Here is a 71,909-nt window from a genome sequence, read left to right as displayed (position 1 = left end):
ATGCCTCTCTCATACCCTCGGAGCAAAGGGAAACCTTGAGAGTGGGCGGAAAGAAGGTTATCGCTTGGAGGGACACTGGGGCACAAGTGTCAACTATCCACCAATCCCTAGTGAACCCCAAACTCATCAACCCGGAGGCTACAGTGACAATTCAACCCTTCGTGTCACAGTCTGTAACCTTGCCTACAGCCAAGTTGCATGTCCAGTACAAGGGCTGGTCAGGAATGTGGATTTTTGCAGTCTATGACAATTATCCCATTCCCATGTTGCTGGGGGAAGATTTGGCCAACTATGTGAAGCTAGCCAAGAGGGTGGGAATAGTCACCCGCAGCCAGGCTAAGCAAGCTTTCACCCCCATCCCTGTTCCTGAGCCGTCCACCAGGGCCCCGTCTGTGTTACCAAAAACCCAAACAACGGTGGTGAAACCGGATCCCCTGCCAACGACTGCAACAGCCGTAGTGGATCCAATCCCAAAAACCCAGCCAAAGCCAGTCCCAGAACCGGAACTGGCAACGCAACCAGCACCAGAACCATTGCCAGCACTGAGTCCAGCGCTTGCAAACCCGTCTACAACTCCAATGCCAGAGGGCACCAGCAAGCCTGACCTGGCAGAAGCAGCAAATAACCCTACCCAAGAGGCTCAGCCAGAGCCTAAGATACCACATAGTGCACCAGCGAACAGCAGTTCACAGTCAATGGAAACAGCCCCAACACCTGCATCGCTTCCAAAGGAACCAAGCCCCAGTCCACAATCCAAAAAAACCCGGATGTCTCCAGCATCAAGGAAATAGTTCCAGGCCGAGCAGGAAGCAAATAACAGCCTTCAACAAGCTTGCGTGGCGGCGCGGAGCACCCCACCACCTCTCAGCTCTTCTAACCAATTCCGGTTTGTTGTAAAACAAGAACTTTTATACAAGGAGACTCTTTCTGGTGGGCACCAGAAAGACTGGCATCCTCAAAAACAGTTGGTAGTTCCCACTAAGTATCGGGTAAAGCTCTTAAGCTTAGCCCATAATCATCCCAGTGGCCATTCTGGGGTGAACAAAACCAAAGACCGGTTGGGGAAGTCCTTCCACTGGGAGGGAATGGGCAAGGACGTTGCTAATTATGTCCGGTCTTGTGAGGTGTGCCAACAAGTAAAAAAGCCCCAAAACCAGGTTAAAGCCCCTCTCCAGCCACTACCCATAATTAAGGTCCCATTTCAGCGAGTAGCTGTGGATATTCTGGGTCCTTTCCCAAAAAAAACACCCAAAAAAAAGCAGTACGTACTAACTTTCATAAATTTTGCTACCCGATGGCTGGAAGCAGTACCCTTAAGCAACACCAGGGCTAAAAGTGTGTGCCAGGCATTAACAAACATTTTTGCCAGGGTAGGTTGGCCCTCCGACATCCTTACAGATTCAGGAACTAATTTCCTGGCAGGAACCATGAAAAACCTGTGGAAAGCTCATGGGGTAAATCACTTGGTTGCCACCCCTTACCACCATGAAACCAATGGCCTGGTGAAGAGGTTTAATGGAACTTTGGGGGCCATAATACGTAAATTCGTAAATGAACACTCCAATAATTGGAACCTAGTGTTGCAGCAGTTGCTTTTCACCTACAGGGCTGTACCACATCCCAGTTTAGGGTTTTCACCATTTAAACTTGTGTATGGCCGTGAGGTTAAGGGGCCATTACAGTTGGTAAAGCAGCAATGGGAGGGGTTTACACCTTCTCCAGGAACTAACATTCTAAACTTTGTAAGCAACCTACAAAGCACCCTCCGACACTCTTTAGCCCTTGCTAAAGAAAACCTAAAAAATGCTCAAAAAGAGCAAAAGGCCTGGTATAATAAACATTCCAAAAAACGGTCCTTCAAAGTAGGAGACCAAGTCATGGTCTTAAAGGCGCTCCAGGCCCATAAAATGGAAGCGTCGTGGGAAGAACCATTCACGGTTCAGGAGCTCCTAGAAACTGTTAAATATCTCATAGCCTCCCTCACCTCCAACATAAAGCCTAAGGTATACCATGTTAATTCTCTTAAACCCTTTTATTCCAAAAAATTAAACGTTTGCCAGTTTACAGCCCAGAAAACAAATAACGCAAAGTGGCCTAAAGGGGTCTACTACAAAGAAAAAAAGGATGGTGGCGTAGAAAAGGTGAACCTCTCCACGACCCTTGAACGTCTGCAGCAACAGCAAATCAAGAAGCTGTGCACAAGCTTTGCACCAATTTTCTCAGCCACTCCAGGACAAACCAAACGGGCATACCACTCCATTGACACAGGTAATGCTCACCCAATTAAAACCCCACCCTACTGGGAGTCACCTCATGCCAAAACTGCTATACAAAGGAAAATCCAGAACATGCTACAGATGGGTATAATCCACCCCTCTAATAGTGCATGGGCATCTCCAGTGGTTCTAGTTCCCAAACCAAATGGGGAAATATGCTTTTGCGTGGACTACCGTAAGTTAAATGCTGTAACTCGTCCTGACAACTATCCAATGCCACGCACAGATAAGCTATTGGAAAAATTGGGACATGCCCAATTCATCTCTACTTTAAACTTAACCAAGGGGTACTGGCAAGTACCACTAAATAAACCCGCTAAGAAAAGGTCAGCCTTCGTCACCCAGGCAGGGGTGTATAAATTCAATGTACTCCCTTTCGGGTTGCAAAATGCACCCGCCACCTTCCAAAAACTTGTAAATGGTCTCCTAGCGGAATTGGAAAAATCTGCAGTTGCCTACCTCAATAATGTGGCCATTTTTTCTAATTCATGGGCAAAGCACCTGAAGCACCTAAAAAAAGTCTTCAAGCGCATCCAGCAGGCAAAACTAACTGTTAAGGCTAAAAAGTGTCAAATAGGCCAAAACAAAGTAACTTACCTGGGGCACCAGGTGGGTCAAGGAACTATAAATCCCCTACAGGCCAAAGTGGATGTTATCCAAAAGTGGCCGGTTCCAAAGTCTTAAAAAAACAGGTCCAATCCTTCTTAGGCTTGGCTAAATATTATAGGCAATTTGTACCCCACTACAGCCAAATCGCCGCCCCGCTAACAAACCTACCCAAAAAAAACCAGCCAAATGCAGTTCAGTGAACTGATAAGTGTCAAAAGGCCTTTAACCAGCTTAAGGCAACACTCATGTCTAACCCTGTGCTAAGGGCCCCAAACTTTAACAAACCGTTTCTAGTAACCACAAATGCGTCCGAGAGAGGCATGAAAGCAGTTTTAATGCAAAAAAAACCAAATCAAAAATTCCATCCTGTCGTGTTTCTCAGCAAAAAACTGTCTAAAAGGAAAAGCCACTGGTCAATCAGCAAAAAGGAATGCTACGCCATTGTGTACGCGCTAAAAAAGCTATGCCCATATGTTTGGAAACGGCATTTCCAACTACAAACAAACCATGCTACGCTACAGTGGCTTCATACCGCCAAAAAAAATAACAAAAAACTTCTTCGGTGGAGTTTAGCTCTCCAAAATTTTAATTTTAAAATACAACACATTGCGGAAGCTTCTAACAAAGTGGCTAATGCTCTCTCCCGGAAAAGTTTCCCAAAGTTAACTGGTTAACAATTGTTCTTGGAATAAAACATATTGTTAGTTTTTATATAATCAGTAGTATGTCTAAAGGTACATGTGTCTTATTAACTCTGTTTTCTCCTAAAACTCCAAAAAAAAATCACAGCCATTGTGGAACCAAACGTCCAACACTATCTGTGATTTGGGGGGCGTGTCATAACTATAAAGGGAAGGGTAACAGCTGTCCTGTGTACAGTACTATAAAATCCCTCCTGGCCAGAAACTCCAAAATCCTTTTCCCTGTAAAGGGTTAAGAAGCTCAGGTAACCTAACTGGCATCTGACCCAAAGAACCAATAAGAAAACAAAATACTTTCAAATCTGGGGGGGTAGGGGGGGGGGAGGCTTTTGTTTGTGCTCTTTGTTTTGGGAGTTCGTTCGTTCTTGGGACTAAGAGGGACCAAACATCAATCCAGGTTCTCCACATCTTTCTAAACAAGTCTCTCCTATTTCAAACTTGTAAGTAAATAGCCAGGCAAGGCGTGTTAGTTTTCCTTTGTTTTCTCAACTTGTAAATGTACCTTTTACTAAAGTGTTTATCTTTGTTTGCTGTACTTTGAACCTAAGACTAGAGGAAAGTCCTCTGAGCTCTTTAAGTTTAATTACCCTGTAAAGTTATTTTCCATACTGATTTTATAGAAATAATGTTTACCTTTTTCTTTAATTAAAAGCCTTCTTTTTAAGAACCTGATTAATTTTTCCTTGTTTTAAGATCCAAGGGGTTTGAATCTTGATTCACCAGGAGTTGGTGAAAGGAAGGAGGGGGAATGGTTAATTTCTCCTTGTTTTAGGTCCAAGGGGTTTGGATCTTGATTCACCAGGAGTTGGTGAAAGAAAGAAGGGGGAATGGTTAATTTCTCCTTGTTTTAAGATCCCAGGGGGGTTGAAACTGTATTCACCAGGAGTTGGTGGAAGGAAGGAGGGGAATGGTTAATTCTTCTTCGAGTGCTTGCTCATATCCATTCCATTAGGTGTGTGCGCGCCGCGTGCACGATCGTCGGAAGATTTTTACCCTAGCAACACCGGCGGGTCGGCTGTGGAGCCCCCTAGAGTGGCGCCTTCATGGCGCTGAATATATACCCCAGCCGACCCGGCGCCCCCTCAGTTCCTTCTTACCGCCCCTGACGGTCGTTGGAACTGTGGAGCGCTGCTTAGCTGTTCTCCACTTTCCCTAGCTTATCTTGTTGTATCATAGTTGTAGTTATAGTTATAGTCTTAGAGTTTGTTGTAAGTTAGTTAAGTAGTTTTAAAGTTGTCCTAAATAGTCCAGGGGATTAAGGGGGTCGTCTCCCCCCTTTCTCCCCCGGCCGCGGGGCCGGGCTCATGCCCAACGCTCCCGGCTTCAAGCTGTGCGCCTCCTGCGCTAAACCTATGCCCACGAGCGACCCGCACGAATCCTGTCTGAAGTGCCTGGGAGAGTCACACCAGACAGACAAGTGTAAAATCTGTAAGGCCTTTCGTCCGAGAACCAAGAAGGAGCGGGACTTTCGGCTCAGGCAACTTCTGATGGAGGCGGCTCTTAGCCCGGACGCTCCCTCCACGAGCAAGGCCCCGGCACCTAGCACCTCGGTGCGCAGTGCCCTGGCGGCACCGGCTGCGACGACCACGCGAGTGGCGTCAGACAAGCCTCCCCGGCACCGGACCTCGTCGGCACCGCAGACACAGCAAGTGCCTCGGCGCCGGTCCTTATCCCCAGGGCATAAAAAAGCCCATAAGACGGGGACATCAGTGCCGAAGACGCCAGCTCCCCCAGTGTCGGGGGTAGAGCCGCGTCCACCGGTGGAGCAACGAAAACAGGTGCCTCCGGCACCGTCGACTCCGGCTCCGAGGCCGTTGAGTCCGGTGCAAATAGCGTCTCCCCCCAGGCCGGCGGTGATACAGTGCCTCCCGTCGACTCCAGAGACCTTCGCGGCGGCGAGAGACTTAATAGCTCTCACGGAGCCGGCACCGCCTCAGCCACCGGCACCGACTGCACCGTTGACTCGCCCGGTCCAGTCGAGGGGGAAACCTGCCTTGATGCGCCCGCCATCACAAGGGCTGGAACCTCGGCACCGGTCCAGGTCCCGAAGCAGGTCCCCACGCCGCTCGCAGTCCCGGCACCGAATATCGTCTCGGCACCGGTCGTACTCGCGGCCAAGATCTTCTTCGCGGCACCGCTCTTCGTCTCGGCACCGACATGATCGTCGGCACCGATCAACGTCGAGACGTAGTTCTCGGCACCGCTACGGTCGGCGCTCGACGTCGAGGGGTCGCTCCCGGCACCGGGCATACTCCAGGTCCTCGTCGAGGTCCAGATCCGACTCCCGGCACCGACGAGGTCATCGGCACCGGTCGCGGTCCCGGCACCGATCGCCGGCACCGCGCAGAGATAGATCATCTCCGGACCGGCACCGTGCGGCACCGCAGCCCACCGGGATGGTTTCATCTCTCTCGGCACCGCCATGGCCGTCTAGATCGGTGTCTCGCTCCTCGGAGGACCTGTCGAGATCGGCATACCCCCCTCAAGGGCACGCCGATGAACAAAATTTCGGCCACTGGCAAGAGATGGCAGAGGACCACTCTCATGGACCATCTCACTGGTCGTTTTGGACCCCGTGGGCATACCACCAAGAGCAAGGGGCTCCAATACCATCGACCTCTCGCTCGGGTCACTCGGTTAGAAGGGCCCCAGAATCCACCATCTCTCGGCCTCCGCCAGGAGGCATGGAGGCTTCGGTGTCCACGCCACCCGACACCAGGGACCCAAGTGCAGGTGATGCCCCGGCCCAAGAGCAAGGGGATCAGGACCCCCCCTTGGATCCGGTACCACCGGAGGCATCCTCTTCCTCCTCTCCGGACGAGGCAGTGGCGGGCACTTCATGTACGGGTCCCCCTCCGATAGATCTTCGGGCTCACCAGGATCTCCTGCGTAGGATGGCCCGTAATATGGACCTGCAGGCGGAGGAGATAGTGGAGGTGCACGACCCGATCGTGAACATCCTTGGAGCAGATGCCCCATCGAGGGTGGCGTTACCTCTGATCCGCACGATCCAATCGAATGCGGATACGATATGGCAAACTCCTGCCTCCATTCCACCCACAGCGAGAGGGGTGGAAAGAAAATACTTTGTCCCCTCTAAGGACTATGGGTACTTGTATACCCACCCCCAACCGTGCTCACTGGTGGTGGAATCAGTGAATGCACGAGAGCGCCACGGCCAGCAGGCTGCAGCGCCTAAATCAAAAGAGGCTAAGCGGCTCGACCTGTTTGGCCGTAAGGTTTACTCAGCCGGAGGGCTACAACTTAGAGCGGCGAACCAACAGGCACTACTGAGCCGCTACAATTTCAACTCCTGGAACTCTATGGGGAAGTTTAAGGAGTTGATTCCCCAAGAGTCCAGGGAAGAGTTTGGAGCCATGGTAGAGGAGGGCAAGAAGGTGGCTCGGACCTCCTTGCAGGCCTCCTTGGACATTGCAGACTCAGCGGCGAGGACCCTGGCTTCGGGCATCGCTATGCGCAGGATCTCCTGGCTTCAGGTTTCGGGTTTGCCTCCGGAGCTGCAGCAAACCCTACAAGATCTGCCTTTTGAGGGTCATGGATTGTTCTCGGATAAGACGGACTCTCGCCTGCAGAGCCTCAAGGACTCGAGAACAATCATGCGCTCCCTGGGGATGCATGTTGTGGGCCCCCAGCGCAGGCCATTTAGGCCGCAACCTCAGCGCTTCTACCCCCCCCCCGCCTCGTCAGAGACAGGACTCGGCCCGGAGGCGAGGGCGAGGTGGTAGAAGAAGGTGGACCGGCCCTCAACCCGGCCAGAACCAGGGGCCACCTCGACCACCTTCAGGCCCCAGGCAGAACTTTTGAAGGTGCGGTCGAGGACGGCGCCCCAGTCATCCCCCAGGATCCAGCCCCCTCCTTTCGGGATCGCCTCTCCCACTTCCACCGTGCTTGGTCCCTTATAACTTCGGACCGTTGGGTCCTCCGCACGGTGGAGAGGGGATACGCTATCCAGTTTTCTTCTATCCCCCCCTCCTCCCCCCCTTCCCCGTCCCTCTTCAGGGACCCTTCTCACGAGCAACTTCTTATACAGGAAGTTTCTACGCTCCTCGCTATGGGGGCCATAGAGGAGGTTCCAGTGGAATTAAGGGGCAGGGGATTCTATTCCCGTTATTTCCTCATTCCCAAGTCCAAAGGAGGTCTGCGACCCATCTTGGACTTGCGCGGACTCAACAAATTCGTAGTAAAGTTGAAGTTCCGCATGGTCTCTCTGGGGGCCATTATCCCTTCCCTCGATCCTGGAGACTGGTTTGCCGCCCTCGACATGAAAGACGCATACTTTCACATTGCTATTTTCCCGCCTCACAGACGCTTCCTCCGATTCGTGGTAAACAGGGTGCACTACCAATTTGCAGTCCTTCCCTTCGGACTATCTTCGGCCCCACGGGTCTTCACGAAATGTATGGCTGTCGTGGCAGCGTACCTTCGTCGGCAAGGGATACAGGTGTTCCCGTACCTAGACGACTGGCTGGTACGCGGTCGCACCAAGGAACAAGTTCGCGATCACGTCCACATAATAGTGCGCACATTCAACAAGTTGGGTATCCTACTCAACAAGGACAAATCCACTCTAGAACCTACCCAGAGAATAGAATTCATCGGTGCGGTTCTAGACTCCAGACGCGCACAAGCCATCCTGCCAGACAATCGCTTTTGCACCATCACGAGCCTCATCCAGGGACTCAAGGCCTTCCCAACTACCACGGTGAGGTCGTGCCTTACCCTCCTGGGTCACATGGCTTCATGCACGTACGTAACCAGGCATGCCAGACTTCGGCTTCGCCCACTCCAGACCTGGGTGTCATCAATATACCGCCCACATCGGGACAGCCTGAATATGGTGGTCACAATCCCGAACTCGGTCCTGACCTCCCTCACATGGTGGCTAGATCACAATGTGGTTTGCGAGGGGATGCCGTTTCACGCCCCACAACCCTCTCTGCACCTGGTCACAGACGCTTCATCTCTGGGTTGGGGCGCCCATCTCAACGAGCACCATACCCAGGGCCTCTGGACTGCACCTCAGCTAGCCCTACACATCAATGTTCGGGAACTGATGGCGGTGCGCCTGGCGTGCCAGGCATTTCTCAATCTCCTACGTGGCCGCTGTGTGTTAGTTCTCACCGACAACACCACGGCCATGTTTTACATCAACAAGCAAGGAGGAGCACGTTCGTCAATTCTATGCCAAGAGGCCATTCGCCTGTGGGACTTCTGCATCGCCCACTCAATCCATCTCACGGCATCGTTCCTCCCTGGAGTCCAGAACACTTTAGCGGACCGGCTCAGCAGGTCCTTTCAAACGCACGAGTGGTCTATCCGTCCGGACATCATACATTCCGTCTTCCAGAAGTGGGGGTTTCCCCACATAGACCTGTTTGCATCTCGAGACAACAGGAAGTGCCACGTGTTCTGCTCCCTGCAAGGTCGAGCTCCGGGCTCCCTCTCGGATGCGTTTCTCCTTCCCTGGAAAGACCACCTGTTTTATGCCTTCCCTCCGTTTCCTCTGGTCCACAAGGTACTGCTCAAATTGCGCAGAGACCAGGCACAGGTGATTCTGATCGCTCCAGCGTGGCCGAGACAACATTGGTACACCACGCTGTTGGAACTCTCGGTTCAGACACCGATCCCGCTTCCGTTGTATCCGGATCTCATCACGCAGAACCACGGCCGGCTGCGTCACCCCGACCTGCAATCACTCCACCTCACGGCGTGGCTGCTCCATGGTTCACCCAGGCAGAGCAACAGTGTTCTCACTCTGTCCAACAGATTCTGCTGAGCAGTAGGAAGCCCTCAACACGGACCACATACTTGGCCAAGTGGAAGCGGTTCTCCTGTTGGTGCGAACAACGAGCCACGTCCCCATTGCACGCACCTATCCCTCTCATTTTGGAATATCTCCTCTCCCTAAAACAGCAAGGGTTGGCGATATCTTCAATTAGAGTTCACCTGGCCGCTATATCGGCCTTCCATCCAGGGGAACTCGCGTCCTCGGTATTCTCTAACCCGATGGTCGTTAGATTCCTCAAGGGCTTAGACAGGATGTACCCACAACAACGTCAGCCCGTTCCGACGTGGGACCTCAACCTGGTTCTCTCCAAGCTCACAGGTCCTCCATTCGAGCCACTGGCCACCTGTTCACTTCTGTACCTGTCCTGGAAGACAGCCTTCCTCGTAGCCATCACCTCAGCAAGGTGCGTTTCTGAACTCAGGGCGCTTACATCCGAGCCCCCTTACACAGTTTTCCATAAGGATAAAGTGCAGCTCCGCCCACATCCTGCCTTTCTCCCTAAGGTGGTTTCTCCATTTCATATCAACCAGGATATATTTCTCCCGGTTTTTCACCCTAAACCACATGCTTCTCGCCAGGATCAACGTTTGCATTCCCTGGACGTACGCAGGGCCCTGGCCTTCTACATTGACCGCACAAGGTCCTTTAGAAAGACGACGCAACTCTTCGTTGCAGTGGCTGACCGAATGAAAGGCTCACCGGTCTCCTCACAACGCCTATCCTCCTGGATTACGTCTTGCATCCGGACTTGCTACGACCTGGCAGGTGTCTCAGTACCACACCTCACCGCTCACTCCACGAGGGCCCAAGCGTCCTCGACGGCTTTCCTGGCGCAAGTTCCGATCCAGGACATTTGTAGAGCTGCGGTTTGGTCGTCAGTCCATACGTTTACAGAACACTATGCACTAGTGCAGCAGTCCAGGGACGATGCTGCCTTTGGATCAGCGGTTTTGCACGCAGCAATGTCTCACTCCGACCCCACCACCTAAGTTGGGCTTGGGAGTCACCTAATGGAATGGATATGAGCAAGCACTCGAAGAAGAAAAGACGGTTACTCACCGTTGTAACTGTTGTTCTTCGAGATGTGTTGCTCATATCCATTCCAAACCCGCCCTCCGTCCCCACTGTCGGAGTAGCCGGCAAGAAGGAACTGAGGGGGCGCCGGGTCGGCTGGGGTATATATTCAGCGCCATGAAGGCGCCACTCTAGGGGGCTCCACAGCCGACCCGCCGGTGTTGCTAGGGTAAAAATCTTCCGACGATCGTGCACGCGGCGCGCACACACCTAATGGAATGGATATGAGCAACACATCTCGAAGAACAACAGTTACAACGGTGAGTAACCGTCTTTTTCTCCTTGTTTTAAGATCCAAGGGGTTTGGATCTGTATTCACCAGGGAATTGGTGAAAGGTTTCTCAAGGCTTCCCAGGGGAGGGAATCCATTGGGATGGTGGCAGCGAACCAGAGCTAAGCTGGTAGTTAAGCTTAAAAGTTTTCATGCAGGTCCCTACATTTGTACCCTAAAGTTCAAAGTGGGAATACAGCCTTAACAAGGGGTATGGAACAGCTTCCATATGAGGAGAGTTTAATAAGACTGGGACTTTTCAGCTTGGAAAAGAGACGACTAAGGGAGGATATGATTGAGGTCTATAAAATCATGACTGGTGTAGAGAAAGTAAATAAAGTGTTATTTACTCCTTCTCATAACGCAAGAACTAGAGGTCACCAAATGAAATTAATAGGCAGCAGGTTTAAAACAAACAAAAGGAAGAATTTCTTCAGATGATGCACAGTCAACCTGTGGAACTCTTTGCCAGAGGATGTTGTGAAGGCCAAGACTATAATGGGGTTCAAAAAATTGAACTAGATAAATTCATGGAAAATAGGTACATCAATGGCTATTAGTCAGGATGGACACGGATGGTGTCCCTAGCCTCTGTTTACCAGAAGATGGGAATGAGCGACAGGGAATGGATCACTTGATGATTACCTGTTCTGTTCATTACCTCTGGGGCACCTGGCATTGGCCACTGTCGGAAGACAGGATACTAGGCTAGATAGACCTTTGGTCTGACCCAGTATGGCCGTTCTTATGTTCTGGAATTATAAAATCTCATTTCCATAATTCCGGGCAAGGTTCCAGATGCAACTGATAGAAAGACATGAAGTATGTCTTCAGTCAGGGCCGGCTCCAGGCACCAGCTTCTCAAGCAGGTGCTTGGGGCGGCCGCTCCAGAGAGGGGCAGCAGGTCCAGGTATTCAGCGGACGGTCCCTCACTCCGCCTGGGAGTGAAGGACCTCCCGCCGAATTGCCGCCGCAGATCGCGATCACGGCTTTTGTTTGTTTGTTTGTTTTGGCTGCTTGGGGCGGCCCTGTCTTCAGTGGTGTGTGTCTGACATGCTAGCAGAAGATGATAAATAATGGTACCAAGTAAATTGACATGGCTATTTCATTAGACACAAAAAAAACCCCAAAACAATAAATGTATATACAAACGAGTCTGGAAAAGTTAACATTGTTCCCTTATCTTTTACTACCTGTACATGCTCTCATCTCCTAGAGTTCCCTAGTAAATGTGCTCCTCTGTTGAAAAGAAATGCTATTCTAACCCCTGTTGTGGCACTGACTCTGAGTCCTTGGGCAAATCACTTGAATTGTTTCACTCAGTTTCTCCTCATCTGTTAAACAGGGATAGTATTTTCTACCTCCCAGGGTTGTTCTGAGGATGTTTGTAAAACGCTTTGAAGATACTGAGTGCTGTGTAAGAACTACATTGTTATGGCCCTACCAAAGTCATGGTCCATTTTGGTCAATTTCACGGTCATAGGATTTTAAAAATTGCAAATGTAATGATTTTAGATATTTAAATCTGAAATTTCATGGTGTTGTAACTGTAGGGGGCAGCAGAGGGTCGCAAGATGATTGTAGGGGGGTCGTGGTATTGCCACCCTTACTTCTGTGCTGCTGGTGGTGGTGGTGCTGCCTTCAGAGCTGGGTGGCTGAAGGCAGAGCCACTGCCAGCAGCAGCACAGAAGTAAGGATGGCATGGTGTGGTATTGCTACCCTTACTTCTGTACTGCTGCCTTCAGAGCTGGGCCCTTGGCAAGCAGCTGCCACTCTTCGGTTGCCCAGCCCTGAAGGCAGCAGCACAGAAGTAAGGATGTGCTGGGTCATCATCCGAGACTGCTATAACATGAAATATATGGCAGAATGTGGGTAAAACAGAGCAGGGGACGTACAGTTCTCCCCCAAAAATTTCAGTCACAAATTTAATAACGCATTATTTTTTAACAAGTGTCATCAGCATGGATGCATGTCCTCTGGAATGGTGGCCGAAGCATGAAGGGACATATGAATCTTTAGCACATCTGGCACGTAAATATCTTGCAACATCGGCTACAAAAGTACCATGCAAATGCCTGTTCTCACTTTCTGGTGACATTGTAAATAAGAAGTGGGCAGCATTATCTCCTGTAAATGTAAACGAACTTGCTTGTCTTAGCGATTGGCTGAACAAGAAGTAGGACTGAGTGGACTTGTAGGCTCTAAAGTTTTATATTGTTTGTTTTTGAGTGCAGTTATGTAACAAAAAAAAAATCTACATTTGTAAGTTGCATTTTCACAAAAAAGAGATTGCACTACAGTACTTGTATAAGGTGAATTGAAAAATACTATTTCTTTTGTTTATCATTTTACAGTGCAAATATTTGTAATAAAAATAATATACACTTTGATTTCAATTACAACACACAATACAATATATATGAAAATTAGGGATGTTAATACTGTATCAGTTAAAAAAGTTAACCAGTTAAACTATTAAAATTATATCATTTAACCAATTAACCATTAGCCGAGGTCACTCAGGCAGGCCAGCACGGGGGGCTGGGATCCCACTGAGGCTGCGGGCCTGGGGCCGCTCCAGATCGCTAGGCCTGAAGCGCTCGGGGTCCCGCCTGCCTGCTGGCCCGACACAGCTCTGGCCAGCTGGCCCAGCATGGCTGACCGGCGCTGGGATAAATGATTATGGTCCAGTTAATAGGAAGCCTAATGCTTACCAGTTAACCGGTTAACCTTTTACATCCCTAATGAAAATGTAGAAAAACATCCAAAATATTTAATACATTTCAATTGGTATTCTATTGTTTAACAGTGTGATTAACACTGTGATTAATTGCAATTAATTTTTTTGAGTTAATCATGTGAGTTAACTGTGATTAATCCTTAATAATAAGGAATAATTTTTACTCCTAAAAATAGAGACAATTTACCTAAAAACAAATACTGCAAAGTCAGAAAATAAATACTTCAAACCTGGCCTCCTAACAGCACATCTGGGTGTACGTGAAGGGCATGGCCCTGCACTAATACAGAGCAAGGAAGTATCAAACACATAAGTATACAAACTAAACTAGGTTTTAAATGGAATCTGAAACCTCAAAAGAAGTGCTATAGGGGACCAATGTGCTCCGAAGGACTGTCAGTGTCTAATGGTTTGAGATAGCTGCACTGAAGCTACTCCTCAACACAGGTAATGTTTCTCCATCAAGCATCCTCAGCAATTCCCTGTAATGACAATGTAAAGGGTAACAAACCTCATCGTCCTGCAATAGCTCTAGTCCAAAACTTCCTTGAAAAGCCAGAGACTGGGCCATGTTGCCATGATCAGATCTGGATCTGAACTTTCTCCAGGCTCAGCGGCATCTGGATCTAGGTTTGGCTTCAGCCCCAGTACACACACAGGCACCAGCCACAAATCTGGATCCAAACCTCCCCACAGTCTGGAGAAACTCAGAGGTGGGGGCTGGTTCAGGCTCGGTTTTGTAAGATGGGTTGACAGACCCCTGCGATCACCCCAGAGGGATGCAGAGTGACTACAGGAAAGCAGTTCACGAAGCAAATAGAGAACAGTCCTGCCCTGGCAGGGAGAGGAACCAGCCATGACCAGAGGGGAACGTCACCATCTCCAGAGTCTGGGGTCCCCAACTGCAACACCTCCCTCCTGAATACTAACACCTCCTCCCAGCCCACATAACTTGGCACAGCCCCCCCCGCAATCTGACTTCCTGCACAATCTGGCTCAGCACCCCATCCCATCTCCCCCACACCACTCATCCACCTGCCCTGTCCTCCCCCCTCCTCCACACACACACAGCATGGCTTAGCCCACCCAATGCTTGGCTCAGCTCCTCTTCTCCCCCGCCCTCACCTGGCACAACCCAACTAGAGCTCCGAGCAACCAGTCCAGAGGCAGACACTCGCCAGTGCCTGCAGTACCTCAGCCCCCAGGCCCGAACTAAACTTGCTCTTGCCTGAGCTACCATAGAACGCTCACCCCAAACCTACGGTCTAAGTTGGGCCCCTCCAGCGGTGGGGCAGGTTGCAGGAGGAGCTAGCCAAGCCATGCAGCGCCCGGAGGTTGCCTTGGGTGAAGGGCAGCCAAGCAGCACTGACTAAGCATCCTTCCCCAGTGATGGGTGATGGGGGAGCAGTAGGAGATTGTCCTCAGCCTTCCTGCCTGCCCAGGGCTGGGTGCAGCCTGCTCCAGCCTCTTGGATGGCAGGTCCCAGGAGACTCTGGTTCACATGTGCAACAGCTTGTCCAGGCTTTATGGACAAGCCAGCAGAGCAGCCCTGAGTGAGGATGGTATGACAGCCCAGGGCTCTTCCCCTTTACCCCCCCCAGTCATGCTAGGGGGAATCTGGTGGGTGGGAGGGAAGAGCTTGTACATTCCAGCAACTGTGGAGCTGGCAGAGTTCAAATCTGTGTTACCAGGGTTATTGGGGCACTGCTGAAAGGGGCAGAGTTAAGGTTGTGAGAGCGATCCCACTGGTGCATTGCCTGCTTTTCAGACATTTGAGTTTCATTGAACTCAGCATCAGCCGGGAACGATGTACCACCACACAGCTTTAACTCTGCATTAACATCAAGTTTTGCCATTGAAAAGCAATATGCCAACCCTCATGGCCCTGTGCCAGACACAGAGTCTGACAGACAGCCTAAAGTAGCGAGCCTATTCCTTCTCAGGTCGGGCATTTGTCCCCTTTGCTTACATGGATCTGGAAACTCCTGCCACAAAAATCAATTACACACAGAGGGATGTTCAAACCAATTATATAGAAGACTATTAGACAAGGGGGCGGGGACAGACCAACAGGCCAAAAGGGGATAGAGATTCAAGGGAATTCAATAACAACAGTAAAACAATAGAACAATCCCTTCCCCCACCCCTGGAGGTTCCTAAAACCTTTAGTGCCCACCCAAGAACTCTGATCCCAACAGTGGTGCGCACACAGCTGAGATGTGCTAGCCCAGTGAGGGAGCTGCTCAGTGTGGGCCTGCTTCTCAGCTACTCAGCCTTCACCTGCCCTCAGGACACACGTGCGTTTAAGTCCAAAGTGTTCGCCACCCGTTGCACTCTAGCAGTGTCCATCACACGTCCTATTCCCTGGGCTCACGTGCACCCGCTCCTAGAACAACATAGTCCTTCTTCCTTCCAGCGAGCCCCCTTCACCCCGTACACACACAGCTTACAGCCAAATGGCACTTACCCTCCAGATCCTCCCAATTATCATGGTATCCTTGAGCTTCTTGCCCCTCTCAGCCCTTGATCTTTCAGGACTTGGCTGTTCACACATAGGGACCATCTGCTGGCATATTACAGAAATTTTGTCTAAAGTCAAGTCCACAGCCCTGGGCCCATAGTTAGAATAAAATAAAATATTAATTTATTAGGATGTATATACCCACTCCTCCTCAGTTGGGAAGGTGAAAAACAGTGATGCAAGAAATACCAGCTGCAATGCCTGCCCCTAACTTGGGGAAAGTTCATGTGCCCCTAACTTGGGGAAAGTTCAAAGCCAGATACAAACTATGCTGCCCAGGCATCTCCAGTAAACATTTTTACCAATGTAGCTCAGTCTATACCAATTGGTAACCTATGCCTTTAAGATGTTTTTGATGAAATTTTCCTTCCAGTGGGAAGCCAGATCTCCCATTACATGAAAGCTAAGTTACGAAGAATGCCCTGGGGCCCTCATCAAATATATTCACAACTGTACAAAGAGGAGCAACTGCTCCCATTATACTAATTATGTAATACATTACGAGAAGGAACGTGCTTCAGGTAGCCTTTCTCACTAATATTTTCCTGGCAAAGATTTGTGTGGGTTGCTAGGCCAAATAGATGCTCCTGGGGGTTATAGGATTGTAAAACAATGTTTCACAAAAGCACTTCTTAAACAAAGTGCATGAACAATTGCTTAGCCTGTCTTCCTATTGCAGAATAAACATTTCTTAAAATAAATGGTAGTAGGGCATAGAGCTCAAAGCACCTTACAAGAGCTCAGCATCTCTCCTAGGCCACTTCGGTAAAAAATGAGCCTTTTCACAAGAATTAGTGTCAGGAAGGAGATAGATAGCACAAGTACATTTGGTTCAGTTCTTCCATTGAGTTTCTCCCACCCTTTTCTCATTAAGTTATTCATATTGGTCTGTCTTCTATATCCAAGTCAATCAGATGTTTTTGTCCCAACGCCTAATCATGGCTACTGTGCATTGTCTGCTCATGGCTGTTTTCCTTTATCAATAGGCAACATCATTCTTAACACTTGAATAAGTGTGCAGTGGAACTACTGAATGTTCCTTTTATCTCTTCTAAAATGAGGGGTTTTGTTTTAAATTGTCCTCGAAGGGACATAAATTGACCTGTATTTTTTTTTTTAATTGTCAAAACTTCCTTGCTGTCTATCTGAGCTGACATCTTTATTTTTCAGGTATGAGGAAGAGGTAGGGGAAAATATTTTTCTAATGTGACAAGCAACTTTACGTAACAAAAGAGTCTTCTGTCCTTTGGGTCACAGCATTAAACCCCAGACAATTTCTTAGCACGCTGGGTGAAGAAAGAAGGAGAAGGACAGAAATATGAGAATAAGCTTTACCAACACCTAACTGCTTTACAGCAGATTTCTTTAAATAAAACAAATATTTACTCACAAAGATTTCTGAAGTTATTGTAATACATTGGTATTTCAAACAGTTCTTGATGAATAAAGCTCATTACATTCTCACACGCCTTCATCTTTATAGCGTACATTCACAGGAACAAAAGAAATGGCACAGTGCCCACTGCTGTATTGTAGAAGTCATCCATATTTACAATGTTGGGGGTGCCTTCAAAACACAAAGTGAAGCACTGAGCATTGGGATAGAACCTTCAAAAGGGATTGCATCCACTGTACAAAAGGACAGTTATGTATTAGTATGTTGAAGTACATTTGTTGCAGCCTTATAGCAAGTACTTGTTAAAAATATAGAACATAGTTCTTTAAAATGAAGGCATAAAACGGAGTAAGTTAGTGGATGGAAAGACAAGACTTTTCAAAATTAAAAAAAAGACATGAAAATATTAGACAGAAGGTAAACATTTTATCTGATGCCTTTTATTACCCCCTCACAGGCTGAAGCAAAACCATTCTCTTATAGTCATAGGTTTCTTTTGTTTGATTTTTGTCTTAAACAGCACAGAGAATATTTTAGGATTGCCATTGTAGTTACTCAGTGTGACTGGGTAGTCTACCTTCTTACGTGTAGTGGTGCCTAGTGGTCAGCCCACCCAACAAATGGCTTGGTCCTTTAAGGTTTGAATTGATACACACACACATACACACAGAGGCCTAGGGGTTATTGATAAAGAGGAAGCAGTCCTAGGAATAAGAGGTGCTTGGGAGACAATCTCATCATTATATCTTTAAGGGCCCAGGGCCAAGAACCTTGCAGCGATGGTGGGTCAAGGCTCCTCTCTTGCTCAACCAATTGGGGATAAGCTGTGGGTAGGGGGCCAACATAAATGCTGTCTTCACCCTCCTAACAGAACAGATGCAAGTAGGAGTTGTCTGTTGGTTTGGTCTAGCTTGAGGATTAATTGGGGGAAAGGGGGCGGGGAAGCTGGCTAAAGCATAACAGCCCAAGGAGGAGAGCTGAGGACTCCTGTTTAAGGAGAGAGGTAATACTTGCCTGAATTACTCAACTCCAAGGGAAGGCTGGGGTTCCTGCCATAGAGACAGAGTGAGTGTCTCATGGATGTATACTCTGGTCCAGGAGATGAGCTGAGGATTCCTATTTAAGAAGAGATGGGGAACTGGTTAACTCATAACCTGACAGCCTCCTCTTCAAGGAGGAGAGCTGGGGGGACTCTTGTTGTGAGGGTGTGAAAGACCTTTTGACACACAACCCCAGCTCCAGGCAGGGAGTTGTGGGGGTCTCCTGAACTGGGATGAAGAGCTGACCTCTCCTAGGGGGACCCAGAGTGGAGTGATATGGGGCAACTAACAAAGTAATTCACCCTTTGTAGAAAAACTTAATAACTCATTCCTCATGAAGGGGGCGCATGTGTTTGAACCAAACAAAATCTGATAATTCATTGAAAGAACCTGAAGGGGTCCTGAGTGCAACACACCTGCATTGCCACAAGAGGGTGTGGTGGAGAGGCTCACTCCTGGACAGGTAGTGTTGTTAAAAATGCCACAGTTTATGAAGCAGGAACTCTGGGCCCCAATCCTACAACTGGATCCCTTGAAGTTAATGGGCTCCAGATAAGAGTCTGCCCACGTGGAACCCCAGTGGCATCAATGGATCTAATAGCCTGATAAAGGCCCAGGTTTTTAGTTAATATTTTTAAAAGTTTTCCTTGAATTTCATACAGAATTGGCCACCTGTAAAGCCCAACACATCTAGGGAGGGTAGGAGCTCCCAGTGAATGTGGAAGATTGTTAGGGTTTCCAAGACCATTGCAAACAATTTTCTCATACCACAGAAGAGGTACATTTCAGGTGATTTTCAGTCTCTGTATTAGGAAATCTTATTCTGAGTTTGGCTTCAGTAGGACTCTTCCCACTCTTATTTAAAACCAAAATCTCTAGCCACCTTCAAACAGTAAAGAAACCAAAACAATAAGACATCATGAGGGGGGAAAAAATTCTACAAGTCATTTCAGAAACAGCAGTCACAAAGAGCACCTGTTGAATGTGAATATCTGCTTTAGGCCTGAAAAATCAGTTCAGATACAGAGGTAATCAATTAAGTGCCAATTTGGAGCAATAAGCTGTGCCTTTGCTAAACTGCAAGTTTGAAGGGCTTTTTTTTTTTATAAGGATAGCTTACTATACATATTTCATGAATTATCATGGGGGTGCCTGTGTTTCTTTTAATATTGACAGTGATCAAAGGTTTTAAATACTCCCTTATTGGCTTTTTTAAAAAATGGTAGCTGTATATCACTTAATGATTATGTAGAGTCAATCAAAAGACAAACTGCAAAATCTGTGAAAAGCTTTGAATTCAAAATTTCAAAAATGAGTTAACTGACCTAGACTTAATATTATGCCCAGTTAGGTGTTATGTAAATTCAACAATTTGGGGATTACATTGATTGCTATTAAGTTAATAACATCAACATTTTTGTGGGGTGTGTGTGTGTGTGTGTGTGTGTATATATACACACACACACACACACACAGGTGCAACTATTATATATATATATATAGTTGCACCTGTAACTTTTTGTCTCTCTCTTACTGTCCAAGTTAGCATGGGATGTTAGGAAGAGCATATTCCTGCCTTTTTAGAAGGATGATTAATAGATACACACACTACCTAACCAGCTAAATGTGAAGACATCTGAAGACATTTGGTAACTGCAGGTGGGCAGGAGAGGGAATAAAAAAAATCACAGTAGGATATTCACACTTTTCATTTCAGTTGCCTCACATGTCAGAACTGACCGACCGTTGTCACCATCTGATAGTGCTGGTGTGAAATGAGTGATCTGATTCAGTAAGTGAACAGGTTTCTGCCTCACTGAAGCCACCCTCACAGGGCCAGCTCCAGCTTTTTTGCCACCCCAAGTGGCGAAGAAAAAAGAAAAAAAAACATCCGATTGAGCTGCCGCCGAAGAAGAAGGAGGGGAGTGAGGAACCCGCCGCCGAATTGCCACCGAAGACCCGGACGTGCGGCCCCAATTACGGACAGAGTGCCGTCCCTTTCTATTGGCTGCCGCAGGCACCTGCTTCCTTCTCTGGTGCCTGGAGCCGGCCCTGCACCCTCACAATAAACAGGCCCTGCTGACAGTCTCAGGAGTCACACTGAGGACTGAATAGCACCGAGACTGAAATCTTTCTTGTCCCTAAAAGGTGATCCCTCAGGAATAGACTGAGGCAAGATAAGTAATTATGCACTGTTGCTCCCTGTGCTGTAAATATCCTGTAGATAGACGGAAAGCCACTCTTCAAAGCTATAAATATGGCACCTTTTAGGACCATGAAGACTGAAAAGAAATCCCTGAATGATGCTCTTCTGGGAGAGCCCTGACAAAGCAGTTTAAAATTACATGCAGCATAAGAGGTTCTCATTTAACATCACTCACAAAGAGAACCCTTCTACATTTGCATGATTACTCACATCTAGTGGTGCTGAAGAGTTGGCCGTATGGTTCCACCCACAGCTCATCCAGCTCAGGTTACCTAGAGATGTCCAGGTGTGCACTGGGGGGGTATTGAAATGAAACACATACAGTAATGGCTTCATGAGCTATAAAAACAAATGCGTGGATGCACTTTCACAATGAGAATACATACGTTTGTGTACTAACTTTGCAATTCAATACACCAAAAATCATACAAGGCAATTAGCTTTCTATTTTAAATATAAAAGCAAGCTGCATTAAGTAAGATGTGCTGCAGACTTTGACTAACCAGGCTAGAGGGTGTATTCAGCACTGTGTAAAAAAATACTATTTTCATGAGCTTTTAATTCACAAAGATACTTTTGCAATTCACACTTACAACTTCAGCATTCTCCATTAACAGCAAAGACACAATCTTTAGAGGAGGAGAGAAAGATGCACAGATGTAATTAACTGCCCTTTGAATATGGCCTGTGAACCCACCTTGCAGTAATTTCACCTGGATGATAATTATCTGTTTATATAAGAGGTAGACAGAGAACACTTGCCCTCAAAAGGGAAGGGTATGAGGGGAGTGAAATTTTTCTTTGCTTTAGCGTGTAACAGCACTTCCAAATGCCTCACAACCCTGTTTTTCAGTTGCCTCTTGTGACCCCCATAGGGGGTTGCAACCCACCAGCTGAAAAAAGCTGGTATGCAGCAAGTCTCCAGTAGCCTTGACCCCTGGAAGCCTATCCCCCTCCCCTCACTGCCAGGTGCTGGCCATTCACAGGACATACCAGGACAGCAGTCTGGGCTTGGCAGACTCCACTGTCTGTTCAAGCAGAAGAATGAGACAGGGCAGCTACAGCAGGGAAGCAGCAAGAAATATTCCTCACCCCCTGCACTTAGCACAGCCAGAGCACTCTTACCCCAAATTAGAGGGAGCTGCAGACTCTGGTGTCTTGGTGGCTCCGGCACAAAGGACAGACACCACACTGGGGAGGGTGGAAGAACCCAAGCATGTAGCAGATGCTAGCAGCAGATTTTGTACAGGTCACAGGACAGCCAAGAGCTGATAGATTCCTGGGCACCTGAGCTGAGAGGAGGAGCTGCCTGTGGCCCTGCTCTGGTTCCCTGTCTCAGTATGATGCCTTCATTTAAACTGCTGCTCCTCACCCTGGAAGATTCAGTTACTAGACCTGGTCTGAGGCTTCTGATCCAGTTCTGTGTATCTGTGGGAGCAGCTGCTTTTACCTATCTGGCCTGTTTGATTCCCATGTGGGCAAGTGAGGGGCTTAACAACCTACATAAAATGCTATGAAGTTATTGACTCTCTCAAGTAGTCAGAACCTCCCTTTTATATTCCACCCATAAGATAAATCCTGGCACCAAAAACCTGAAATGCTTGCATTGCTGATTTAGTAGGAGGATCAGCATTCCAAATTATCTTTAACAGTCAGTTGCGATGGCCATCAGAGGCCCTGTACTTAATCACAGAGTGCTAGTTCCTCCAGTTTAAGCCAAAGCTGAATTTGATCTGGAGTCCTGCAACGCACATGTGAGCTCAGACTAAGGAAGCATGTGTCCCATGTTGTTTTCAAAGGTCTGTAACTCTCGGGTACTCTCAAAGCAAAATCACCATGTTTAAGAAATGTGTTTGCTAAGCCTGTGTTCTTTGCTTTCCCTCCATGCCTATATGGAGCTCTAAGGGTAGTGTGTAAGCAATTAAGAGACAAGGGAAATCTCAGGTTTCAGAGTAGCAGCGTGTTAGTCTGTATCCGCAAAAAGAACAGGAGTACTTGTGGCACCTTAGAGACTAACAAATTTATTAGAGCATAAGCTTTCGTGGACTTCAGCCCACTTCTTCGGATGCATACAGAGTGGAATAAATATTGAGGAGATATATATACACACATACAAAGAGCATAAACAGGTGGGAGTTGTCTTACCAACTCTGAGAGGCCAATTAAGTAAGAGAAAAAAAACTTTTGAAGTGATAATCAAGATAGCCCAGTACAGATCTTGATTATCACTTCAAAAGTTTTTTTTCTCTTACTTAATTGGCCTCTCAGAGTTGGTAAGACAACTCCCACCTGTTTATGCTCTCTGTATGTGTGTATATATATCTCCTCAATATTTATTCCACTCTGTATGCATCCGAAGAAGTGGGCTGTAGTCCACGAAAGCTTATGCTCTAATAAATTTGTTAGTCTCTAAGGTGCCACAAGTACTCCTGTTCTTTTTAAGGGAAATCTCAGTCACTCAAGTTTTTGGGCTCTAGGGTAGTTGGAGAGCAGTGAACACACACACACACACACACCTGGACTCAAGGAAGGATGTCAGACAAGATCTGAGCCCAGGAGTGTGTGTCCTAAGGCCCCAGCGCTAGAAACAGTGACTGGCGTGTACCCAAACCCCGTTCATTTGGAAGCATGTGGAACCCAGTGATTGGGTTCACTCAACATACTAATGCTTGTACAGTAGGGTACAGGGCCCAGTAGTAACAAAAGGTGTTTTCAGAGCCAGAGAAACACATGGGGAAAAAATCAGACAATTAGGCGCCAGCGCTTTCTCTAATTCCAGTGCTGCAGACTAGAACCCCACTGGGGAACACTCCAGTGTCGGACAGAGCTCTGCAATTGAGCCCTCACCCAGCAAACCTCTGAAATGCAAATGAATATTCATCTCATGGAGTACAGAACTGAGTGGAGTTCAGATCTTCATTTACAGAGTTATTGGGTTACCATGATGGAAAAGGCTTAGAGCATTCTGCAGAGCCACGGTTTTATACCACCAGTTCTGCCAATGGAGGAGGGGCAGCAGGGGAGAAAGCTGCTGGAACTGACTAAATTTTGAATTTAATACAAAGCAGAGGACTGCCAACGTTGCAGGAAAGCCTTATTTTTTTTTACTGTTATAGAGTAGTTTGTACTATTAAATAATATGAAGGGACAGAGGAAAAACAATTGTTCAAACCTGCAATGTGGGATCAGTAAAGAGGTGTAGTAGCACTGCAGGACTTGAGGCCACTTCCTGTTCAACGAAGTGGGAAAATGCTGCATGCTTCCAGGGGCTCTGACTTTCTGGTTATGAGAGAGCTAACACAGAACACTCTACAACAATTGCAGTGTAAAATTGTTTTAATAACTGAGCTGAGGGAGTGTTTGTGGAAGGTATTTGTAAGTGTCACAGAGTGTGGGGGGACACAAGGCCCTGCACCCCCAGCTTCCTGCGATTCACCATGACTCTCAGCCAGCCAGTAAAGCAGAAGATTTATTTAGACGACAGGAACACAGTCCAAGACAAGTCTTGCAGGCACAGACAACAGGATCCCTCCCAGTTAGGTCCATCTTGGGGTCCCAGGGCACCACAGCCCCCTTGGAAGGTCAGAGCCCTGTCTGCCTCCCAGCCATTCCACCAGCCAGCTCCTGGAAACTCTCTCCGCAGCGTCCCCTCCCACAGCCTTTGTCCAGTTTCCCGGGCAGAGGTGTCACCTGGCCTCTAACCCCTTCCTGGGTTCTCACGATACATGCTCAGGTATTCTCCCTCACGGCCAGTCTCCCATCCCCCAATGCAGACCATCCTAGCCAACCTCCCCTGCCTTCCCAGCCAACACTCCCCACTCAGCCTTCAAAGACCACATTAAGAACAGTCCCAGTTCGTCACAGTAAGTATTCAAAGATGGGCCATGTAAATACTAGTACAACTGTCTGGAGTACTTTTAAGCAACAAATGGCATAAAAGGGAAACTGAAAAGTCCCTTTTTCTATATTTCTTAGCAAAACACTGTAGTGTCACTACTGTGAGCTATACTGCTCTGAGATCATTACATTGGTAAGGTGGATATTGTCTTGTGGTTTTTGTTTTTATTTATGTAATAGTAATTTGTACTTCAGTTCTTATTTTTCAGATATTTATAATTTCTTTATGTATTTACCAAAGAATCCTTCTTGGACAGGTGGTCTGTGCTAGTGTCCAGCCTGCAAAGGAATAAATATTATAAAAAAAAGAGATCAGTAATATCAACAAACCAGCTATCATGCTTACAGGGCTAGCTGCACCTCTGTCCCCTTTCTGGTCTGAGTGCACTCTCTTACCTCTCACGACTTTACCTATCCCAGGTTGAAATCTTGCAGTTCTCTCTCTTCTCCCTGGACTGGTTTTATTTGGTGGTCTGCTGCTTCTGGGCTCAGCCGACTAGCACTGACTGGTGTAGCCTGATCTAGCTATCTATAGATTACCATATATACTCGTTCATAAGCCGAATTTTTTTAGTAAAAAAAGGAAGCACCAGAGAAGGGGGTCGGTTTATGAACGGGTATAGAGGGGGAGAGGTGGGACACAGCCCCTCCCCCCAACAGAGGGAACAAGGAGAGGCAGAAGAGCCAGAAGGGAAGAGGTGGGGCCAGAGTCTCTCCGCTTCTGGCCACGCTGCTCTCCCCCCGGCCTCTGAAGCAGCAGCAGCTCTGGGGCTGGCAGGCGGCAGCCGTGCCGCCCAGCCCGCCGGAGCACGCTGCGGCTGTGCCACCCGGCCCAGCCCGCTGGAACATGTTGTGGCCGCGCCGCCCGATCTGGACGCCGGAGCAGGCTGCAGCCGTGCTGCCCAGCCTGCCAGAGCAGCTCCAGCCAGGCCAGAGACATCCTCCCCTGGCCCTCCCCAGATAAGGTGGGAAGGGATGGGATGGGGAGAGTGCAGGGGTCCTGGGCTAGGGGTGGGGTCATGTGGGGGGGTGGTCACAGGGGTTACTCCCCTGACTCCCAGCTTCTCCCCCCAAAAAAATTTCCCCACCAGTTGCTGTCCCGGCCCATCAGGGTAAGCCGCTGGTGCGCCGGGACACTTTGTTTACTTAGGTTTACCTCCATGCCTGTGGACGCTCAAGGTAAACAAACCATCTCGGCCCGCCAGCAGCTTATCCTGATGGCCCGGGAGCCAAAGTTTGCTGATCCCTGAATTATAGGGTCAGCTTATGAACGGGTTATAAAAAATTTCCATTTTTACTTATCTATCTTGGGGGTGGGGGGCTTATAAACGAACCGGCTTATGATCGAGTATATATGGACTTAAGAATCCCCAATTATCACGTTGTGGGTTGACAGATTCTTGTCCTAAGGTCAGGCCCAGTATTATTTAAATTATTATATAGTTGGGAACCCCAATGTGCCCAGTTGCAACACTCACACAATAGGAACTCATCTATATTTACAAATACATTTAACACAGTCACACACACCCCAACTCAGTAAGATGGAGAGAGATACCACAGAATGTACATCTGCACATCTATATACTCACACCATCTCTTGTAGAACAACCTGTAATGTTAAAACCATCATCTTCCTCATTACCTTCTCCTTCATCACCAGTGCACCATCATTCTGGTACCTCCCAAGGACTACATCTCCTTCTCTCTCCTGCCCTAGGCTGGGATGCAACTTTTATAATATGTTATGCTGACGCCACTATATTTGATGTATATTCAGCAGGGGATTTTTCCCTTTTCCTTCTTTGTATTTCCTTAACTCACCAATATTGGAGTGTCTTTCTTCTAGAGGTTAGTATATCAATGATCTCAACTTATTAACATATAATTCAATTCGTTACCATGGCCCTTTTGTGGTTAGGTAGTGCATATACCTGTTATATACATCAATTCATTGCCATCAGACTTTTGTGGCTGGATCATGTACCTGTGGTCAGAATTTCCCCTTAAACACTCTAATTTTGGCTCCCCAGTACTTGGGGTTTCCGATGGCCGTTTATCTGTTTAAAGATAATCTGTTCAAAGGTCATAGGTCTCAAGCCTTATGCTAACTTGCTGAAGCTGATACAGGCCTGTAGGTCCCTTGCATTACTGCTGAATAGAATGCTAAGCAGTGAATAGAATGCAAAGCAGTGAATATAATAAAGGCAAGCTAGTCCACTAGGTTACACTGGTGACAAAGGATGACAAAGGCCACTTCTCTAGAGAGGCTTCTAGCTCACATCTGCCCATCATGGTAGTACCCTTATAATACCTGAAACAAAGTTGTTTAAATTCCCCTATACAGTTGTATTGTAATATAGCACATAATACTAACTGCCGAAGAGATACCTGTCCAACACTGTACCAACCAACACTGTCAGCTGGGTCTCGGCCTAGGTTTCAGGGGCTGTCTCCAGTTCTGTCTCTCCTTCGGGGTCTACCTCAGGCGTTGGCATGCCGAAGACGTTCAAGGCAATCTCTTCCTGTTTAGGGCCCTGGTTGGAGTCTTTGGTCACTTGAGTGGCATCGGTACTGTTCAGAAAAAGCTGGGGTTCAGTGGTGTCTCTCTGGTAAAAATCTGGTACAGCTCCTTCTAGTAGGTGCAGGTACTGGTACCATTGCTAGTGGTCTTGATTTTGTACCTGGAACTTTTATCATTCTCCTGGAGCACCTTTGCTTTGTTGTAGCACTGGGCCAGATCACCAAATCTCCTTTACCAGGACTGGTAGGTGCTTGTCGATCCTGGCATTCTGCTGACAGCTGTTCAGATGGGTTTGGATATGATCGTCTCCCCAGAGGCCAAGGAAGTCCAGGACCTCTGTCCAGGACCATGTGAAAGCATGGGGCGTGGCTGCAATAATGGATAGGTGACTGGGTGTATGAACTGGAAACACAAAGGGGTGCACCTGGTGGCTTCCCATGAGCATTCAGATATGGAGGTGACATCTGGTCAAGTTTACCATAGAGCAGTAGAGGGCACACAGCCAGTTAGGCATAGGCCAACCCAGGTGTGCAGCAATGTAGTGCGGAATAACAGTGGGAGGACTGCCTGAAGCAGAGTAGCTCATTTGAAATGGGGATGTGACCACAGGAACCTTATTCCAGGATAGCTCATTCCAAAACTGAGTTGATCAATCTGCTTTGGAAGTGGATTATTGTGGAAGGAGATGCCAGATAATTTAAAAAATAAAACTTCTTGTGTGTGGACTTTCCTGTGTAGATAAGCTCTTAGTCCTCCATACAGCTACTCCCCTCTCTTAAGTGTGTGTTCCCGTTTAAACATGCCAGAAGAAGTCTCAGGATCTCCTGTGTTAATGGACCTTTACCTCTCTTGACATTGTCTCTTAAGAATTCTCAAGTGTTTGCAGAGGAGTGGCTTATCTTGAGCCATTCTTGCCCTTTCCCAACAGTCCCCTATTAAACTACCTTATTGTATTCATACTGTAAGCATTCCAATAACTAGGTCAACATACAGTACCCATAAAATATTACCCAGAGAAGCTCCAAATCTGTCACAGTCATCTGAAAGCTGGGGAACCTAATCATGTATTAATCAGGCTGTTGCCTCTGCCAGTGTCTGCCATACAGATAAAGTGGAACAAAGCTCTTAAGTACTTTTCTCTAATGTGCAAGAAACAGCATGCCTCTGAGAGTTATCCATTTGTCCATTATCTGATCATTCCTAAAAGTCAAGTGCATTGCAGGAGAATAATTTTAAACACCAGAGACATTTACAGCAGCTTCCCTTTCTGATGGGTTTAGGCTGAAAGCCGGCCATCTACAGTATAGGGGACTATAGTAGTGCCCCAGCTACTTTATCTACAAAGATATGGTGACCAAAGGGAGAGAATATGAACACAGACAAACCCCAGATATAAGAGGGGTAGCCGTGTTAGTCTGAATCTGTAAAAAGCAACAGAGGATCCTGTGGCACCTTTAAGACTAACAGAAGTATTGGGAGCATAAGCTTTTGTGGGTAAGAACCTCACTTCTTCAGATGCAAGTAATGGAAATCTCCAGAGGCAGGTATAAATCAGTATGGAGATAACGAGGTTAGTTCAATCAGGGAGGGTGAGGTGCTCTGCTAGCAGTTGAGGTGTGAACACCAAGGGAGGAGACACTGTTTCTGTAGCTGGATAGCCATTCAGTCTTTGTTTAATCCTGATCTGATGGTGTCAAATTTGCAAATGAACTGGAGCTCAGCAGTTTCTCTTTGGAGTCTGGTCCTGAAGTTTTTTTGCTGTAAGATGGCTACCTTTACATCTGCTATTGTGTGGCCAGGGAGGTTGAAGTGTTCTCCTACAGGTTTTTGTATATTGCCATTTCTGATATCTGACTTGTGTCCATTTACCCTCTTGGAACACATGAACGGTGTGCTCAGGGCATTTGTACAGCTGGGCTTATGGCTCACCCATGTTTGCTTAAAGTTTGCATAAGGTTATGAGCAAGCATGCATGTATAGCCTCTGTATGCTTTGCACACAAACATATTTTGCATACTATTTAATGCCCTGTGCAGACATTAATGCATATTATTCCAATTTTTCCACATATATCCACATGGATTATATGGAGATCCACTAGTCTTCATGCATATTCCTATGGCTTACCAGATAGTGTGCCAGACTGGGACTCAAGAGACAGTGATTCTACTCCAGGCTCTGCCAGTGGCCTGTTGAGATGCCTAGGGCAACTCTCTATGCTTCGGTTTTCCCATCTGTAAAGTGGGGATAATGATATTGGCCTCCTCTGTAAAGCTCTTTGAAATCTACTAATGAAAAATGCTAAGAGCAAGGTGGTGGTAGAATTAGGTGGTTGATAGAATTGTAGGGAGGAGATTGGCACCATGTCAATTGGTTCCTAACTAACTATTGGTGTGTAACACACATTCTGAGCCTGCCTTATTCAAAAACAGTGTACAAGGACTCAGCTTAGTGTGGGCTTAATTCCAATGTTATAGTTTATAAATGTGTGATGTTAATCTGCTTTCTGCTGTGGAAACCCTAATAAAACCAACTGCCAGGCCTATGCAATTGGGAGAGGGATGTTCATTGATTAAATAATTAGAAGTGTGTGTGTGAGGTGGGGGAGATTGGTGGCGGCATCACTGATAAATAGAGATATGAGCCAAACAGAGGGAAATAGGAGTGTAGCAGGATAGGTGAGCCCTTTAAGATAGTTTCCTAGTCTAGCACTACCCAGCATTGAAGAATATTGAGAATTGTAGGCTACTGTGGCAAGGCATGTTAAAAAAGAGAGTTTGGGTCTATGAACAGCTCCTTTCCCTCATAGCAGAGAGAATCTGGGGAGTGGCCAGAGGGGCCACTAGTCTTTCTATTAGGAGTGTTGGAAGGAAATATAGAGTTGGAGAAGAAACCCCTGGGAGGGGAAATAAAATCCCCTGGAAGGAGAGTTGTTAGTTTATTGAGATTTTTTTTTGGGGGGGGGGTCTTTTGATTTTCACTACCAGACCCTAAGAAGTCAGACTGAGGTGTAAGCAAAGTGGTCTGCCCTAAGAGGACAATTGGGTGTGGTGGCTGGAGAGCCAGCCATTGATAAATCCCAAGTGGGAAGAAATCTGGGAACTGTGTCAAACCCTCTAACTAGGATTTTGCTTGGGAAGAGAGGCATGAAGGCATCTTGGAGAAAAGAGTGGAGAGAGTTTGAGGGTTTTTTTTTTGTTTTGTTTGTTTTTTTGCTGGAGCTCCTAGCTGGTGGAATACAGGAATTCCCTTTCACTGTTGCAGCAGTCAGGTGAGAGAATGCCCCAAAGATGATCCATTGTTAACTATAGAAGGAATGATTTGGGGGTGATGGGGAGGCTCTATTGGATCATAGAAGTTGAGAGGCACATGTGAGGTGCGGAATAGAAAGGTCATTAGACCAACAATTGGAGCATACGAAGGAACCCTGGCAGACTCCTAATAGTTCCTCACAGCTCTATCCTGACTCTGTATCCAAACCTTCACCCACCCCTATTTTGCAATAATTACCTTTTCCTTCAGCTACAATGTGTTTCATAATGCACCTCCCTGTGGGTAACATGCTCTTACTGGCACTGACTCCCAGGAAATGCTGGGCTGTGAGGGGAAGCTTTTATTTAAACATGAATGAATGCCTGGCATTACCCACAGTAGTTTTATGAAGTGCTCCTCAATAGAACATCTCAGTGCCCTTTGCTTAGCTTAGATCATGTAGTATACCTGTTTCTTGCTTGTGCTCAGCAGAATGAAATATGTTGAGAACCAAGCAATGGGTACTTCTGGCTGTTGAAAGGTGAGATAAGGAGATTCTCTCTTAAAAGTGATCCACAGAAGGAAAATGTTAGAAGACAGCTTTCCCTAGCATAAGAAAAACTTACTTTATGATCCACTAAGTGCAGCACTTAGCCAAGTTATGTGAAAAGGCAAATGATCCAACAAGTACACTAAATTCTGGGAAGTTTCAAGGTTTGCAGTTAGCAGAGACCTTAAATAAAAAGATGTCCTCTGATGGCAGCCATGCTAGGGCTCAGATGTATTTGCAGAGGGAGAAAATCACACAGATGAAGTGTGGCCTCAGTAAATAAGTGTCAAAGTAAGTTGTCTATGGCAGAAGTGCTCTTTTTAGCCACCCTTATCCAGTAAAAGAGTCTCTCTAAAAATGTGCATAAGATAGACTATGTTTTTGTTGTAGTTTATAAGGTGGGTAAGGCTATGCAGTTGGTTAACATGAAAAATCATAGGTTGCTATAGGATTTTGCTAATATTCAGGGCTATCAATATTCTCATTAGAAAAGAGGCTATTAATCTGTTTAATAGAAGTTCTGAATAACACTCTGAGGGCCTGGTCATGCATTCCTTGTGCACACTGAACTCCCTTGGTGCTAAGGAAGGTGACATCAGGGAGTCTTTCATTATTAGAATACAGAAAATACCGGTAAACACTTAGGTAGGAGGAAACTTGAAATTCTTGTCTTCTAGGTGTGGAAGATAAATATGACTAGGGTGTGTGTTGTGGTCACTTCAACACTGTTAACTTTACGCAGTTTAATTGTACTCCAAAACAAGCCACCTCCTCTCCTAAGCTGCATTTTTATGGGGAAAAGCTTTACATCAACAAAGGAAGACTTTATTTGGCAGGTCTGGTGACTAAAATGCACTGTATATTGGCTGCCTAATGAAATGGAAAGAGGAAGCTATGTTCTTAATAAACTTTGTGAAGCTTAGAATCCAGCCACAGATGATTCGCTTAGAATCTTGAGCTTCTATCTTATGACCCTGGCATCTGTGGCAAACTAGAAAGTCTGTAACTGATTAAGGTAAATTCAGAAATAAGTATGAAAAGGAATAATACAATCCAAACAGTATTCCTTCTATTTAATTAACCCCACCAGTCTCGTGTTCCTCTTCACATTCTCCCACCATGCTACCTGCACTTACCTCTTCTATATTTTCCCCTCTCTTCCCCCTTCATTGTCTCCCAACTCTTTTGATGTCTCTCTTCCTCTGCTCCCTCAGTTTCTCTGCCTGCCCTTGCCCCTCTCTCCTGAAACCCCCAATCGCCTCTGCACTTCTTCAGCTTCCATCCCTTCCTCACATTCCCTTGTTGTACTCACTCTGTCTTCTCCTTGCCCCTTCACAATCCATTTTCAGTGGTACTGAGCTATCAAGAATATGGACTATATGTTCAAAAGCCTGACCTCTCTTGTGGGCACAAGTTTGACATGCATTTTTGCACCCCCACCCCATTGCAATTGTGAATAATGGAGCTTGGGCTTGCAATGTAACTTGCTAAAATGCATGCAGCATTTAGCCACTCAATTGCTTATATCTGTGCCCATAATTCATTTGTAGGTGAAAAACTGTTCTTGAAAAGGGGAGCCATCCTGGGGCTTTCTGGAACTCTAGCCCCATGCTTGATGTGACATATTGTTACCATATGCAATATCTTTGGAGATTATATTATATTAAGTTTATGCATCACTATAAGCCAAGGATTGTATGCAATCCCAGGGAGGAGGGTTACCATAGCTCCTTCAGGAACCAAAAACAGTGGGGAGTGATTAAGGCAAATCACTTAGGTTGTAAAGATCTCCAGAGAGGTACCACCGCCTGGGGAGGCTTGCATAGACTGGTTCAGACTGGGTTTTCCAGAAACCCAACAGACAATGGAAGGGCTTTTGATAGAAAAATATTGGGTTTAAATAGGGTTACTATATTTAAAAAATTAAAAAAAGAGGACACTCCATGGCCCCTGGCCCCGCCCCTTTCCCACCCCCGGCCCCGCCCCAACTCTGCCCCTTCCCCGCCCCTTTCCCAAAGTCCCCGCCCTAACTCCCCCTCCTCCCTCCCAGCCACGCGAAAAGGGCTGTCCGAGCGCTACCGGCTTCATGGTTTGCCGGGCAGCCTCCAGACCCTGCGCCCCCGGCCGCCGCTTCCCCAGCGCAGCTGGAGCCCGGGAGGGGAAGTGCCCAGCCGGGGGCGCAGGGTCTGGAGGCTGCCCGGCAAACCGTGAAGCTGGTAGCGCTCGGGCTTCGGGCAGCCCCCGTGCCTCTGGACCCTGTGCCGCCGGAGCAGAGCAGCTGGAGCCCGGGAAGGGAAGTGCCCGGCTCGGGGTCCGGAGGCACGGGGGCTGCCTGAAGCCGGTAGCGCTGGCTTGGGCAGCTTGGCTCTTAAACAGAGCCGAAGTCTGAGTCCGGGGAGGAGCAGAGCAGCCACGGGCGAGGAAGTGCCCGTCCGGTATTTTTCCTGGACATGTTTGGCTTTTTGGCAATTCCCCCCAGGCGGAGGTTTGATTGCTGAAAAGCCGGACAAGTCCGGGGAAAAAACGGACGTATGGTAACCCTAGTTTAAACTTACTCTGGGCCTTCTTTCTTATCCAGCAAACAGGACCTTCTGTCCAAGGGTGATCCCAACCCTTGTGGAAAATTGGAAACACTTTCCCTACTAGGGTCCTGACAGACTAATGGGTGACTCCTGGTATGTTTAATGTGTGTTTAAATCTGTTTACTTTTGTTTTAGCTGTAATGTTTTAACCTTAAGAATAAATGTGCTTGCTTAGAAAGAGCTGTATGGTAAGTTGTAATTGCTGGCAATGCATGGATCACAGCCCTTGGAGTGAAAACAAAGGACAAGTGCTTTAGGAAGACAGCTTGCTGGGAATATCTCAGTGTAAGGCAGGGAACTATGCAGCCTTAAAACTGCAGTCAGAAGGGAGTGGGATGAGAGTCCCTGTCCAGAGACAGATATGGCTATAGACCTGAGACTTGACTGAGCCCTCCTGGAGTGGACCATGGGGGTGGGGAGACATACAAATATAGTTACCCTGAAACTGTGACACCAGGTGTTGAGCCATTCACTCTTTACCTGTTGGTGCCATATTTTTGGTCTGTTCGGTTGTCATTTCCAGACACACTGCCTCCTATTAATTACACAAATGAGTTTAATACCAGCCAGTGATCTTTGGGTGTTAAGTAAATACATTTCTGGGAGTAAAACTTGAACAGGCCATTTTATGGTCTCTATTAGTAGAATTGTATAATGAGTTCAAGTTACAAAGTCAAAGGGTGACATCCTGATCACATACAAGACAATGGAAAACTGCCATTGACTTGAATGAGGCCAGGATTTCTCTCACAATCCTGTCACAGGTTTACCGTTTGTAGCTATAGAACTTAACTGTGGAAACCCCCATAACAAAAATCTCTGAGGCAGTAACCTCTGCTCAGAGAGATTCAGGCCTTAAATATATTAAGTATGGATTATTAATCCTTTAATAATAATGAATTAATGTAACCGTACAAGGTGACTCGAACTAAGGGCAGCATATGGAAAGTACCAGGTGTAGCTAGCTCTGTGTATATTGCTTGGCTTGGAGATTAAAAAAAAAAAATGTAAAGTTGAAAAACATGCGATGGAGTATGACTGAAGGTCATCTGGGTAACTGTCCTGTACAATCATAGGTGACACTGTAAACTGAATGTAGGCTGCTTGTCTATTTTTTTTTTAATTATTTCAGTTATGTATGCTTCTGATATCACAAACATAGCCAGAGCAGAAAGGAGCCTCTTTCTGTTTCTAGAGGAGGGGAATTTTTGGAACTACTGAAATGCATTTAAGCAAAAGTTTTTCCATTTCCCTGTCTGACTACATGTAACTTCATATAGACCGTTTGTGGCTACAGATGTTTCATAGGTGCAAAGCCGCAGCTAGAGAGATTTAGACTCCTGAGGATGCTTCTAAAAACTGTACCTGAAGATGATGTAGGATGAAAGTCCACTACAGACAGCACCAGGAAAGCAGTTTTTTTCCCTTATCTTCTCTCTTCACAAATCTTAAAGCATTGAGAGGCCCAGAGATACCAGGCCTGATTCTCCCTTGCTTAGCATCTTGCATAGTGACTTGCACATGTGTTGAGTGTGTGCAAAGTGTTACCGAATCAAAATAGTTGTGTATTTAGCCCACTGTGCACAGGTATAAATGTCTACAGGAGAAAGACCAGGGGGAGTTAAATCCACGGTTTTAACCCCATTCTCAAATATATTTGCAGACTGATGTAACAGGGTAACTGTCTGACCTGCTATAACTAGCTGTGATATAGGATATCAATTGAGAATAAAGGTGGTGATAAATAACTTCCAGAGGTGCTCGGTGCAAATCTAAATCTCACATTCATATGCAGTGTTACTTCCCTCCCCCTTTAATTCTGTTGTTGTAGTAGTCTCTCACTTAGCTGCAAGTTGTATTTTAATTTAATTATCTTCCTTAAAATAATACAATGGCTACCACCTGGTGCCACAGGCCCAAAACAAATCCACACACAGTTACATGATGAAATCAAAATAATTTATTTCCGTGAAAATATATTGACTATCATTCAAGGAAGAGACATTAACAGGAGTTGGATTGTGCCAGTACATAGGCCAGCAGTATTAACTATCAACAGACAGCTTTGCTTTGTGAGTTGCTAAGTGTTCAGAATTCTGCTATCACGTTACTCAAATGGGAAAATGTGAGATCTTTCAAGACTGGATCCACTTGGTCCTGCTCATTTTAAGAGAGTTCAGTGCAAAATATCCTGTTGTTGGTCTCTTAAATTGCTGGACTTGCTGCTTCTGCTCGTTGGTTTTATTATCCCTTATTTGCCTCTGGTTCTCAATCTGGGACAGTCCACTTCTACCTCCTGCCCTCTTTGCACATTGTGGTACTACAATTATTCTGATCAGGTTGTCAGGATCCCTTCCCTTTAAATCTTGGCCTACATTTTCAGAAGTGACTTTTAGCTTTGTGTGTCTCCATTTCTGGGTGCCCAACTTGAGATATCACTGCTGGAAAGAGCTGAGCCCCTGTCTTCTAAAAAATCAGGCCCCTTTAAAGAGTCTCAAATTGGGCAGCCAAAAGTGAAGGCCCCCTACAACCCCCAAAATTACTAGTCACTTTTGAAAAATCATTCTACTGCCCCATCTCTCTCTCTTCTTCCTCTTTCTGTAGCTTCCACAGGCTGCTTGTTGTGCCAGCTTTGCTGTCAGGAAATTCTTCCATTAGCGAAGTTGAACAGGAGTTGAGTCCAAGTTTCTGCCGTGAAAATAGTCTATTTGAATGCCTTTGTGATGGCACAGTCTGAAACTCCTTAGTATTATGTGCCTAGAATTTGGCATACATACCATCTTCCACAACTAAAGGAAGAGGTGCCCACAACTGTAGTTTTATTTTGTGTTTTTGCTTTGTTTTCCTTTGACTTTTCCAGAAAAATAAGGGGGTCCTCAGAGTGAGGAACATTAGCGTGAAAACTATATGTACTATCCATCAGGTTTGGGAAACTTAAAATATTTTTGAAAGTTCTAGCTGTGGGGTGGCTGTGGTGGGTTTTTTTGCTTTTTGTTTTTGTCTGCTGCGTACCAGGCAATGTCCTGGCTGGTCTATTGAGACTTTCAGTTGTCTTCAGGGAGCTTTGCATGTGTAGCTGGAACATCAGACCTGCTTACATCTCTAGTGGTTGGCATGTAGGGGGGGAAAAATCTTAATACAGTATAACCAACAGCTAACAGGGATTTTCTGTGCTAAGTATATACAGTCTAGGAAAATAAAACTCAGAGAGACTATTAGCATGTTTCACAGTATAAGATGGAGTGATTGAGTTATTCTTAAAAGCTCAGAGTTATCAGTATGAAAATGTTTAACTCCCAGGTGCTTTCCCCCACCCCCAGAATGCTTTGGAAGGGATCCAGCAGATCTGGAAGCATTTCTCCTGCTTCCCACAGGCCCCATGCTGCCCATTTAGAGAGTCAAAAATACCAAATGCTATTACCCTACAAACATTTGGCAGAGGGATTTTGGGGGGGGGGGGGGGGGGTCAGTGATTTTTGTTTCTGTACGTATGGAGTCATCAAACTGCACCTAGATTTATCTTTAAGATCTTGTTGATGGTGATGGTTTCCTTCAAAGGATAACTCTTCCTCATTAGTATGCTCTGGATTTTATGTTGCTGTATGAAAATTTAGGGATGCGTGATTTTTACATATAAATATACAGAACATGATAGCGATGACATTTTTGCCCGGCACAAGTCAGTAAGGTGCCATCCAGCCACACATGCCAAACGTGCAAATATAGCAAAGCCAACAGAACCATTTCCTCAGCCTCCTCTTTAGGTCTCTCCAGTGTTGTATGATCTGCACTCAAACCTTCCACTCAAGACATTACAAACTACCCGTACTGAAGTTCCAGAAGAAAAGTCTTTCCGGGGAGGTTATTCTTCCCGAGCTACTGCAGCTGGAGTTTTATTTCCATTCTGAGTTGTTAATTTAAAAGTACCAACTTGGTTTCACCTGCGTTTCGCTCTGGTTCAGTGCTCTCTCTCGAAGCCTCAGTTCCAGGCATTCTACAGTGAGTGGGTATGTTTTGAGTTCAAACTTGTTAGCAAACATGCTTACAGACTTAAATAGCCACTTTAGGTCACCTGTTCCATATATACAAATGCTTCTGACATAATGACCTGCAAAGGAAAGAGATGACAAGAGCAACATCAAATACATAGGGTGTTCTGTGGAAAAGAGATGAGTCAAATTCATCCTTATGATAAATCGGTTAACTTCAGTGGAGTGAAGCCCATTTACACCAGATCTGAATTTGGTCAGAAGTGAATAGGGGAATAATAACTGAGTGGTGGCATGAAGTTTAAAAAAAAAAATAGCTAATCTAGGGTGACCAAGAAAAATGTCCAAACAATGAGATCTATAAGCAGGGGTGAAAGTAAGCCGGTACAGCGTGCCGCTAAAAAGTGGCCACCGGAACCAGCCCGTACTCAGCTGACGTTAAAGCGCTGCCGTGGCAAGCGCTTTAAGCAGGGTCCTTAAAGTGCTGTGGCAAAGGACCCTGCTTAAAGTGCTGCCATGGCAGCATTTTAACGTCATTGCCCCTTTTGCTCCCCCGACTTCCCTCAGGCTGCCGATGAGGGGGACAAAAGGAGCAGATGCCCTGAGGCCGTGATTTTAAAGGGCTTGGGACTCTGGCTGCTCTGCAGCAGCGGACAGAGCCCCAGGCACTTTAAATCGCCATTGGAGCCCTGGGCAGCATGGGCGAGGCAGTGCAGATGGGCTGGTTGGGGGAACGCTGACCGCCAGCCCCGCCCCTTCCACCTGAGGCCCCACCCCTTCTGGGGGCTGGAGCTCGCCCCCATACCAGTAAGTGCTTAATGTCACTTTCACCCCTGTCTATAAGAATGAAAACATCATCACCGAAGACATTTAAAACTAGCCCAAACAAATCAGTACAGCTATAGGGCCAAATGATTCAGCAAGGTTTTTTCCATCTCTAATTTCTATGATTCTAGGACTCAGGTTTTCCACTGACGTACTTCAGTTTTAAACTGATGTAATTCCATTGATGTAAGTGGCGCTACACTGGCACAAAACTATAGTGATCCAGTAGCTAATTAGGCCCACTGTCTTAATTTGCTAAATGGTAGATGCTCTGATATGTTCGTTAGTTCATCTATGTAAGAGCCTGGAAGCTCCGCTCAAAAGTAGCATTTGTTGTAAGAAGGATTTCATTTTACTCTTTTTGTTTGTTTGTTTGTTTTTACAGCTGGGTGCACTGATTCATAAGGAAGTCAAGTGAATCACTCAGATACATAGTAAGTCTGTGGGCACATCTAAGCAGTTGCTGGAAGGTACAATTTGATCAAGCTAGGGTACTAAAAACAGAAGTGTAGCTGTAGCAATGCAAGCAGTGGGAGGGGCTAGCTGCCCAAATGTTACAGAATGGTCCCAATGGTATTGTATTCGAGGCAGCTAGCCTGTCCTGCTGCTCATACTGCCATACCTTCACTTCTATTTTCATCATACTAACTGGATCAGTCTTACTGCGGGTACATCTATTCAAGCTAGAAATTAAACCTTCCATAGTAGATACTCCTTGTGACTCAGCCAGAGATAGAATCCTAGGATCTGCAGTCTCCTTGCTCTACCATAAATCATGATCCCTGTCTTACCTAGTCTGAAGTACAAATGCAGGATTGCGGCAAATGTATATGTATGTCAGGATTCTACAGTAATAATGAGCATTTTGCACTTCTATAGCATCTTCCAACTTAAGATTGCTTACAGATACTTGTTTAGTGAGTCTCATTATGCCTATGAATTACCCGTATATACCCGTTCATAAGCCGAATTTTTTTTAGTAAAAAAGGGAAGCACCAGAGAAGGGCGTCGGCTTACGAACGGGTATAGAGAGGGAGAGGTGGCACACAGCCCCTCCCTGCAACAGAGGGAGCAAAGAGAGGCAGCACAGCCAGAAGGGAAGAGGCGGGGCAGAGTCTCTGTGCTTCTGGCCACGCTGCTCTCTGCTCTCTTCTCTCTCTCTCCCTCCCTCCCCCCACTCCGCCCCCCCAGTCTCTAACGCAGCTGCAGCTCCGGGGCTGGCAGGCTGCTGGCAGGCTGCAGCCGTGCTGCTTGGCCCCGCCCCCCAGAGCACACTGTGGCCATGCCATCCAGCCCAACCCGCTGGAACATGCTGTGGCCGTGCCGCCCGGTCTGGCACGCCGGAGCAGGCTGCAGCCGCGCTGCCCAGCCTGCCGGAGCAGCTCCAACCAGGCCAGAGACCTCCTCACCAGATAACATGGGAAGGGATGGGATGGGGAGAGTGTGGGGGTCCTGGGCTAGGGGTGGGGTCATGTGGGGGGTGGTCACAGGGGTTACTCCCCTGACTCCCAGCTCTCTTTCTCCCCCTCCCCCAAAAAAACGTCCCCACCAGTTGCTGTCCCGGCCCATCAGGGTAAGCAGCTGGTGCACTGGGACACTTTGTTTACTTAGGTTTACCTCTGTGCCTGCGGACGCTCAAGGTAAACAAACCATCTCGGCCCACCAGCGGCTTATCCTGATGGCCCATGGGCCAAAGTTTGCTGACCCCTGAATTATAGGGTCATCTTATGAACACATTATAAAAATTTTCCATTTTTACTTGTCCATCTTAGGGGTGGGGGAGAGAGAGGGTCGGCTTATATACTCGATCATAAGCCGGTTCGTTTATATGGTTAGTTAATGATGATCCCCATTTTACAAAGGAGAATATCTCCATGCTTATATATGATTATAGCACAGATTTAAAGAAAGGGCTAAAAAATTCCTGAGAAGAATTGTATAGCTGCTCAGTTACCAACAGAGCTGGCTGGGAATTTTCTGATGCCACTTATTTTGTCAAACTGTTGATCTGTCAAAACCCAAATTTTCCAGGGGAACATACCAGTTTCAATGAAACTTTCATTGGGAAATGTTTATTGGGTGCAGGAAGGAATTTCTGGGGTGAGAGAGGGAGAAGGAAAAAAAATCACAAACCACCCACACTGCAGAATAGCTCAGTGGTTATGGAACTCCCCTGGGCTGTGGGAGACCTAGCGTCAAGTCCCTGCGGCATTGAATCTTTATTTATAAGCTCCAACAGGAAAAACAGTGAGACCCATTGCAGAATAGCCAATATCCTGCTGGTGAGCGCACTCACCTGGGGTGTGGAGAATGGCAGAGCAGCATCTGAACTGAGGTTTCCCACATCCCAGGTGCATGCTATAACCACTGGGTTATTTTGGGGTGCTGGCCTCTCTCTTGCTGCCCTTTTTTGTTTAACTTCCAAAAGTGTCCGCTTCATGCTGATGTGGAACGGCAAAGCTTCTGAAATCTCAAATATTTGCGGGACAGAAAAATCATTTCCCACCCAGTTCTCAGATTTCAGTGCAAAAATAGGAAAAGGAAAAGTAAAGAATATACACATTACCATGACAACCTCCATGAGAGTTTTCCTTATCGCTCCACTTGATGGCTCTCAGGTTACCTTCCCAGGATGCATTTGGCATGGAACCAGGGACATCTACAATTTGATAAGATGGGGGGAGAAATTAGTCTTTTTTTTTTTTTTTTTTTTTGGGTGGGGGGGAGCTGAGTTCAGGTTTTTACGTCACTGCACAGCATCACTCTCTTCTGGGAGCTCTTACTGACTTGTATATCTTCTCAGCACTGACAACAGAATTAGGTTGAAATCCATGAAGGCTTCAGCAATTTCACTTCGTACTCCTGAAACAAAACTCTTTTTAAAAACAAAGATCTCCTGGTTATAAGCCCTTTCAACAAGACATGTATTTGTGTGCAACCCTCCATCCTTGAATGGTCACAGCAAGAGAAATGGAATCTTTCCAAGGTGTAGTAGGGCAACTCACTACAGGAGTCATGAAGGGGATAAATAGCTTGTCTGGGCACAATCTGCAGCAATCCTGCACACCCGTGAGGTTTGGCAAGTCTGCAAAGGGAGGCTTCCAGGTCAGTTTGAGGTGGTACTCTGAAGGAGTAGGCCCGGAACTCCGAGTACCTAACAAGAAGGGGTTGCTAACTGGGGAAACTGCTTGAGAACTCTGACCACTCAGGTCCTCCCAGAAAGGAGAGGGTTTGGTGTGTGTGTGTGTGTGTTTTTTTTTTTTTTTTTTTTTAATATAACCCTTTGCTTTCCAAAAGTTGTGGATTCTGCCTCTTGGGAATTGTGGGAACATCCTGACTTATTTATTTGCCCTTTTTTCACCTCCTGCCCCTGTATGCGGGGGAGACCCCAAAAGCAGTGAGCTGTGCTCCAAACTCTGGAACAATTCCACAGTAATGTAATACAGGGAGACAGCCGTTCCCTGCCGCTGCCGCACCCTGACAAGAACAGTGCCCATCTTCTCCTCAAGAGGGTGCAAGAGAGGTATTACCCATAAACAAGCACTAAGTATTAATTGTTAACACTTTGTATCTTCAAAATGCTGTTCAGATAGGTATATCTCCATATTATACTATCTCATAGACCTGGAAGTGATCTTGAAAGGTCATATTGTCCAGTCCCCTGCCTTCACAGCAGGACCAAGTACTGTCCCTGACAGATTTTTTTTGCCCCAGATCCCTAAATGGCCTCTTCAAAGATTGAACTCACAACCCTGGGTTTAGCAGGCTAATACTCAAACCACTGAGCTATCCCTCCCCCCAGTAGCGATAATCCTAGTAGCTAATTAATCCTCACTACCTCCTTGTGAGATAGGGATAAACCGCTTTATCCCCATTTTCCAGCTGGGCTACTGGGGGGCTATAGTGGATCAATTCAGACTGAGTACAAATGGGTGAACTGCCATTAAGGCAATTGAAGAGTATTTACTTATATGGCACCTGAATTTGGCCCAGAGAGAATGTGATGTGTTCATGCTACACATACATGCAAGAACCTTCATCCTTCTTGACTGACTGTTAACAATGGAGACCCATTATTAAGGCTATGTTTTAGTCATGGGTATTTTTAGTAAAAGTCACAGACAGGTCACAGGGAATAAACAAAAATTCATGGCCTCTGACCTGTCCATGACTTTTTTACTATACCCCCCTTTTTTACTATATACCCAAAACTTGGGCTGGGGGGCCACGGGTGCTCAGACTCTTACTCCAATTAGATGGTCCATTTGATATTGAATAGGTTGTTTCAACAAGATAGTAAAAAGCATCCCTTAAAATAGTCTTGTTCTCAGAATGTGATAGCAGAAATAGCAAAGAATCAATGGCATAAATACAAGGTTCCCGCATGACCCCGGACAAACTCCAGATTTTGTCTCTTCAAATATACATACAGGCCTGATTTGTTGTCTGGCACCCAAACAGCTTTGTCAACATCCTTTAATCCACAATAGGTGGTTTGCCACCTGATGTACAATCTTCTTCAGCTAGGAAAATGAAGTTGCACTGTAACAGTGCAGTTAATCCCCACTGAGCCTGATCTGGGGACTCAATTACAATTAGCAATCCTAGCTGTGAAGGGTCCAGGGAGGACTACACAGAAATGGGAGAGAACTCAGTGACGAGCAAGGAGAGTTCCCTCCCTCTCTCTGTGAAGGCAGGCTTGAGAGAACCACAGATAGCAAGGCAGGTACCTGTGGGAGACCCTGAGTTATGGCTTGTAAGAAGCAGGGAGGTCTCCAAAGACGCTACCGGAGTCCCTTGGGAGGGGAAGCAGTGGGGAGACCTGCAAGGGAAAATTGCCTGTAAGGAAAGGCCTGGGAGGCAGTGCTCAGCCAAAGGAGAAAAGAAGGAACTGTGTAGTCGCAGGGAATAGAGGTGAAGAGCAGGGAACTTCAAGGTAGTGCAAGAGGTGCAGAAGGATCTTCTGTTTGCATGTTGGTATGGATTCTTTAGTTGGACTTTGGTTACCTTGAAAGGGAACAGAACTGGAAAGAGGTGACGTGGCTGGAGGGCTGGACCATGGAAGGTATAGCCAGAGATATGCCATCACAGGGCCAAAGAAGTTGTCAATGGGGTACAGGAGATGAAGAACCATGCTCTGACAGCAGGGAGCAATAAAGAAGTGACACCCTTTGCAGGCGCCAAGTGCTGTGCTGAACACTCTAGGATTCTTTCCTAGTCAACTCCCGGAGAACTTTTCTGTTCTTTGCCGGGGAGGCATTTGGGGGACCATCAGCAACTGAGCCTGTTTTCTCACTGCAAAGTGGGTGCATTCCAGGCATAGTTAAAGCAGAGCCTAGCCTCTAACCCACACCCCCAGCTAGGTCAGGCTTAAAGCACCTCCAAACCTGTGTTGGAGGTTTTTGTATGTGAATGGTAGAGGAGTTAAAGTTGACGCCTGGGTTACCTCTGCTGCGTAGACTTACGCTTAGGCAGCATCTTTCATCCAAGGATGCCTAAGTGCTCTGCAATTGAATTTTATGGCAGGTTTACACACATTCTCTAAGTGTATAACTGACATGCTTAAGATCACAAAATGACTCAATGGCAGAACCAGGAATAGAAATACTTGTGCCCTAATTGGGTCCCCTGCTCTAACCATTAGACAACACTCTTTACTATTTGTGGAGGCCCAACACGTCTGTTGAGAGGCACATAAATAGACAAACTGTTCTCACCTCAGAGTGAAGGTGAAAGCAAGGATTAAAAAGCAGGGCTGTCGATTAATCGCAGTTAACTCACGCAATTAACTAAAAAAAAAAATTGCGATTAAAAAAAATAATTGTGATTAATCACTGTTTTAATTGCACTGTTAAACAATAGAATACCAATTGAAATTTAATATTTTGCATGTTTTCTACATTTTCATATACATTGTATTATGTGTTGTAATTGAAATCAAAGTGTATATTTATTACAAATATTTGCACTAAAAATGATAAAATAGTATTTTTCAATTCACCTCATACAAGTACTGTAGTGCAATCTTTGTGGTGAAAGTGCAACTTACAAATGTAGATTTTTTGTTTGTTTGTTACATAACTACACTCAAACAGAATATAAAATTTTAGTCTACAAGTCCACTCAGTCCTACTTCTTGTTCAGACAAACAAGTTTGTTTACATTTATAGGAGATAATGCTGCCCTCTTCTTATTTACAATGTCACCAGAAAGTGAGAACAGGCATTTGCATGGCACTTTTGTAGCCGGCATTGCAAGGTATTTACGTGCCAGATATGCTAAACATTCATATGCCCCTTCACGCTTCAGCCGCCATTCCAGAGGAAATGCTTCCATGCTGCTGATGCTTGTTTAAAAAAAATGTGTTAATTAAAAAATGTTACTGAACTCCCTGGGGGGAGAATTGTATGTCTCCTGCTCTGTTTTACCCACATTCTGCAATATTTCATGTTATTGCAGTCTCAGATGATGACCCAGCACATGTTCGTTTTAAGAACACTTTCACTGTAGATTTCACATAGGGTGACCAGATGTCCCGATTTTATAGGGCCAATCCCGATTCTTGGGTCTTTTTCTTATATAGGCTCCTATTACACCCCTACCCTCGTCCCGATTTTTCACAACTGCTGTCCGGTCACCCTAATTTCACAAAACGCAAAGAAGGTGCCAATGTGGGATTTCTAACCATCCCAAGGTTTAAGAATCTGAAGTGCTCTCCAAAATCTGAGAGGGATGAGGTGTGGAGCATGCTTTCAGAAGTCTTAAAAGAGTCTTAAAACACTCCGATGTGGAAACTACAGAACTCGAACCACCAAAAAAGAAAATCAACATTCTGCTGGTGGGATCTGACTCAGATGATGAAAATGAACATGCATTGGTCTGCACTGCTTTGGATTGTTATTGAGCAGAATCCATCATCAGAATGGATACATGTCCACTGGAATGGGGGTTGAAGCATGAAGGGACATATGAATCTTTAGTGCATCTAGCATGTAAATATCTTGCGACACCAGCTACAACAGTGCCATGCAAACACCTGTTCTCACTTTCAGGTGGCATTGTAAACAAGAAGCGGGTAGCATTATCTCTGCAAATGTAAACAAACTTGTTTGTCTTAGTGATTGGCTGAATAAGAAGTAGGACTGACCTTGCAGGCTCTAAAATTTTACATTGTTCTATTTTTGAATGCAGTTTTTTTTGTACATAATTCTACATTTGTAAGTTCAACTTTCATGATAAAGAGATTGCACTACAGTACTTGTATTAGATTAACTGAAAATACTATTTCCTTTGTTTTTTTTACAGTGCAAATACTTGTAATCAAAAATAAATATAAAGTGAGTACTGTACTTTTTATTCTGTGTTGTAATTGAAATAAATATATTTGAAAATGTAGAAAACACTTAAATATTTTTGGATAAGTGATATTCTATTATTGTTTAACAGTGCAATTAATTGTGCCTTTAATCGCTTGACAGCCCTAATAAAAAGACATGACCAAATAGAGCATTAATTTGGCTTTATGGTTTTAATAGTACTTTAGATTTTTATCCTTCTTCCTGCAGATGGAGAAAGTAAGGCACAAGCAAGATAAGTGATTTCTTCCAGGTCACATGGATAAGTCAAGAATCGAGCCAAGGGACCAGATTCTGAGCTAGTCTAAATGATTTACACTAGCTGGGTATCTGGCCCACAGGCTCCATACTCTCAATTTTTGGCTGTAACTACTACTGTTTATGTAGCTAAACTTCTTAGTTGCTTAAATCAAGCTTGCTGTGTAAGAAGATTTAATAAACGGTTGGCAAAGTTTATACTAGAAATGGGCCCAGACTATAACACGGATTCTGAATCTCCCTGAGCCTCTGGGGAAGTTTGGATTTTATTCCAGCAGTTTGGTTAGCAGTCCTTTCCATGACTGATTAGTCCAGGATAGTCCTTTTAGGGACCAGTGTGGTAACACTAAGCAGAAAAGGCTGTGATAGGATGTTCAGCTCCATAACCAGACAGCCCAAAAGGACCAGTGGCCTCAGTGAAGAAAGCCATATATATTGATTACAACCAAGTCCTGTCTCCTCTCCTCAGATGAATCTAGAGCTACAGCTCTAGAGCCAACCTTCAATTCAGGCCAATCTCTGGTCTAGATTAGTACACACTATAGGAGGAAAGCTACAATAATTCAAGTGAATGCTAATTTATAGAGTTGGTCAACAAATTATAATTAGTCCCCCTTTTTTAATCAAAACTCTAAAACTTAGCAGTCAAACAGCTCTATAGTTATTTGAATAATGGGGAAAAATTATAGGCCTTTTGTTTTTTTAAAAAAAAATCCTTTTTTTGGGGGGGGGTGTCAAATAAATCCAGTTTAAACTTTTTGACTGGCTGAGTTGGCTCTGTAAATTGTAAAATAAATGTACCTGGTGGGACTGTTTCTCATTCTGCATTTTACACTTCTTTAGTTCCCTCGACCTCCGTGCAGTTACTCATCATTTACAAGCAAGGCCAGAAGCAGGCCTGATGCTTGAGTATGTATAAAAAGCACAACAGCATTAGTTTGGAGCTGAAGGACCCATGCAAAGAAACAAGACAAAACTCAAGGGGGTGACTTCTGCTAACTTATTAATCTCAAGTGACAAAAAGTATTCTTAAACAGGGTTTCAAACATTTGAATACTGAACAACCCTTATAACATAAATTGTCTGTGTTGGATGTATGACACACCAATTGAAAGCTCATGATATGCAGATGTCAAAGTTGCCACTGGTTTTATACAGTGGTCAAATGGTCTGGCCAGCTTAGGATTACCATACGTCCGGATTTTCCCAGACATGTCCGGCTTTTTGGTCCCCAAATCCCCGTCCGGGGGGAATTGTCAAAAAGCCAGACATGTCTGGGGAAATAGGGAGGCTAGGCTCTCCAAATGTAGGGGGGCGGGGGGGGACCGCCCGCTGTGACATCATCTCGGTGCGACACTCGGCTCCTGCCCGGGGCATGCTGGGGGCTGTAGTCTGGCCGCGCCTCGTGCTCCAGGGAGAGCTGGGAGAGGGGAGTGGCCGAGAACTACAACTCCCAGCGGCCCCTGCGACGCGACCAACCTGCTCCTGTGAGGCAGCAAGCCTTCGGGGGAGGGGGGGCGCAGGCCCCTGTCCTTTGGGTGGGGGGTGTCTCTGGGCGCCGCTCGGCAGCCAGCGCCGGGCTGGGGGGCGCCCCCAGGGGAGTTGCGGTACCACCTGGCGGCTCGCTGCGGGAGCCGGCACTGTCCGGATTTGCATTCCCCTGGGGCTGGAACTGGTGAAAATCCATCGGGCTGCTGCGTGCCCTGTGAGCCCTGTCCACAAACCATGACCCAGGGGAAACGTTGCCCAGGTCTTGCACCTTCATATCTTGTGAGGCGAGGCAAAGGTCAGGCTTCTAGCCACGCACCCCACTCGTGATACACAGCCATAAAAATACTTTATGCTTGTAGAGTTCCTTCAGCGTGAGCATCACAAAGCGCTAAGTGGAAAATCATAAATAGGTGGAAACAGATCCAGTGTAAGGCCTTGGTGGCGCATGAAAATTCTCTCATTTTAACAGTACCAGTATAATAAAAGTGGGACAACTTCCTGGCATGGACTTGGTATCAAAGTGCTTGTACCAGTATAGAATTACATCCACACTTGGGATTGTACTGGGATAACTAAATTGGTTTTAAAAAAACTATACCCCTAACCAAAATAGTTACCCTGGCACAAAATCTGTGTGTAGAGCAGGCCTTAGTGACTTGCCCAGGGTCACCGAATGAGGCAGTGATATAGTTAGAAATGCAGTGCCAGAAGTCCTGTACACTAACAGCTGTCCTTAATTTTTAGCAAAATAGCTACTATTTTTTCCATTCTCTTCATCCAAAAATCTGCAATTCAGTGTATTTCAACTATATTAAGGCTCTCCGAATTTGTGTGTGTGTGGGGGGGTCGCCCGCTGTGACATCATCTCGGTGCAAGTTGTTAGTTTTGCTGCAGCCACTCGCACTCGGGGTCCCCCGAGCGTCTTTTGCCGGAGCGCTACCGGCTTCACGGTTTGCAAGTTACTGTACCAAATAACTAAACCAGAGAACTGTATTTAAGCGGTGAATGTGCTTTGACACAAATACTAAATAGAACCATGGTTACTACCTGGCCCTAGTGGAATCCCTTCTCCTTGACCATCATGATGCTATTCCTACCTCACCATTATTCCTAATAATCAAAATTAATTTTCACTGCATTCTCCATGGTTTAGATTTATTTTCTTGTTTAGAATAAGGTCCCAATCTTAACTGCTTATTTGTAGCATTACCACCATCATCATTACTATTTGTATTACCATGGATTCTTAAATAAAAACATCTCATATAGATAACCATGTCTCCCTCACTAGCAGCTTGTTTTGCTCACAGACTTTTCTCTGTTTCACCCTCACTTTGTAGGTTTTACAAACGTTTTACAGCTTATGAAGCACTTAGCAACCCCCAACCAAGAACAGAGCGGGAGAGAGAAGGGGGAATGTGGGGTGCTCAGAGGAGGGGGCAGAGTTGGGGCGGGGACTTTGGGGAAGGGGCGGAGTTGGGGCAGGGCCGGGGCCCCCGTGGAGTGTCCTCTTTTTTCAGTGTTGAAATATGGTAACCCTAGGCCAGCTGTTATGACTAAAAGTAGTTGTTTACTTTACACTAGCCTGCGTACAGGGTTCTTTAGCAATGCCACAGATGGAGGCAAATGGGGGGTCAGTAACTGCAGTTTCCTGTTGCACTTCCTCCCCTCAGTGGAAAGAGATGGAAAGGAAATCCTACCTATTTCTAAAAGCTCATGGTAACTATAGCTGCCAACATTTGCAAGCTGTAATGAGGAGCTTTACAAGAAATAGTGGAAAGCCTTTAAATTCCATTGGACTAAGTATTTTTGGAGGGATGTGATGGCAGAAAGTTTAAAAAAAAATCAACATTTAAGTATAGATGCTTTCTTTTAACTACAGGTGGTTGGAAAGTATTCAATAATGATTCTTAACCCCACATCAAAGAAGTGGAATGGTACAACGGCAAAATCACTGGCACTCTGCTATAAACAGAAATATGGACTATGATGTGGTATGCAGAAGAGCCAGAGCTCACTCAGGATTTATGAAATACACCCCTTTGTATGCTGGCCTTGCAGCAGATAAAATAAGATGGGAAAAATGCTGGTTCTGTCCTTGTTTACAAAGATTCAGGAGCGCACAGAAGAAGCCACCTGCTCTGTGAAAGGGCCAGCCATAACTTGGGGAGGGAGGACAGGAACTGCAGTAGGAGATAAAGAAGTGGGTGGCTAGTGACAGTGTGTATGAGGGTGGAGGGAGGGGCATAGCTTTGCACCCCTTTCCCATGGGCTAGCAGAGCTGCCTGCTGTATGGAGATAGCACACACTGCACTAGGGCTGAGTGAACTCCGCCCTCTAGCATGCATTTCCTGAGACCAGTTGAGAAAGATTCTGGCTGTCAGTCAGGATCCCTGATGCTAAGCAGCCCAGTCTCTCTCCCTCCAATGCTGTCAGTGACTCAAAGACAAAATCTGGACCAAAATAAAAATGTAACCAATAGGAACACTTCTTGGACAAAAAAATCAATTAGCAATTCCTTAGCTAGCAAGAAATCCTAGTCCGATGGGGTGGGGGAAGAGAGTGCACCAAGACAACTCCACTTGGAAACTGTCCTTCAGTTTTTGTTTGTTTGTTTAGGCTTCTTGGGCCAAGCATTCTCTAAGCCCAGATTTCCCCAAAAGGAATCTACTTAGTCCAATGGTGTTGGCATTTTTCGGACAAGTTACTTTCTCCATAACTGGGGCAATGGTGAACTCATAATATTGGGTCAGGTGAGGACTTGGATGGGGACCTCCAAGAAAAAAATGGTAGCTATAGAAAGTGATGATGGTATTTCAGTAAATGGCATTCGTCTCTCAGATCAGTACTGGACGAATGATTCAGCAATGCTAGGGAGCACTGTGAAGTTGCAGGTGCCATATTTTGGAGAACACATAAAACCAAGATTCTGACCAGGAGATCCCTGGAGCTATAAGAAATGGTACAGTGTTAGCCCTGCCATCATGATAGTCTTCACTTCCTGTCCTGAAGTACTGCTGTAAGACCACCTCAGATATGGCTGCATATAAATTGTAGTGGAAGAAGGGGAAGGTGTGTATGCATATCTGTCTTTCTCTATGTCTGCCTGTCTTGCCTGGTCTTTACTGGACACACAGCTCATAGGGGTCAGTGCTAATATCAACCATGTTACAAAAGCATTTGGTATCTAAACAGACAGGACTAACTTGGTTCTTCCTAATAAGGTTCATAGCCTCTCATATATAAGCTCTGAAAAGCAATAAACTGGACAGGAAATCTCAGAAGAACTGGTTCTCCATTGTATTTCCAGCAATTCTGCATTCCATCCGAGTTAGAAATACAGTGAAAATAGAGAACATACTCTTTTCTGTGGCATTTTGATTAAAAACCGGACATGCAGTATGCAGAAGATGCAGGTATAAGAAAGAGAAGTTAAGTGGTTCTCAACCAGGGGTACACATACCCCGGTGCGTACGCAGACGTCTTCCAGGGGTACATCAACTCATCTCGATATTTTCCTAGTTTTACAACAGGCTATATAAAAAACACTAGTAAAGTCAGTACAAACTAAAATTTCATACAGACAATGACTTGCTTATACGGCTCTATCTATTGAAATATAGAGTACAATATTTATATTCCAATTGATTTTATAATTATATGGCAAAATAAGACAGTAAGCAATTTTTCAGCAGTAGCCTGCGGCGACACTTTTATATTTTTATGTCTGATTTTTGTAATCAAGTAGTTTTTAAGTGAGGTGAAACTTGGGGGTATGCAAGACAAATCAGACTCCTGAAATGCGCACAGTAGTCTGGAAAGGTTGAGAGACACTGGCTTAGAGGTTCAAATTCAGCTTGAGGGATGGAAATTCATGTCCGTTCTTATCTTACCCAAACTGGCTTGCCTGTTCCTACAGGTTACTGAGGATTCACTGCTGCACTAACTGGAATTATACCTACTCTGATAGCATGGGTGGTAATTTTACAACTATAGCGCCAGATCTTCAGCTGGTGTAAATGAGCATGGATCCATTGACTCCAATGGACTAGGCTGAGATTTTGGCCCAGAGTTAATAGAATTTCCTCCCATTGTTTCTCCCTCCTCTTTTTCCTGCATCAAGCACAAACTACTTGCTTTTTCTTTTAAGGCCTATACCCACCCCATCTATCATGTCTTATATTCTATAAAGCCATCAGCCCCCACTTCCACTTCACTGACAATAGCAGTCTCTTTTCCTATTTGTCAGATTTCAGATTCTCCCCCATTACATCCCTTATGCATGGAAGGAGCTGGGGTTAATGAAATATGCAAAAACTCTGCACTGTGTTCTTTCAGATCCCTCCTTAAAGCCCATTTATGCTGCATTGTCTATGAAAAGTGTGTCTGCAGCTTAGTAGGCTTGATCTTTTTATAACTCATGCATTAAAAGGTTGATGACAGTTGTGAGCATACTGTGGGAAAACAGCATGGTAAATGCAGAGGACAAAGCTCAATGGGAAGCAATAGCTACTGATGAGTAGATGATGGAGAAGGAATGATATTAATAGATCAGATAAAGTGAAGGGCAACTGCAGACTCAGTGGTCACTGTAGAAAATGTGGTGGTTATTCTGTGATGAATCTTAGTCACGGGTGCCACTGCATTGCGCATACACTAAGCAGAACTAGGTGTTAATATTGTTGTGACAACAAAAATGTTGGATGGGGATGCATACATCCCAGAGAAAAGAGGAAGGGGTCAGATGTTAGGAAACGTATGTGAATGTTTGGGGCCAACTTTTCTACTGGTGTAAATTGTGGCAGCTTCAGTTGATTTCAGTGGCACTATACCAATTTACACCAGCAGAATATTTGGCCCTTTATATGGTTCTGCTGAAGAAGTCTCAGATCGTTCCCATTCGTGGCATTGCAAGATGCAATGATATTAGTCCCCATATGAGATGGATTTCCCATGATAGTCAAGAGGCTTTCTTCCCCAACTCACACAGCTACAATCCAGAAATGACTACAGAGGAATTTATGGCCTGAGCCTGACAGGGTCAAAGAGGTGAAGTCATGAGGACTTACAGGTACCAAGTTCCTTTCAGGATTAAGCCCTTAGTCCTACTAGTCACCGAAGGATAATGTGCTGTTCTAATCCGATTTAGATACATTTGGGGGGGATTATTTTTTAACAATGGAAAGGTGGTCTGGGGCAGACTCAGCTTCCAAATGTTTGCTTTGGCCTTGGCTACACTCGGGACTTCTTAGGGCTGCCGCGGCAGCGCTGTGACGCGCGAGTGTAGTCGCGCCGCCAGTGCTGCAAGAGAGCTCTCGCAGCGCTGTATGTACTCCACCTCTCCGAGGGGAATAGCTTGCAGCACTGCGAGCGAGCATGCAGCGCTGCAGGCTCTGATTACATTGGCGCTTTACAGCGCTGTACTCGCTGTGCTCGGGGGGGGGGGTGTTTTCACACCCCTGAGCGCAGCAAGTTGCAGCGCTGTACAGCGCCAGTGTAGCCAAGGCCTTAGTGATCTAACAGTGGTGGAAAATTCAATGAATGAAGAAACATATTAAAGCATTCTAAAATGGCATTCTCACAGTGCCCCAGAAGTTGGCAACCAGTTTATCAAATTTTCAACATTTTCCAAGGGGGACATCAACCTCCTCTCCCCCCAAGACCCACAAAAGAGGCTGAGAGTCACTAATTCTTGCTTCTCAAAATCACCATCTCCTAACCATTTCCTGGAGATGTTTCCTAAAGATGTTCACAGATAATTGTAATGTATGTTTTCATTTATATACATGCTGAGTGTCTGAGCTTAAATGCAGTGAAATCAATGGGATTCTTTCTGCTGGTCCAAGCTTCTATAGCTTAAGCCATGTCTACATTAGAGATCTTACAGCCACACATCTGTACCAATACAGCTGCTGCTCTATGCCCATGGGACTGCTGTTGACATAATCAAACCACCTCCGACAAGAAGCGGTAGTTATGTTGGCAGGAGAGCTTCTCCTGCAGACATAGCACTGTCCACACTGGTGCTTCTGTCAGAGTGTGTTGTTTTCACACCCTGAGTGACATAAGTTATACCAGCAAAAGTGGTAGTGCACACATAGCCTTATTTATGGTACTTTTTGAGTCTCACTTTTAAAAGAGACAGTCACAGCTAACTTATGCCTGAAATGTACTTTCATTACTGTCTAAATTTGGTTTATTAGTTTTAATCTTGAACCTCTGAAATTCATTTTGTTGCATGAAATTAACATTGTCCCCAATGAACATTACCCGTGCACAATGACCCCAGGAATCCTTGCGAAACTGCCAAGGAAGGTACTGCTTAGCGATAAATCAGAATTTGTTCTCGCGGCTTTGAATTATTCATCTTCACAAAAATAAAGAGCAAATAGTTCTCTTTCTAAGTTATTCATGAAGTAGAAAAATCTCACTCAACAATGAAGAAAATCGGAAGTCACAGGAAGTCTGTGTCAGTGCCAAGCCTGAATGGATGCCACACACCCTTGCTACAAAGTCCAAACAACATCCTGTGGAAAAATTACTTGATTAAATAGCATTCAGATTTCTCCCCAGCACCACCCAACTGCATACTTTATTGCACAAATTCACTATTTAATTATTTCAAATGTAGGAAGTATCCCTAAGGACAGTTTCTACACCTGTATTTGTATTTAAAATTTACAATTAAGAGTGAAGGATAGTTCAGGTTCCAGGAGGAGTGACCTGCTCTAATAATAATTCATACCTAGCTCTTTTCATCCATTGATCTCAAAACACTTCACAAAGGAGCTTTGTATCACTTTACATCTGTTTGGGGTTTGATCCTGCACTACTGAGGTCAATAGGAGGTTTGTCATTGAAATAAATGGAAGCACAAACAGGCTGTCAAGCAATAATGTAAGTAGATTTTTTTTACCTCCTAACCTAAAATATGGTGACAAGAGTAGTCTTTGACCTCTTTGTTTTCCTTTCTCTATAAGGTGGAGGAAATCTCTGGGATCCATACTTTCTTCCCATGCATGTGCTGGTGGGGAATAGGTGTATTGAAGGGGATTGGATTGGCATGATGAGGGATACTATGAAGAAGAAAGTCTTTGTGGCATGTAAATGTACATAATCCATTGTGTTATTGGAGTTGCTTTTATTTGTGATAGGATCTGAAAGTGCAGAGACCCATGGGCAAGCACTTGAAATATAAACTGAAGGAATGAATAAAGACCCTGTGGGTAGATGACCTGTCTTTCCAGTCAGATGTGGCTTTCTCTATATCCCATCAGTACCCCTCCTATGTTGACCACGGGTGTTCTTTGAGAGGTATGAGGCACTCCTTTCCCCTAGGCAATGAGTCTCCTGCTCTTAACCCCGAATAGTCCTGAAGGGATGGAGTGGCTCAGGGAAAGAAGCTTGGGAATGGAAGGAATGAACTCAATTCTGAGCTTGGATCACACCCACATAAGTGTGTTGTGCTGTCACCTATCAGCCAGGCTGTTCTCTTTGGTTTCTTTTTTCATTGAAATTTGGATGATAAAAATACATATCTTGCAATGCTAACTAGTTGCATTTGCATTACTCAGGATTCATACTGTCTTTCACATCCTTGTATGACCCCAGGTGCTCTGGAGCCAGCCATGGCACACCTGTGTGTGTGCAAAAATGGAGGCTGATATGACATGATATGTACATGGCATGAGCCTGCATATCTACATTCAGCTGTCTTTTCAGATCACAGAGATGCTGCACTGACGGAGGCTGATGTGCTTTGAATTTCAAATCATATATATTCTAAGATCAAACTTCCTCATGCTGTAAAAACAAGCAGGCAACAGATGGATCTATGCTGAACAGTCTTCTGCAGCTGTCTTTACTAGGTCATTTGCATGGTGTTAGGTGTATTTAACATATGATAAGATCACTTCTTTGCACATAGGGAGTATTTATATTTTACTGTTTATATTAATTTAAAAAGTAAACATGCAGTAATTGCTGTGCAATAAAGCTGATTGTCTTTTCTCCTTTTATCTAATCAAATGGAAAAATGAGTTGGAATAAATCTCATTGCCAGAACTACTGTACGTGTCATTCCTAGACAGGGGACTCATCCTTAAATCTTAGATTCACTGACATCAGTGGGAGCTTTTTGTCTGAATAAGGCCTGCAAGCTTTGGGGCCAGACACTTAAATATGTAGAATTACCTCTGGATGGCTGTGTGCAGAGTGAAACAAATCTAGATCCTCACCTTCACAGTTAGTGGTCAGTATCGCTGTCAGCAGAATTGGAGTAATATTCCTGCTCAAGATGGATTTGAGGTGCACAAAACTTCTTGAGCAGCTTCCAGCATGGCAGTGTGCAGGAGTCATGTAGACGTGGGACCAGGACAATATTGTAGAAAGAAAGGGCTGAATCAGAGGATTTTCCCCCTGCATGGATCAGACTTCTACTTCTCTTTCACCCAGCAACATGTACTAGATCTGCAGAGGATTAAAATTGTGGCTTTGCTGCCAGCGCAGGAAAGCTTTCTATAATCACTACTAGTGGAGATGTACAGTGCTGGACACTGTCCCCCTAGATTTGGCCACATATGGGTTGAAGCATCCCAGTTCAGAAAGGACAAAGATTTAATCCACAGGCCAGAAAGGCAATCCCTAAGCAAGTATTAAAGTCAAGTGACACAAGGAATAATGTTGAGATTTAAATGATAGCCACATCCTTAGCTGGTGTCACTCAAAGTCATTAGAACCACCAATATACACTAGTTGAAGTTCTGGCCCATTATAAACTTTAGGTGCTGTGAAAAATGTCCCTGCTACAACAGTGCTAGCAGTGGGGTGCCCAACATTAAGGTCAAGTCTAAATAATCCTCAGTATCACAGTGATGCTTGCTAAACATAAAGACCAACAAACAGACCACAGCACAGACCTTTAACTTTACCATTCCTCCTTGTCCTGCGGAACGGAAGGTCTGGGGTGTGTTTTTTAACAAGAATTCATTGTTAGTTAGTGGAAGTCACCTTGCATGATAGATGGGATTCTAAATCTATAGGACTTTGCTATGGGAATAATGTGTGTAAATATGAGTAAAGAAGGCAACGTGACTTAGTCGATAAAGCACTGAACCTGTGGGGTGACTCAGCAATCGCGTCACCTGTCTATGCTTCCGCTTCCCTCTCAATAAAATTGAGATAATGATATTTAACTCTTGTAAAGTGCTTTGAAATCTACAAATGAAAAGCGTCCTATACGAGCTTGGTATGAAAGGACTGAATGAAATCGGACATAACTGGTCAGCCCCCTGTGATTATCCTCGGGCAGTGCCATCCGTTTATGGCTTCATTTTTCTCACCTTTGCAAGGATAGACGGACTATCGCTTTCCATAGAACAAGAGAATCCTGAACGTTGACCTAAAGCTAGTATAAAGGTCATATAGCACAGAAATCAGTTCTGTTTTATTTCCTTTCTCTTTCCTAGCTCAGCAGCGTGCAAGCCTGCTTGTCCTATACACACGAATGAGTAATGAAGTCATGCTACGTACCTGGTATCCTATTGAGTGTTACCCAGAAGTGTTCATCTGGACTGTAGCTGTCCTTGGACCACTCCAATAAATCAATAGCACGTTGATCATTGAGAATGAACTCGACAAATGGCTTTGTGACCGCAATGTAAGCAGAGCCAAAGTAGATGGTCAGATTGTGTGGTGGGGACTGTTTCAACACATTGGTCTTTTTCATGTACGAGGAGTCCGTCCCTATGTGCTCCTTATGGATATATTTGGTTCTTGAAATCACATGGGCAGGAGGCAGCACCCCAGGAGTGATATTTTTATCCTTATATCCTTTCAGGTGCTGAACTATTTCCTTGTTGGTTTTCAAGGGGAAATCTTGTCCACACGTGTTGAGCAGGTACTTCCACTGAACGCCTGATTCCAGCAGGTCTTTCATGCAGTTCAAATCCGCCTGAAGTCTGGATATTCCAGCATAAATGACTGGTTCATTTTTTGAGGCAAGAAACGCATTGGGGAAACAGTTCAACAATGTCTCCACATCTTGCTTAAACTGAGCCGTTGCCTTCTCATCCACGTGGACACAGTAAACATTTTGGGGCATATAAATAGCCCTGAAGAGCCTCTCAAACGTATCGAATTCTTTATGTAGAGTTATGACATAAGCCAAAGGAAAGGCAGCTTCTTCTGCAGAGAGAGGGCTGGTTATATAGTGATTGTGCATTAAGTACTCACTGCAGGCAAAACTCCCCCGAGAGGTTTTTAGGAGGTTTCCCCAAACAAAACCTTTCTTCTCTTCGATTAATGCATCACAGGCTCGCTTCAGCAGGTAGCTTTCGTGGGACATTGTTTGCCGGGGATATTTTTTTGACCGGTGCAACTGACCCTTGTGCAGCACAACGAAAACCATCGCGCCCAGGAGAGGAACGGCCAGGAGGTAACGCCTCTGCGGGCGCATTGTTGGTGGGTTTAAAATCTTTCCCTCCGGAGTGACTGCCGGAAGCACAAAGCCCCCCACACTCAAGTTATTCAGCCAGGCGGGAAAAAATCCCGCTGCCCATGTCTCCTCAGAGATCCGGCGAGGGTGATGTCTGTTGCGCAGTCCGTTGCCTAGCGTGTTGGTTTCCTTTTCATCCCCTGTCTGAACAGGCGCTAACGCTCCCGCCAGCGGCGCGCACACCCGCTTTGTTCCGCTTCCTCTCGCCGGCTTCTTCTTCAGCTGGATCCCAGCAAGTGGCTTGGCTCAGCCGCCCTCTCGCTCTCTATTTGCATATGAAAGCAGCTCATGCATGGCCCTGGCGTGATAGGACTCTCTGATTGGATCTGTTTCGCCTCCGGCTCCCACTCCCACTGAGCGAGCTCGCCGACTTTGCCCGGAGCCCTGTTGGTTCCGCCCAGCCCTCTGCTAGCTACCTCAGCATATGAAAGAACAACTAACCTTAGGAGACTGGTTCATTGTGTCTGCTCCCCGGGAGCTCCGCCCCGCCTGTGACAGCCTCAGACCCTCATTAGGGGTGGAATGCTGCTCCCACTGAACTGAACAGGGCTCCTAATGAACTCTTCATTCTTTCTGTTCATTACTGTTGCCACTTTGCAGCAGATTTAGGGGATTTGCAGAGGGTCGCTTTCCCACCGGGAGAGAAACTGGGGAGCTAGATTCAGGGTATTACCTAATGTAAATTATTTATTTACAAAAGCTTGTTTATCCTGAATCAGGATGTTCAAAACTGCCCTCCGGCAATTTCACTTGCAAAACCCACTGGTGCAGTTGATGTAACTAGCCCTTTACAGCATGTCTTGGGCAAGGTCATCAATGATCTGGAGGATGGTGTGGACTGCACCCTTAGCAAGTTTGCAGATGACACTAAACTGGGAGGAGTGGTTGATACCCTGGAGGGTAGGGATAGGATACAGAGGGACCTAGACAAATTAGAGGATTGGGCCAAAAGAAATATGATGAGGTTCAACAAGGACAAGTGCAGAGTCCTGCACTTAGAACGGAAGAATCCCCCGCACTGCTACAGACTAGGGACCGAATGGCTGGGCAGCAGTTCTGCAGAAAAGGACCTAGGGGTTACAGTGGACGAAAAGCTGAATATGAGTCAACAGTGTGCCCTTGTTGCCAAGAAGGCTAACGGCATTTTGGGCTGTATAAGTAGGGGCATTTCCAGCAGATGGAGGGATGTGATTATTCCCCTTTATTCGGCACTGGTGAGGCCTCATTTAGTGTACTGTGTCCAGTTTTGGGCCCCACACTACAAGAAGGATGTGGATAAATTGGAAAGAGTTCAGCGGAGGGCAACAAAAATGATTAGGGGGCTGGAGCACATGACTTCTGAGGAGTGGCTGAGGGAACTGGGATTGTTTAGCCTGCAGAAGAGAAGAATGAGGGGGGATTTGATAGCTGCTTTCAACTACCTGAAAGGGGGTTCCAAAGAGGATGGATCTTCTAGACTGTTCTCAGTGGTAGAAGATGACAGAACAAGGAGTAATGGTCTCAAGTTGCAGAGGGGGAGGTTTGGGTTGGATATTAGGAAAAACTTTTTCACTAGTAGGGTGGTGAAACACTGGAATGGGTTACCTAGGGAGGTGGTGGAATCTCCTTCCTTAGAGGTTTTTAAGGTCAGGCTTGACAAAGCCCTGGCTGGGATGATTTAGTTGGGGTTGGTCCTGCTTTGAGCAGGGGGTTGGACTAGATGACCTCCTGAGGTCCCTTCCAACCCTCATATTCTATGATTCTATGAAGGTCCCCACTGTTTAACCCTCTCTATAAAAAGAACAGGAGTACTTGTGGCACCTTAGAGACTAACAAATTTATTAGAGCATAAGCTTTCGTGGACTACAGCCCACTTCTTCGGATGCATAAGTGGGCTGTAGTCCACGAAAGCCTATGCTCTAATAAATTTGTTAGTCTCTAAGGTGCCACCAGTACTCCTGTTCTTTTTGCGGATACAGACTAACACGGCTGCTACTCTGAAACCTCTCTATAAAGAGTTTCAAATAAAATTCTTACCTATAAGCAATTCATGATGTGATTTCATTAGCCCTTTTTTTTAATTTAATTTTATTTTTTTAAGTGATCGAAGGAAACCTTTTTTCATCCAATGTACAATTAGCCGATGGAAATCATCACTGCAAGAAACTGCTGAGGCCAAATATTTTGCAGGATTCTAAAAGGTTTCAACATTTGTCCAGAGTTACAATAGAAAAGGTTGAAAACCGCTGTTATGGTGGTTCTCTTTTTCTGTTTAGAGCTTAGGGCATCTTCAGAAACTTTACAACTTGACATCATGACATCTAGAATGGGTCATGCATGGATCAGAAAAGACAAAGTAACAAAAATAAGCAATATTAGATGTAAAAACTGATTTATAGAATATCAGGGTTGGAAGGGACCCCTGGAGGTCATCTAGTCCAACCCTCTGCTCAAAGCAGGACCAATCCCCAGACAGACAGATTTTTGCCCCAGATCCCTAAATGGCCCCCTCAAGGATTGGACTAACAACCCTGGGTTTAGCAGGCTAATGCTCAAACCACTGAGCTATCCCTCCTCTCTGTGTATAGATCTATTTATGTGGGATTGCTCCATGAGCAAGGTATTACTCTAAGGCTGCAGAATCTGGCTCATAGATTTCTTCTCAGGATTTCCCATGGTACTATTCCCACAAATCTATTTTATTCCCATCCCAATCTTTTTGGAGCATTTTTTCTGCTTAAATGTTTTCTTGAGCAGGTTGGGAGGGTTCCACTTACAACTGAGTCCTGTGGTGTGCCACCTGTTACACCAGTGAGTGATACTGTCCATCCTGCTCTCCTGTCACAGCTCTGTCAGCCTCACCATCTGCAGTTGTGTTCTGTGGTTCGAGTGGTAAAGTCAAGATAAGATTCAGGGCCAAATCCTCAATTGTGCTGAACTCACAAATGACACAACTTGGGGGGGGGTGGCCACCTTCCTGCTGCTTTGATGCTAAGGCCACCTGGTGACCATTCTCCTGGCTGAAGTTCTAAAAGGGCATAACGTGGTCCAGGCCTGGCCTCAAAATGCCTCTTCCTCTTGCAACGTCAGCATGCCCCCCTAGCCAGCTCTGTTGGGTTTAGGCCACTTGCCAGATTCTCCTATGACAGGAGAAATCCTGGTTGACTTTTTAGGGCAGCTTTCTAGCCATTTTCTGAGGTTCTGGCCCTTTGTTTCCCTAGTACCTCCTCAGATCATCTTGATGCATAACTTCGGGCCTGGTCCTGCTGCCTAATGGGATTCCATACATCACTTCATTTATTTGTGTCAGTACTGCATGGGAGAGTGGGTGAAATAATATCTTTTATTGGACCAACTTCTGTTGGTGAGAGAGGCAAGCTTTTGAGCTGCATTTCTTCAGGTCTTCAGAGTAGCAGCTGTGTTAGTCTGGATCCGCAAAAAGAACAGGAATACCTGTGGCACCTTAGAGACTAACAAATTTATTAGAGCATAAGCGCTGTAGCCCACGAAAACTTATGCTCTAATAAATTTGTTAGTCTCTAAGGTGACACAAGTACTCCTGTTCTTTTTTCAGGTCTTCAGTGTCACAGATTGTTTAGCATAAATAGTTAGCATGTATTGTAAGAGACTATTCAACGTAGAGTGGCCCATTAACACCTCTGTAGTCATAGGACAAAAAGCAGGGCTTAGTGTGTTGGATAAAATCTGTTTCTGACCCGTTTTATGTAATGTCCATCTTGGATTTGTAAAAGGACAGCTAAGCCTCCATCTTGGATACCCATTTCCTCAGATGATTTAGTGCCCTTTCAGCCTTTTTCAAATTAAGGAGGAGAAAGGTCATGACAGTTAGTCATGTGACAGCCATAATCTCCCTAACAACTGCAGGTTATTTAGTGAGTGGCACGCCTGTCACTCAGGGCTGTCCATCTGAGTGGCAGCCAGTGTCCCACACGGTTCAGCTAGCTGCCAGGAGCCCTAGAGGGACCAGGACCAGGGCCAGTGTAACCACTAGGCAAACTAAGTGTCCACCTAGGGCACCAAGATTTGGGGGGCGCCAAAAAGCGGGCTGTGCTGTTTCTCAGGCAGCTGCTTGGCCACCTCTGCTCCCGCTAGGCCCCGACTCGGGCGTTGCTTGGCAGAGGGACACCAGCTCTGAGGGGAGGAGGCCAGTCGGTGCTGGGTGCGGGACCGGTCCAGGTCCACCCCACATGGCAGGATGGGGCTGGAGATGGAGCTCCTGCTCCAGGCCTGGAGCTACTTCAGGCAGCAGAAGTTCCAGCTCTGAGCAGATCTCTGCTCCCAGCTGCTGGAGAAATTCCCCGGACACCAGGTTCCGGGCCGGGCCGCATGGGTAGGGGTGTTGCGTGATTGATAGATGGGCGGAGGTTGAGGTCCCAGACTTACGAGAGGGCTGGAACGGGGTAAGAGTGGGCGGGCGCCGGGGCGTGTCTCTTAGTGACAGAGGAGCGAGTATAAACCAATAAATTGCATCAGCCAAAAACATTCGCTAGACAGTCTGGAGGCACCTAGACTTAATTTAATCAATATAGAAGGTGGACCAATACAAGATATTACCTAACTGACCTTGTCTCTCTAATATCTTGGGACCAACACAACAACATGAACACTGCAAAATAATGTTAGCTAGCTCTTATGTATAGCTTATTAGTAGTAGATCTCACAGAAGTACTATTAACTTGATAACTTGATCAGAACTGAGCAAGAACAAAAATCAAAAACTTGAATGTATATCTGCTGTTCCCATTTGATGCCAAGCCTCCCTATGAAGACAAAAAATGCTAAAAAAAAAAAAAAAAAGGGAAGAGGTGAGCAAGCTACTACTGACCTCCCTGAAATCTTTCTTTCCTTCTAGAGAAGGTAGTGGAGCCCCCACAGATTTACTTTAAATCAGTCTTGAAGGGACATCTATTACTCTAGTGGCATGAGCTGGTATATGCATTTTAGGTCCTCAAATCCAAAGCAAGTAGTGAAGTAGGAGACAAAGTTACTTCTATAATTAAAATATATACATTGTAATAGTAATAAGATGATTGTGGCCTTTTATCTCCCTCCTCCCCCCAAGTCCAGTCCACCGCAAGACTCCCCCAGCCCAAGCAGAGTTCTGACCCTGTAAAAGGAGAAGTACTAGAGACATCATGAAGTGCACAAGGGATTTTGCTATTGATTTTATGTCAAAAGTGCTCAGATGCTATTGTGATTGGCAGAAGTGTAAAACTAAGATAGATTGATATTCCTGCTAGTCTTCAATATCTGGTAAAGGGGCGGTATACTTGAATTTGGTGTTTAATCATCAATTACATGGAACTGACAATTTGTTCCATCTGAATGGGTATTAACTCTCTAAGTGTTCAGTGTGCTGTTCAAGGTATACGCATCGCATGAAAAAAGAGTGTTCTCCAACTTTCATTTTGGATAAATATCATTTTATGTAAAGGTCATTATTGCTATTGTTTCTTGGAGAGCAGCAGCTAGCTTGGCTTTGCCTCTGGACATGATAGACTGGGAAGATTTTAGTTCTCACAAAATGTCCTATGACTCATAGACTCATAGACTCTAAGGTCAGAAGGGACCATTATGATCATCTAGTCTGACCTCCCGCATGATGCGGGCCACAAAAGCTGACCCACCCACTCCTGGAATAATTCTCTCCCTTGACTCAGCTGTTGAAGTCCCCAAATCATGATTTAAAGACTTCAAGTCGCAGAGAATCCTCCAGCAAGTGACCCCTGCCCCACCCATTCAGAGGAAGGCGAAAAACCTCCAGGACCTCTTCCAATCTACCCTGGAGGAAAATTCCTTCCCGACCCCAAATATGGCGATCAGCTGAACCCCGAGCATGCGGGCAAGATTCTCTAGCCAGACCCTCTGGAAAAAGTTCTCTGTAGTAACTTTTAATATCCCATCATCGACCATTGTTACTAATTACCAGCGATGGCACGTTATTGACTTATTGTCTAAAATCACTTTGTCCCATCAAACCATCCCCTCCATAAACTTATCAAGCTTAATCTTAAAGCCAGATAGGTCTTTCACCCCCACTGTTTCCCTCGGAAGGCTATTCCAAAACTTCACCGCTCTGATGGTTAGAAACCTTCATCTAATTTCAAGCCTAAACTTCCCGACGACCAGTTTATATCCATAGCTGAAATAATTCCTCTCCCTCCCTGGTATTTATCCCTCTGATATATTTAAAGAGAGCAATCCTTTCCCCCCTCAGCCTTCTTTTGGTTAAGGTAAACAAAACAAGCTCCTCGAGTCTCCTTTCATCTCCTCCTATGCTTCAGTTTCTCTTAAGAGCTTGGCAGGTAGTTCACCCTTCCCCATAAGCTGAACGTGTATTAATTCTAATGAACAATGCCACGTTATGCAGTATTCATTTTTGAAAGTTTATAATAAGCGATGCTCCGGGGGGAGTGGGAGGAGGAGCGCAAGGTGGAAGTTTCACCTAGGGCGTAAAATATCCTTGCACCGGCCCTGACCAGGACTCATAGGACTTTGGATTCTTGGTCTCTGATTAACATACTTGCACTCAACTGCTACACACCATTAGTGAGCACGTACTTGCACTGGACTACGAGGTCAAGCAGAGATGCGTGGGCAAGCACTGAATACCTATCTGAGGGAGAAGGCTTTGAATTGCTGTGTCCTGGTCTGTGGAGAGCTTGCTTCTGATGATGAGCTTGAGGGGATGTTTGAAGGCCAGAAATGGGGTTCAAGAAAGATTTCTTTAAGGATGGGGTCCCAGTCAAGTATGGATCCATCCTAAGAGCTCCTACCCTTCTTTCCTCCGATGTTTACAAAATAAAACTTGGTACCTTTCTTTTAAAAGTTTCCTCAGTGTGACGCCTTATCACTTTATCAGAGGTTATTTGTGGCAAATGCGTGAGCTTTTTCCATTTGGGATTGTAGAGTTCCTTACATATTCCAAAATGGTCCAAATTCCTTTGTTCCTCCTGCAGAATTCCATGCGAACAGTATGTTGGATTCCTTAGCTCATGTCTAAACACTAGAAATGCTGGGGTACATTGTATGTCCTCATAAGTTGTTGTTCTCTAAAGGAGTGGAATATGTTGGTTCCAGTCCCTTAGTTGTTGTACAAAGGGAACTGGGTGAACCATTCTACCATTTCATCATATTGTAGGGGCACTGAGGTTGTGTGAGTTTGGATTTAAAGTTTTTAAGCAGGCTACTAAGATCCTAGGAGTCCACCACAGTGTTTCTTTTGTTCAATGTGTGACTCACCAGGAAGCCTAAAGCTAATACAGTGGAACCCTGCTATAACGCGATCATTGGGGTACAAAAAATTCAATTGCGGTAAATGCGGGGTCGCGTTATAGCGGGGTTCCACTGTACTTGTGTCCAGCTTCCGCGCCCTGGCTAGGGCGAGGGAGGGAGCGGGGGAGAGAGAGACGGGGGGCGGCCAGGGCTTCCTTCAGCTGGGGCACTGGCCACTCGGCCCCTCCTGCCACCAGGGCCGGCGGGGCCCGATTCCTGGGGCGGCACTTGGGATTGCTGGCTGGGGCATGGGGGGCCACGGGACTGGCTGCGCTCCAGCCGGGAGAGCGGGGCCGCGGGGCTTGCCATGCTCCGGCCGGCGCTCTGGCCAGGGGAGCGGGGCCCCCGAAGACGACCGCTGCCAGCCTGCCGCACCGACTGCCAGGAGGGCTCCGTGCCACTCTGCAGCCCACTCCCAGCAGGGCACTCCCCTCCTCTGCGCTGCCGCCCCCTACATCGGTCGGCGGGGAGGGAAGAACGTGGGCTGGAGCCGGCCCTGCCGGGGACAGAGGCACGCCGGGGCTGCAGGGAGAGTCGCACCTGCTGCAGCTGCTGGGGCGTGGACCCCAAACACCCCACGCCTGCCAGACTCGCCCCGCACCTGCTGCAGCCGCCGGGGCCAGACTCGCCCCGCGTTATAAACGAATTTGTGTTATCGCGGGGCACGTTATAGCGGGGTTCCAGTGTAATAGCTCAGTGGTTTGAGCATTGGCCTGCTAAACCCAGGGTTGTGAGTTCAATCCCTTGAGGGGGCCATTTAGGGAACTGGGGTAAAAATCTGTCTGGGGATTGGTCTTGCTTTGAGCAGGGGATTGGAGTAGAAGACCTCTTGAGGTCCCTTCCAACCCCGATGTTCTATCATTCTCTTTCATCTAGGCTGGAGATATTGGGGCTGCTGCTGAAACCTATCTGATAACAGATCTTGTTATAAACTACACTTCCCACTCTTGGCAAACAATTGTTTAAATGAAAGGATAATGATACAATGAGCATGAGTAGAAATATTTCATGGCAGGGTAAATAGCCCTTTCCTTCTAACAACATTACATTGATCATGCTCAAGTGTAAATGATGCCAGGATTTCAAAATAAAGCTTAGCTTGCCTGTTTATAGCCACTGAAGCTTAAGTGCTGTATTGAGTGGGAGTGTGTATAGCTGAGGACAGAATTAGGTTTAAGAAATGTACTAAGTAAATATTATCTGGTGATCACAGTGTAGAGTTGAGTTGTGTTTTAAGGAAGATTTTCTTTTCTTTTTTTAAAGAGTGCAGCTAAAACATGGACCGTGTTCTTTTCCTATACCTAGGGCCTGATTCTCCTCTCACTGACCCTGGTTCTCCACTGGTGTAACTTTCTTGACTTCAGTAGAGTTGCACCTGATTTACAGTCATGTGAGAGCAAAGTCAGACTTATAGAATTTAAAAAGAATACTTTGGGCCAAATTCTGCCCTCAGTTGACATCAGTGGTGTAACTAAAGGCAGAATTTGGCCCACCTGGATTAAGTTAATTTAAGTGAAAAGTGATATCAGAGCGTTATCCTGTATATGGTTGTGACATTCTATACCTTGGGGGAGCGTACTGTAACCCCCATATTCCTCATTTTCATCTAATCATGATCTTACATCTAAAGTATGCCTTGTAAGGTATCAGGGGAAAGGTTACGATCCGCTGAAAGTCATTTCTCTATCCATAGATGTATATCATTAATGCATATGACGTTATGAGAATTGTGTAGTATGGTTGTCACTAAAACATGCTGTGCGTTGGGGGAATCAGCCAGATATTAGCTCCCCAGAGGCAACAGCAAGGAAAGTAGCCAACCCCCCGGTGGGGTGTCAATCAATCCATCAACAGCCTGTCCAGCAAGGGCGCTACAATAGGATGACTCCCCTGCATGAGGCCACACCAGGGGATTTCTCAACCTTGCTTGGAGACACTCAGTAATGGTCACCTGACTCTGAAGGGGGGGGGGGCAAAGCCAAGAGGAAGAAAGGACATGATAAAAGGGAGAGACATTTGCCATGCTCTTCCTCTCTTCCACCTACATCTACAGACACCACCACCATCAAGCGACTGAAGCGCTGATCAAAAGGGAGAGCCTGACTGAAGAACAGCCAGCCTCTGGTGAGAACCATCTAAGTTTGTACGGGCATTGAAAGTATTAAGATCAGTTTAGAATGCGTTTTGCTTTTATTTCATTTGACTTTGACTTATAATCACTTAAAATCTTTCTATATAGTTAATAAATCTGTTTGCTTATTCAGTGCATTTGGTTTGAAGTGTGTCAGAGACTCCCCTTGGGATAACAAGGCTGGTACATATCCATTTCTTTGTTAAATTGACAAACTTATATAAGCTTGAAGTGTCCAGCAGGTATAACTGGACACTGCAAGTCGGAGGTTCCTAGGGTTGTGTCTGGGACCGGAGATATTGGCTAGTGTCATTCGGTTGCAAGTAGCTGGGAGCAGCTTACATGCCAGAGGCTGTGCGTGACCAGCCCAGGAGTGGGGGTTCTCACAGCAGTGCAGGCTAAGGCCGGCTGCCAGAGTGAAGGATTGGAGTGACCTAGCAGATCACCGGTCCAGATAACACCAGAGGGGAATGTCACAATGGTGCCTCCAGACAGGTCCTGAGTGCTCACCGCTCTGATTATCTTTATTGGGAGGCAATTCCATGTAACTGAGGGAAGAATGGGCCCACTCTATTTGGCATCACCCTCCAGCCACAGGAACATTTTAACTTGATTGCACATAGTGTGCTTTCTCTGTATAAAGAGGCAAATATTAACAGTAGCAGGGCTGGCTGCAGAGTAATGCCTGAAGAACATGTGGGAGAATTCCTTACATGGTCTAGTTCTGCAGCCATTCCATGGAAGTTGCGCAAGTGAAGTAGCCGTGTGTTCCCCTAAACCCCAGGGGAAAAGATCAGACCCTCCGGCACCTACCCTTCTCCAGACCAGGAGACTGGACTGCTTTCACAGTTCCCTAGAATCCAGCCACCTCACTTCCACAGTGGAACCACACCATTTTCACTGCCACAGGGATATCTGTAGCCATGGAGGTGTGGGCTGGATTTGGATTTTAGTAGATTATTGTATCAATGTAAAGTTCAAGGAGACTAACCGTATGCTAAACTGTATTATACCATTTGGCCACCTGCAGGAACTGTGTGTAAAATACCTTATTTAAACTAATATAAACCTGGCAGAGCATTAAAGGATCTTGTGATGATGAACACATCTGTTGGTATAAGCAAATTCTGTGGCCAGTCAATGTCTGGTACAGAAGTATATTGCAGAAAAATTATCAACAAATCCCTTTTTTCCTCATAGCACAATGGAGCTAAAACTTTCTTAATACCGTGAACAAATGACTGAGAACAGGAAACACAGCATAGCTCTGTCCACATATCTATTCAATGACATCATCATAGGACCTAATCACATCAGCCATACCATCAGGGGCTCGTTCACCTGCACATCTACCAATGTGATATATGCCATCATGTGCCAGCAATGCCCCTCTGCCATGTACATTGGCCAAACCGGACAGTCTCTACGCAAAAGAATTAATGGACACAAATCTGACATCGGGAATCATAATACTCAAAAACCAGTGGGAGAACACTTTAACCTGTCTGGCCATTCAATGTCAGACCTGCGGGTGGCTATCTTACAACAGAAAAACTTCAAAAACAGACTCCAACGAGAGACTGCTGAGCTGGAATTGATATGCAAACTAGACACAATCAACTCAGGATTGAATAAGGACTGGGAATGGCTGAGCCATTACAAACATTGAATCTATCTCCCCTTGTAAGTATTCTCACACTTCTTATCAAACTGTCTGTACTGGGCTATCTTGATTATCACTTCAAAAGTTTTTTTTCTCTTACTTAATTGGCCTCTCAAAGTTGGTAAGACAACTCCCACCTGTTCATGCTCTCTGTATGTGTGTATATATATCTCCTCAATATTTATTCCACTCTATATGCATCCGAAGAAGTGGGCTGTAGTCCACGAAAGCTTATGCTCTAATAAATTTGTTAGTCTCTAAGGGTACGTCTTCACTTACCGGAGGGTCCGGCGGCCGGCAATCGATGTTCTGGGATCGATTTATCGTGTCTGGTTAAGACGCGATAAATCGATCCCGGATCGATCCCGGAAGTGCTCGCCGTCGACGCCGGTACTCCAGCTCGCCGAGAGGAGTACGCGGCATCGACGGGGGAGCCTCCGTGCCGCGTCTGGACCTGCGGTAAGTTCGGACTAAGGTACTTCGAATTCAGCTACGTTATTAACGTAGCTGAATTTGTTTACCTTAGTCCGAAGTGGGGGCTTAGTGAAGACCAGGCCTAAGGTTCCACAAGTACTCCTGTTCTTTTTGCGGATACAGACTAACACAGCTGCTACTCTGAAACTCTTCTAATTATGAATGTTAATAGGTCTGACTGTTCAAGCTGACAGTCTAATGCCTTAATCCAGACCAATGCCTTTAAAACAAATATCTTTAAAGCAAGATTCCATTTTTCCTGCTGTTTATTTCCTGATAAACACAGTTAAAACCTAAAGATCTGTTTTAAAAATCACTTCTTAATTTTGTGATTATTTCAGTTCAGAGGCTCATTTCTGTGCATTCAAAACTGCCATTGAAGTTAATGGATGCTTGGGGTCCACCAGAAATGCAGGATCAGGTTCTATATGCTTTTATAAAGAGAGATTGCGCTGTTTAATCACCTCACAGTTTCATATCTTTTGTCCTGACAAATCCATAATTACCACCCCACCACCACCTAGTCCTTCCCTGCTGCCAGATATACCAAAACATTTCTATAGCTCTACTTCTAGAGACAGGCCTGTGTTCATACCTCCTACAATCACACTACCCTCAGGTGAAGTTCACATGTGTGTTCAGCTCTGGTGAAGATATTGGCAGTACACTTGGAAGATGTGGATAGGAAACTCCCAAATCCTGATCTAGCCTCAGGGGCCAGTTCTGGTCCCAGGTTCACTGGTGTAAATTTGGAGAAAATACACTGATTTAATTGGAGTTACTGTAAACTTACACCAGCATTCATTTGTTCCTCTCCTGTGATTCTTTAAAACCAGTTCATAGGTTATACATAGACCATCTATTTAAAAAAACATATGAGCAATATCAACAAAATAAATACCTTTGTGGGGTGGACTAGAAGATGCTCTAATACTAGGGTCAAATTTTCAAAAGTGACTAGCAATTTGGGGGTGGGGGAGGAAATAAGGACTTATGCAAACCTTCACTCAAATTTCAAACCAAATCTTTACAGGGGTTCAAAAAAGTCTGGATAACTTTCAGAATAGAATATTTTTTATTTTTATGAGTCTGCACTACTTAATTCCATCTGGGAATGGATATGTTGAAAATTAAATACCCTGAGAGAGGCTGTTCTCACGAGATTTCCCATGCAACCAAATAGAAACCAAATTTAAAATAAAACAATAAATACTATGTGATCCCCAAAAAAAACTCTGTTGAAAAAGTTATTGTTGAAAGTGAGCTCCAGTAGTGTGTCTTCACAACAATTCTACTCCTTTAGGAAACACCCAATGTTAAAGTCTAGGGAAGGGAAACCTTCATCTGGCCACTTAGCTAGCTTTAAGTCTGCTGGAGTGGCAAATAGCAGATTCTGTGGAACTTGAGGGACAGAATGTAATAACAGGTGAATTGTTATTCAGGTCTATGTATCCTAACATTTATGAGTAGTGCTGATAGAGAATTTTCAATCAAAACTGTGCTTTGGTGAATTTGCGACAAAATTAAATTTTTCATTAAAAACGCCTGCCTTCCATGGCAAGTTTTGGTTTTTCATTGAAAAACCAACACCCTCCTCCCGCAAATATTTTTTGGCCAAAAACTAAAATATTTTAATGTGGATATCCCACCATGGTGACTCAGTTTCCTCACATCTCCACTAGGGACTGGGTTTTCCAGTCAGACTTAATTTCACATGATGTAACCACCTCCCCTCATGTTGAGGGGAAGCACTTTTGCATCATGGGAGATGTAGTGTGACCAGGAAGTCTGTCCTTGAGAGGAAATGGGAACATGAGGTATGTAAACTACCATTCACTTGAGGCACCCCATCAGCTCTTCTGAATTGAAATATTAAGGTTTTCAGCCAAAATACGTGTTTTGATTTTTTTCCCACTGAAAAGTCACAATTTTCCATGAAAAAAGGTCAGACTGTCTGACCAGCTCTAATTGTCATTGTTTTAAGTTATTAATGGCAGAATCCTGCATCCACTGAAGTCAATTGCAAAACTTCCATTGACAAACTGAACCTAGCTGTATTCTCTGTTTTCTCCAGTCAGTGGCAAACCCTCGGCCCAGCCCCTTGTTAGAGCAATTGGGCTGGATGCTGAGAAGCTCTGTGGAGAGGAGGAAGGAAGTGGAGTAACAATGGAACCATGCTCCAACTTCTGGGCTGCAGTAACCGCTGTGGCACTTGTGCTCTCCTTGACTAAGCCAGCTCCTCCGCTGGTGTAAATTGGTGTAGTCCCATGAAAGTCAATGGATCTCTGCTGATTTACACCATCTGAGGATCTGCCCCTTCTCATGGAGGGCACTGGGTGGTTGAGGGATACAAAGAATCAGACCTTTTCACCCTGCACCACCCCATCTTCAAATTCTTGCTGCACACTGATACATAAGAAGCTCCTGTAGACCTGGACTCCAGAGTGGATGGAGGAGTGAGGGGAGAAAGGTTATCTCTGGAATGGGCTCTTGAAATCCTGCTCC

At 45.7% G+C, this 71,909-nt stretch overlaps 1 protein-coding gene and 1 long non-coding RNA gene across 3 annotated transcripts; both read right to left on the bottom strand.

The window, feature by feature from the left end:
• Positions 1-18,035: 18,035 nt before the first annotated feature.
• On the bottom strand, positions 18,036-22,062 carry LOC135981633 (uncharacterized). The gene is made up of 3 exons (XR_010598749.1): positions 21,769-22,062; positions 20,854-20,936; positions 18,036-18,513 (listed from the first exon to the last, which is right to left on the bottom strand). It is a non-coding gene; the product is annotated as an uncharacterized LOC135981633 (long non-coding RNA).
• A 13,331-nt stretch (positions 22,063-35,393) lies between these two features.
• Positions 35,394-58,333, bottom strand: LOC101931709 (glucosaminyl (N-acetyl) transferase 2 (I blood group)). Of its 2 annotated transcripts, XM_005305186.5 has the most exons (3): positions 56,898-58,326; positions 40,829-40,921; positions 35,394-37,556 (listed from the first exon to the last, which is right to left on the bottom strand). In XM_005305186.5, the coding sequence occupies exons 1-3, from the start codon at positions 57,820-57,822 to the stop codon at positions 37,366-37,368; spliced, it is 1,209 nt and encodes a 402-aa protein (XP_005305243.1). In that variant the 5' UTR covers positions 57,823-58,326; the 3' UTR covers positions 35,394-37,365. The 2 variants fall into 2 exon arrangements, with proteins under 2 accessions (XP_005305243.1, XP_042716485.1); XM_042860551.2 differs by lacking the exons at positions 35,394-37,556; positions 40,829-40,921 and adding an exon at positions 48,165-53,893 and having other exon boundaries at positions 56,898-58,333.
• Between the last annotated feature and the right edge of the window lie 13,576 nt (positions 58,334-71,909).

This window comes from Chrysemys picta, chromosome 2 (genome assembly GCF_011386835.1).
Source record: "Chrysemys picta bellii isolate R12L10 chromosome 2, ASM1138683v2, whole genome shotgun sequence".
Classification (NCBI taxonomy): Eukaryota; Metazoa; Chordata; order Testudines; family Emydidae; genus Chrysemys; species Chrysemys picta.
Note: the sequence above shows the minus strand (reverse complement) of the source record. Positions and strands in the feature narration are given on the sequence as shown.

Excerpts from the sequence above, each read along its gene's own strand:
- LOC101931709 (XM_005305186.5), bottom strand. The coding sequence starts at position 57,822 with ATGCGCCCGCAGAGGCGTTACCTCCTGGCCGTTCCTCTCCTGGGCGCG. Across the intron at positions 40,922-56,897 it reads AACACTCAATAGGATACCAG|ATGTCCCTGGTTCCATGCCA; the intron begins GTACGTAGCATG and ends ATCAAATTGTAG. Across the intron at positions 37,557-40,828 it reads CTCTCATGGAGGTTGTCATG|GTCATTATGTCAGAAGCATT; the intron begins GTAATGTGTATA and ends TTTCCTTTGCAG.